This window comes from Pan troglodytes, chromosome Y, assembly GCF_028858775.2.
Source record: "Pan troglodytes isolate AG18354 chromosome Y, NHGRI_mPanTro3-v2.0_pri, whole genome shotgun sequence".
NCBI lineage: Eukaryota > Metazoa > Chordata > Mammalia > Primates > Hominidae > Pan > Pan troglodytes.
The window spans coordinates 9,682,013-9,754,101 of record NC_072422.2 but is presented as its reverse complement, the minus strand read 5'-3'; the positions used below and the strand labels follow the sequence as shown (position 1 = coordinate 9,754,101).

Here is a 72,089-nt window from a genome sequence, read left to right as displayed (position 1 = left end):
TAAGTCCAAGTTTTCTTTTCATTGAAGGAGAATACAAAACTATGCAAAGCTTGCAATTTACATCCCACAGGAGGAACACTCAGCTTACCTGCATATCCTAGCCTCCCTATAGCTCCCCTTCCTGTTAATGATAAGCCTCCTCTAATCTCCCCTGCCCAGAAGGAAACAAGCAAAGAAATCTCCAAAGGAACACAACCCTTCCCCGGGCTATCGATTACATCCCCTTCAAGCTCTAGGGAGAGGGGAATTTGGCCCAACCTTGGTACATGTCCCCTTCTCCCTCTCTGATTTAAAGCAGATCAAGGTAGACCTGGGAAAGCTTTCAGATGATCCTGATAGGTACATAGATGTCCTACAGGATCTAGGGCAAAGCCTCTATCTCACTTGGAGAGATGTCATGCTATTGGTAGATCAAACCCTGACCTTTAATGAAAAGAATGTGGCTTTAGCTTTAGCCTGAGAGTTTGGAGATACCTTGTATCTTAGTCAAGTAAATGATAGAATGACAGCTGAAGAAAGGGAAAAGTTCCCTACAGGTTGGCAAGCCATTCTCAGTATGGATCCCTATTGGGACCTTGATTCAGATCATGGGGACAGGAGTCATAAACATCTGTTCACCTGTGTTCTAGAAGGACTAAGGAGAATTAGGAAAAAGCACATGAATTATTCAATGATGTCCACCATAACTCAGGGAAAGGAAGAAAATCCTTCTGCCTTCCTTGAGTGGCTAAGGGAGGCCTTAAGACAATATACTCCCCTGTCACCCAAATCACTCAAGGGTCAATTGATTCTAAAAGATAAGTTTATTACCCAATCAGCCACAGATATCAGGAGAAACTCCAAAAGCAAGCCCTGGGCCCTGAACAAAATCTGGAGGCATTAGTAAACCTGGCAACCTTGGTGTTCTATAATAGGGACCAAGAGGAACAGGCCCAAAAGGAAAAGTGAGATCAGAGAAAGGCTGCTGCCTTAGTCATGGCCCTCAGACAAACAAACCTTGGTGTTTCAGAGAGGACAGAAAAGGGAGCAGGGCAATCACCCGGTAGGGCTTTTTATCAATGTGGTTTACGAGGACACTTAAAAAAAGATCATCCAATGAGAAACAAGCTGCCCCCTTGTCCACGTCCACTATGCCAAGGCAATCACTGGAAGGTGCACTGCCCCAGAGTGCAATGGTTCTCTGGGCCAGAAAACCCCAACCAGAGGATCCAACAACAGGACTGAGGGTGCCTGGAGCAAGTGCTAGCTCTTGTCATCACCCTCACTGAGCCCTGGGTATGCTTATCCATTAATGGCCAGGAAATTGGCTTCTTCCTGGACACTGATGCGGTCTTCTCGGTGTTAATCTCCTGTCCTGGGCGACTGTCCTCAAGATCCGTTACCATCTGAAGAATGCTGGGACAGCCTGTAACCAGGTATTTCTCCCAACTCCTCATTTGTAATTGGGAGACTTTGCTCTTTTCACATGCCTTTCTTAATATGCCTGAAAGTCCCACACCCTTATTAGGGAGGGATATATTAGTCAAAGCTGGAGCTATTATCTACATGAATATGGGGAGCAAGTTACCCATTTGTTGTCTGTGGCTTGAGGAGGGAATTAACCCTGAAGTTTGGGCATTGGAAGGACAATTTGGAGGGGCAAAATGCCTGCCCAGTCCAAATCAGGCTAAAAGATCCCACCACTTTTCCTTATCAAAGGCAATTTCCCTTAAGGCCTGAAGCTCATAAAGGATTACAGGATACTGTTAAACATTTAAAATCTTGAGCCTCAGTAAGGAAATGCAGCAGTCCCTGCAGCACTCCAATTCTAGGAGACCAAAACCCAGTCAGTGGAGACTAGTGCAAGATCTTAGACTCATCAGTGAGGCAGTAATTCCTCTATATCCAGTTGTACCCAACCCCTATACCCTGCTCTCTCAAATACCAGAGGAAGCAGAATGGTTCATAGCTCCAGACCTCAAGGATGCCTTCTTCTGTATTCCTCTGCCTCTGACTCCCACTTTCTCTTTGCCTTTGAGGATTCCACAGATCACACGTCCCAACTTACATGGAACGTCTTGCCTCAAGTGTTTAGGGATAGCCCTCATCTGTTTGGTCAGGCACTGGCCCAAGATCTAGGCCACTTGTCATGTCCAGGGACTCTGGTCCTTCAGCATGTGGATGATTTACTTTTGGCTACTGGTTTGGAAGCCCCATGCCAGCAGGCTAGTCTAAATCTCTTGAACTTTCTAACTAATCAAGGGTACAAGGTGTCTAGGTCAAAGGCCAAACTTTGCCTACAGCAGGTCAAATATTTAGGCCTAATCTTAGCCAGAGGGGCCAGGGCCCTCAGCAAGGAATGAAAATAGCCTATACTGGCTTATCCTCACCCCAAGACATTAAAACAGTTGCGGGGGTTCCTTAGAATCACCCGCTTTTGCCGACTATGGATCCCCAGATACAGCAAGATGGCCAGACCACTCTGTACGCTAATCAAGGAGACCCAAAGGGTAAATACTCATCTAGTAGAATGGGAACCAGGGGCAAAAGTACCCTTTAAAACCTTAAAGCAGGCCCTAGTACAGGCTCCAGGTTTAAGCCTTCCCACAGGACAAAACTTCTCTTTATATGTCACCAAGAGAGCAGGGATAGCTCTTGGAGTTCTTACTTAGATTTGTGGAACAATCCCCCAACCAGTGGCATACCTAAGTAAGGAAATGGATGTAGTAGCAAAAGGCTGGCCTCACTGTTTATGGGTAGCTGTAGCAGTGGCTGTCTTAGTGTCAGAGGCTATCAAAATAATACAAGGAAAGGATCTCACTGTCTGGACTACTCATGATGTAAATGGCATACTAGCTGCCAAAGGAAGTTTATGGCTATCAGACAACCACTTTCTTAGATACCAGGTGCTACTCCTTGAGGCACTGGTGCTTCAGATATGTACATGCATGGTCCTCAACCCTGCTGCTTTTCTCCCAGAGGATGGGGATCCAATCAAGCATGACTGCCAACAAATTATAGTCCAGACATATGCTGCGCAAGATAATCTCTTAGAAGTCCCCTTAGGTAATCCTGACCTTAGCCTATATACTGATGGAAGTTCATTTGTGAAGAATGGGATACAAAGGGCAGGTTATGCCATAGTTAGTGATGTAACCATACTTAAAAGTAAGTGTTTTCCCCTAGAGACCAGAGCCCAGTAAGCAGAAATACTGGCACTTACCCAAGCCTTAGAACTGGGAAAGGGAAAAAGAATAAATGTGTATACAGATAGCAAGTATGCTCATCTGATCCTACATGCCCATGCTGCAATATGGAAAGAAAGGGAGTTCCTAACCTCCGGGGAAACCCCCATTAAATGCCACAAGGAAATCATGGAGTTATTGCACACAGTGCAAAAACCCACGGAGGTGGCACTCTTACACTGCCAAAGCCATCAAAAGGGGAAGGAGAGGGGAGAACAGCAGCATAAGCAGCTGGCAGAGGCAGGGAAAGACCAGCAGAAAGGAAAAAGAGGAAGAGACAGAAAGTCAGGGGGAGAGAGAGAGAGGAAGAGACAGACAGACAAAGAGGGAGTCAGAAAGACAGAAAGAGAGAGATGAAGGAGAAGTCAAAGAGAATGAAAGAGATATGGAAATAGTAAAGAAAAAACAGTATACCCTATTCCTTTAAAAGCCAGGGTAAATTTCTAAATATCTACCCAGCCAAGGCATATTCTTCTCCTGTGGAATGTCAAACTATATCTGCCTCCCCACTAACTGGACAGGCACCTGCACTTTAGTCTTTCTAAGTCCCAACATTAACATTGCCCCAGGAAATCAGGCCCTATCAGTGCCCCTCAAAGCTCAAGTCCATCATTGCAGGGCCATACAACTAATACCCCTACTTATAGGGTTAGAAATGGCCACTGCTACAAGAACCAGAATAGCAGGTTTATCTACTTCATTTTCTTACCATCACACACTCTCAAAGGATTTCTCAGATAGTTTGTGAGAAATAACAAAATCTATCCTTACTCTACAATCCCAGCTAGATTCTTTACCAGCAGTGACACTCCAAAACTGCAGAGGACTAGACCACCTCACTGCTGAGAAAGGAGGACTCTGCACCTTCTTAGGGGAAGAGAGTTGTTTTTACACTAACCAGTGAGGCATAGTACGAGATGCTGCCTGGTGTTTACAGGAAAAGACTTCTGAAATCAGACATCTTTCAAACCCTTATACCAACCTCTGGAGTTGGGCAACATGGCTTCTCCCCTTTCTAGCTCCCATGACAGCCATCTTGTCATTACTTGCCTTCGGGCCCTGTATTGTTAACCTTCTTGTCAAGTTTCTTTCTTCTAGAATTGAGGCTATCAAGCTAGAGATGGTCTTACAAATGGAACCCCAAATGAGCTCAACTAACAGCTTCTACTGAGGACCCCTGGACCAACCTCCTGGCCCTTTCAGTGGCCTAAAGAGTTCCCCTCTGGAGGACACTACAACTGCAGCATAATTCTTTGCCCCTATCTAGCAGGAAGTAGCTAGAGAGGTCATTGGCCAATTCCCAACAGCAGTTGAGATGTCCTGTTTAGAGAAGGGATTGAGAGGTGAAGCTGGCTGGGCTTCTCAGTCAGATGGTGACTTGGAGAACTACTTTGTTTAGATAAAGGATTGTAAATGCACCAATCAGCACTCTGTGTCTAGCTAAAGGTTTGTAAATGCACCAATTAGTGCTCTGTGTCTAGCTAATTGGGTAGGAGACTTGGCGAACTTTTCTGTCTAGCTAAAGGATTGTAAATGCACCAATCGCGCTCTGTGTCTAGCTAAAGGTTTGTAAACACACCAATCAGCACTGGATAAAAATGGATCAATCAGCACTCCATAAAACAGACCAATCAGCACTCTGTGAAAGGGACCACTCAGAAGGATGTGGGTGGCACCAAATAAGAGAATAAAAGCAGGCCACCCGAGCCAGCAGCAGCAATCTGCTTTGGTTCCCTTCCATGCTGTGGAAGCTCTGCTCTTTCACTCTTTGCAATAAATCTTGCTGCTTCTCGCTCTTTGGGTCCACACTACCTTTAGGAGCTATAACACTCACTGTGAAGGTCTGCATCTTCTTCTTGAAGACAGCAAGACCAATAACCCACTGGAAGGAATCAATTCTGGACACAATCCCAAGATCATGGTTCCCAGAAAAAGGAACACTGGATGTAGTACTCTGAGAACAAGTGGGGATAAATCTTCAACATCAGACACAAAGGCAACAGGTCCCAGCTGTTATGGGCTTTCATTAGAGCAGCCCTGTCTCCATTATACACAGAACAGACTATAAAGGGGAACAAGGAGGAAATGTCACCTGCCTTATCACCTCCTCTTCCGTCAGCCCTAATATTACTGAGCCAAAATAACAAAGAAGAAACAGATATTTTACCTGAGCCTTTTTCTTCAATACGTAAGAAAAAGGACCAGGAATACCCTCCCGTTATTAGTCCCTGTCTTCAGCAGGCAGCAATAAAAGGAGAGTTATTAGCCTGCCCGGTAATGCAAAATCAGCCAAGTAATCAGGTACATAAAGGGTTAAGAATAATCACTAAAAGCCAGAGCCACAGGGCCAGGACAAGGAAGAAGTAAGTAGAAAGAAAAACTCCACCCACGCTGTGACAGAAGCAACAAAGAGCCAAGCTGCAGCCAGAGCTAGCCTGCTGCGAGTGGTCCAGAAGCACACGTGACAAATTCCACCCAGGCCACATGTGTCCCACAGCTGGGGAAGGGAGCCAGCACAGGCAAAAAATGGCACAGGCAAAAATGGCGACTTTACAAATGTAAAGCAGTCACAGCGCCGGGACCTGCCTGCTCCTTTCTCTAACTCCACAGGCTATCCAAGACAAAATCTCATGTGCTGCTTGTTTACAAGCAACATCACAGATTATAGTTCTCAGCTAAAATTTAAGTAAAATGTAAGAATTAGAAAACCTCTTTCTAATAACCTCCACTGTTGTCATCTCTCTTCCACCCTGATGAAGCTCACCAAATTCAAGTAAAACAGTAACGTTTAAAGGTTGAGACATTACAAACAACCCATGAGTTAGTTTAGAAGTAGTTAAAAGCAAACTTTGTTTTTTAACTAGTAGAAAAAAAATTCCTGACTACATGATTATTCATTTTATGAATGATATTTTACTGGCAGCCCCAACGGAGCCAATACCTTTAAATTTGTTTACCTCTGTCATAAGGAATACACAACTGAAAAGTTTAGTCACTGCACCTGAAAAAGTACCCATGTTCCCTCCTTGAAAATATCTTGGATATCTGTTAATCTCCTGTTCAGTAAGACCTCAAAAGTTTAAACTAAGTACTAACAACTTACACACATTAAATGATTATCAGAAATTATTGGACAATATTACCTGGATTTCTCCCATTGTTGGAATTCCTACCAATAAACTACAAAACCTGTTCTCTATCTTAAAGGGCAACCCAGTCCTCAATTCTCCCAGATATTTAACCCTTGCAGCAAAAAGGGCAATCAAGGAAATTGAGCAAGCCATCTTTCAAAGGAAGCTAGATCACATTGATCCACCGTATTCCAATCAGCTATTTATTTTTTCCACCTAACACTCACCTACAGGGTTACTAGGACAAATGACTCCCAGGCTATGTTTCCTAGAATGGGTTTTTTGCCCCCATACCGGGACTAAAACACTGTCTCCTTATACTCAGTTAATTACTAAAGTCATCTATTCAGGTCACAAACGTTAAAAATCAGTTGCGACATCACCGATATCATCATGATTCCTTTAAGTAAAGAGCAATTCAAAGCTTCATTATCTTTGTCAATACACCCACAAATAGTTTTATCTCATTACACAGAGCAAATAAAGCACATCCTCCCTGCTGATAAACTCTTTCATTTCTTATCTCATACTCCGGTAATAATGCCTACAAAAAGAGTTTACTCCCCTGTAACTAATGCTTTAACACGGTTTACTGATGGGTCCGCAAACATGGACAAGCAGCAGTCTGGTAGAGACCATATAATTCAATCATGCAATCTGAGTTTACTAGCAAACAGAAAGCTAAGGTTACTCTGTTTATTTATTAAAGAAGTTTTGCAGCCTTAACTCTACTCTGGAGCCAGGATGGTTTACTCTTTGTCCAACTTCAGCAATTGGCTAGATCAACATACAAGTCCCATTTTTATTACACATATTTGAGCCCACAGCTTACTTCCTGGCCCATTGGCTTATGAGCAGTGATCAAGCAAACCTACAGGTTAAGACATGACTGTTAGACCAAGCCACACAATCACATGAATTTTTCCATCAAAATTGAAGAAACTTATCAACTTACTCAGAGACTGGCTAAATAAATTATCCTACAATGCCCAGATTGCCAGCTCACAGGTAAGTCCCCTCCTTCAACAGGTGTTAACCCTAGGGAAACAGAACTTAACCTGCTATAGCAAACAGATGTTACACCCATACTTGAATTTGGAAAACTTAGATATGTACAAGTATCTATTGATACCAACACTCATTTAATTGCTGTCCAAGATCAGAGAGAAACAGAAAGGTTAAAGAGAGAAATAGAGGGGGAAAAAAAAAGAAAGACTAGAAAAACCAGAGGTCAAAGTCACAAAAAGTAAGACAAAGAAAAGACATAAAGAGAACGAAATGTTAAGAAAGTTATAACCATTAGACTGCACCTTTATTAAGGAAGGTTATGAAAGAAATAAAGTTAAGGCATGTTGAAAATTGTCTGTGGAAGTCATAAAAACATTATAAAAAGAAAACTACTCAGGACATGTTGTATAATTTTGTTTTGAAAGTCTAAGCAAGTTTTAAAATGTTAATTGTTAAAAAAATTCTCTGAGTAAACATATTGACTAAAGTTAAAGATGTGCCATCCAACAATCATAGACTGGATTAAGAAAACATGGCACATACACACCATGGAATACTATGCAGCCATAAAAAATGATGAGTTCATGTCCTTTGTAGGGACATGGATGAAATTGGAAATCATCATTCTCAGTAAACTATCACAAGAACAAAAAACCAAACACCGCATATTCTCACTCATAGGTGGGAATTGAACAATGAGAACACATGGACACAGGAAGGGGAACATCACACTCTGGGGCCTGTTGTGGGGTGGGGGGAGGGGGGAGGGGTAGCATTGGGAGATATGCCTAATGCTAGATGATGAGTTAGTGGGTGCAGCACACCAGAATGGCACATGTATACATATGTAACTAACCGGCACATTGTGCACATGTACCCTAAAACTTAAAGTACAATAATAAAGATAAATAAATTTAAAAAAAGATGTGTCATCCAGTTTTTCTGTAAACCAGACATTAAAAGCACAAGTTTTTCTTAAAGCACTAACCTGCTCTTTAACAAAGATTATGAGAGATATCTTAGCACAGACACAATCTCTACAGTTTCCAATACACCAGCACCAGCCAAGACACTGCATCCTCATCAAAGGATTAAAAGAAGAAAAAACTTGAGCCAGCCTAGGAGAGACCCTGCAAGATGATGCAGCTTTATCAGAGGAAGATGACTCAGAAGGCTATGCAAATCCTGCTTCTTTTTTATTCTCTCACTTTGTCTACTACGTGTATCTGCCAAGCTCTATTAAGCCCATCTTCTAACCTCCTTTGTTCTACCCTAGTACTTAGACTAACACCCCCTTTCCAGCTTCTAACAACTTCACTGCTTAAATAAAAGGAAATCAACATTCCCCCAGTGAGGTTCCTCATTAATAGCACAGAGTGAACTCAGATGGCAAGTAACTCTGCAAGTCACTCTGACTAGAAGAAGTGTTGTTGATTATACTCATGATTGTTTTGTGTTATTTGCTATTTATATGATGCAAAGCTGGAATAAGATCAGTGACCACCTCGCCTGACAAACCTATGACTGCACATATCTGTGCTCTGCAATCAAAAACCTGATGCAGAAAAGAACAGAGAGGAGGATTTTGAGATTCACTCAGGAGGATGACAGAAATATTAAAAGAAAGTAATTAGGGAAAGTTATAGGGAATAGTCACAGACTTTTGGAATGCTGAAAGGTTGCATAGCTTGTAATAATTCAAGGGGCTGAAGGTAGTCGGTTTTAACCTTAAGGCATTTGGTCATAGCGTAAATGCTAAGGACAATAGAGGCTTCCCCAATTAAGTTTTTTTACCCCACCTCCATTAACTAAACTTTAAGCCAGATGGTCCTTTCTGGGGAATGTCGACCAGGGAAATTGCCCCCACTGGCATTTACTTTAGACCGTGGTGCCTGAGGTTTAGTTATTCAGAGAACTATTCTCTTAACCAGGTTAATTATCCACAAGTGTGTTTACTCAAAGCTTCTGTTATTAATTCTATACTAAATAAATGCCTGGAGTGCAAGTTGCTCAGGGCACAGCTGCCACTCTTTACAGGACTCCCTTTGGAGACTGTTAGTGGCCCCAGACCCTCAGCTGGACTTGCAAAGCAGAATATCTGTGTGACAGGGTACTTTATTCATCTGTCGCTCAGTCAGGGGTCTGCAAGGGACAGACTCCCTGCAGCTAATGCCCTCATGAAAAGAGTGGTGCCTCAGTTAATGGTATTAGAAATGATCTACAGGTCAATGAGAACTCTTTCAAAGAGCCAATAGTTTTTTGTTTTTGTTTTTGCTTTTGTTTTGCAGAAGTAGTAAAATATTCTAAAATGTTTGAGTCAATATTTAGCTGTGTCACCCAGGCTGGAGTGCAATGCTATAATCATGGCTCACCATAGCCTTGACACATCAAGCTCAATTGATCCTCCCACCTCAGCTCCAGAAGTAGCTGAGACTGCAGGTGCATGCCACCATGCTCAGCAAGTTCTTGTATTTTTTGTAGATACAGGGTTTCACCATATTGCCCAGGCTGGTGTCAAACTACTGGGGTCCTGCAATCCACCTTCCTTGGCTTCCCAATGTATTGGGATCACAGGAGTAAGCCCTCAAATATTGCACTATAATTTATGTAAACACTCAAAAACAAAACAAAAAAAGTAGCAAAACAACTTTGGAAAAAAAGAATATACTTAGATAAATTTTTTTATTTCAAAACATATTGCCAAGTTATAGTAATCAAAATAGTGTGGTGCTGGCATAAAGACAGTTAAATCAATGTTAAAGCAAATAACAGAGGCCAGAATGAAACCCACATGCATAAAATTCAGCTTATCTTAAACAAACGTTCTAATTCCTCATGTTACAGAACGTTCTCCTTCAGCAAAATTGGGTTCTTGTCACATGACTAGGAAAGATTAGGCTCAGGGACACTCCTGAAGGATAAAGAGTAGAGCTGATTGGGTAAAAGAAAAAAAGAAAAACTCTCAACGAAGTGAGTGGGAGTCTTGTTTACCAGGCCCCCACTTCACAGATTGCTGAACACCAGACCATCACACAGGAACTGATGAAGCCAGGCTCCTCCTCCCTGCACAAGGGATAAAGTTTCCATGGCCTTCCAAGCCTCCACTCCCTTCCCCCAGTTTTCAGATAGAAATTATTTAAAGAGAATCTGTTGGAAAAAGGCAGCCTTCATCTAGCACAAGCACTCGATTTTTCAGCCTTCAGGCTGTTTTAGGCTTGAAGATGGGGTTTTGTCCAAGACCCTTGGCTGTTTTCTAACTCTGTTATTTTCCCCTGTCAATAAGTATATCTAACTGCTGTTAGAATAAGGATAAAGATGAGGACAAAAACCACTTTTAAGTGCTTCCTGATGACAGGGGGCACTGTTGTGAAATAAATGGCAGTCAGTTCTTCCTTAGAGGCCTAAGTGTCTCCAGTGAAAGGGGCCATTGTCTCAGCCTATGGTAGTGTGACTGTTTGAAGTTTGATAGCCTGAAGTTGAGGAGAATCAAACTGTGTTACTAAAAAACACATATTAAAATGAACCAAGGGAAATGTGGAAGAGACAGCTCAAAAAAATCCAGAGTTTTCACCAGTTTGCATAGGTAGAGGGAGGCCAAAAGCCCAACAGGAAAAAATAAAAGAAAGAAAGAAAGAAAACTTTTACCCTTTTGACAGCATATGAGACTTCTGGGTTCTTTTCTCCTGGGTCCAATCCTAAGCTGTCCAGTTGAATGTTTGGGAAATTAACTCTTCCAAACTTGGAGGATGCATTGAAGGGGAATGTCCCAAAACATGGAGATGTGATTACCTATCTCTAAACACCAAACGGAGGAGAAAAAATGAAAAGTTAGCATTTTTTCAAAGGAGTTCCAAGGGTTCAGGATGCATTCAAAATGGGTATAGACTAAAAATGAATGGTTACTTATCTTGAAAGAGATAGAGGAGCAGGAGTCCCTGGCTCCTTTCTCTTCCTAGCAATTACCCAGGGTGTGTTGAGCTATAGGAGAAAGAATATTCTTTTTCCCACTTCAATCCTTGTATCCCCAAGTCCCACTGATTGTAACAGGGATTGGGATTGTAACAGGGATTGTCCCATGGGTGTCGAGGCAGCTTTCACCAATGTTAACAGGGAGGCCTAAGGGGGTGGATATATCTGCTCTTACACATGTGTACCCTTTCTTCCCTGCTGTCAGTAGCTCTGGAGTTCACTGGACCTCATTTATGGCATGGATAGTAGCATAATCTTTATCCATGAAATCGGGGGCTTGGCTTAATCCCTGGGAATTAGTTATGCTCACCAGCATTGTGTTTTTTTACCTCCATTATCACCTGCCTCTGGATTTCTCAAATTTTTTACTTTTTTCTATGGTGTCAAACAGAAGCTTAGAATTGAGGCTGGGGCAAAAACGTGTCTCAGGGCATTGCATGGACTCTTTATCATGAGCTGAATGCTAAGATGAAGCTGTGGAATTGAGCTCTTCTTCTACAAGGGTGAGAAAAGAATGACTGTGACATACTGAGGAAACTAGTGGCTATAGTTGTGCTTCATAAAGTTTAGGTGGGCACCCTATATATTCCCATCACTCTGCAGAATTTGCAGGATAATTGTCCAGAATTAGAATGTTAATCCAGATTTTCATGTGTACCAATTCATTTTTGTTTATTGTGGGCTGCAGTTGAAGATCATTAGTTGGGTCACAGAAATAAGCAAGGTTGTTCTAAAAAGTAGGCAACAATGCAAAACTAGTGAGTTTAGAATTTAATGACAAATATGTAACAAGTTGTGAAACATAAACTTTATCCAGTCCTCTTCTATTAAAAAATAAATCATGATAGGACTGAGTTGTTTGTAAAATAAACTTTATTCTGATACTTGGCCTGATTATTTGCATAAAATGCAGCAAGAATAATTATTTCTAGATAGGTCTTTTACATTGGCTTTGATGGAACTCTGTTCCACAAGAAATTTCAGATAGGACTTTCTAAAGTCAAGCCCAGCCACGGGTTTGTACAATCAGATAATTTTTAGTTGGGTGATTCTCTGCTCTTATAGTCCCAAGATAAACTTGGAGCTCCTGGGCCTGTCAGAAAGTGTCATTATTTAGTTACCACAGATCAGGAACTCTGCTAAAGGACTGTTTAGATGAGGTATAAAGCCAATTTTTCCACTGGGATTTTCTTGGTTCTGCAAGTTGATCTTGACTCCTTAAAGGGAAGCTTATTTTTTAGTCAAGGCCTTGTTCAAACAACCAGTTTCTCCAGTTGTGTTCTGTTGGAAGAGAAATTGGACTCTTATTGCACTGATACAAACACCTATATTGTCACAAGTTAAGAACACTCACAACTAGTTTTCGAATTCAGGAGAAGTCTTGCCGAGACAGGCAAACATGATCCAAATTGTGCACACATGAGTACACCTTACTCACATATTAAAGGCTGTAAGTATCTCAAGATGTTTCCTTTACTCTGGTAAATAATACAAGAATGAGTAATGTCTCAAACAAAAGTCAGAAGGGTTACTTCAATTTTCTATTAGTCCGGTCCATTCAGTCAACTCTTCTTTTGTTTGATATTCATACATATTTTAGCTCTTTGAGAGTCCTGTAAGTTTTTCCTGTATTTCAATGTCACAAGCTCCAAAGTTATCAGAAGCCTGCAATTGAGAGCACCTATTAAAGATCTATAGCTGATTAAAAAACACTTCATAAAAAATCAAAAAAGGAATAATTATCTGTGTATTACAAAGTGTGCAAGGTAGTTACAGTCAGAAATATGACAAAAATTTTCGTTATCGCTATGGTTTGCAATAAATTAACCTAACAACCTTAATTGTGGATGATAGCATATACTTCAGACATTAGAATTTTAGAAATCCCATACAATTTTAGAACATGTATTAGTATTAGTCACCAAAATATCACCTAAAATATTGAACACCATTTGGCAATTCCATGTAACTAATCATGCCATATAATCCTGTTTATCTCTCTTGTTGATACTCTATGGGCCCTCTGTAGCATCCAAAAGCTAGAAATAAAGAAAGATAATTTTGTAGCTAAAGTGTGGTTTTGAGAAGGATGTTACAACTTAGAGGTTTAAAAATCCTGAAATAAAATTCCAGATTTTCCTAAATTACTTATTTAACAAAAATGATGACTTAGAAATGGAAAAGATATAATTTTTATAAATTATTTTATAATTCTTTACAAATGTTGGTAAGGAACACATTAGTGCCTTAAGAGTACCTTGTTGGGCTTTTATTTCAATGCTCAATTTACAAGCATCTCACAGACATGATAGTGACTGTCATATGTGGACCTCACACATAGAAGTATTTTCGACTTCCATAAATTGCTTTTGAAACATGAATGATTAAATCTCTTTCTGGTAATAAAAAAGTTCAAAGAAGACTATAGCAGCCTCAAGTATTTTATAATGTCCTCAGCTTGTACAGAAATTGTTATGATGGAATGCAGCAGAAAGGCATAATTCTGAGTCTCATATGCACACTGATCTGACGGTAAGGAATGTCACTCCTCTTTTTCTTCTTTCCTGTCTTTAGTGGGCTTGGTGACATACTGTTTGAGGCTGTACCCAGGTGATGTGACTCTTCTGACTAGGCCCAGCCAAAAAATGAGTATATACTGTATCACTGGCTCAGCACTCAGGTGATGTGATGTGACCTTTCTGATTAGCCCCAGACTACAAACAAGATTATACTATATAACTGGCTCAGCACCCAAGTGATGTGACTCTCCTGGCATTTTTTCTGCTCACAGATCCAGCTGTGACATGTACCTGGTTTAAGCACACATGCACAATAATAATTCTCATACCTGGACCCATCCAGTAGAGATAACTGACTCTCACAGCCAGTCTCACAGCCATTGGTAAAGTCCTGGGCTTTTCACTTGTATAAATTTCACGAAGGATTATAACACTCAGGTATATCACATAAAGCCTTAATGATACAAAGAGTGTAATAACAGAAAGCAGCAATGAGGTGAGAACACTTGTATGTACACCTAGCTGACACGATTGACATTCTCCCACATGAACAGGGCCTAGGAATGAGGTAATAAATCATGCACATAAAAAGCAGTCAAAGATTGAAATAATTACTCTCATACATGGATCTGATTCACAGGTGGTTTGGTAACATACGAACCATGATTCAACACACCTGTAGTGCTGACTCCCCTACTGGAAAATCATCTTCAAGTGAGATTGGGGCTCTTATACATGAATCTTGCTCATTGCTGAGATTGAGACTCCTCTGCTTCAACCCAACTCACCGAAAAATTGAATCACTTACACAAAAGAAATACTTGTGTGGGATGTGGAACTTATTTCCAAATCTTTCTGATAATGAAAAAGGGAGAGGTAACTTTGCCTAGCACATGAATCGTCTGACTCTCTTTTCTAATCCCAGACTAGATTTTGCCATATGTGAAACAAGCATCTAAGAAACATATAATAGTTTCCAGAGCTCCCACTGCAAAGGTCACTTTTATATATCACTGGGACAATCACCTAAGTGATGTAAATTATCTGCTGAAAACTGCCTACAAGAATTGTGTCTTAAATCTAGGTACATCACATAAGTGTAGTGAGTCCCTTCTACTGTCTTGGCCCTGCACTTACACTGAAATGTGACACATAACTGGGTGCTGCACCCATGTGACATGATTCTCCTTTTTGAGCTCTGCTAACAGGAAGCATTGGAACATATCACTTGGCTCAGCACCTAGGTGATGTTTCTTCATATTTTCTCTGGGCCCTGACCATGGGGAAATTGTGACATATTGCTGCACCCAGCACTAAGTTGTGGTCACTCTACAGCCTTGGTCTTGCACATGAGGGTCATTGTGACATATATCTGCACCAGTTGCCTAGGCTAAGTGGTTCTCCTCTCTTGCCAAAGTTCTGCCCACATAGTGAGTTTTGATATGTCACTGCAAGCAGCATGCAGGTGATGTGGCTTTTCTGCCAGGGTCCTGCCCACAAAGTGTACTGTGACACTTTACTGGACCCGCACACACATAGCTGATGTGACTTTCTTGGCTACTCTCTGGCCACAGGTTACATTCTTGTCTGCAGCATGCCCACAAAAATTATTGTGACATATTTCTGTGTCCACCTCATAGGTGATGCAACTTTCCTCTCTGGAATGGGCCCTGCTCAAAGAAAAGGTAGTGACATGATTCAAGACTGAGAACACAGGTGAGACTACTCTTTTGCCAAAGCCATGCCCAAAGGAGAGGATTCTGATGTATCTCTGGTTATGTGGCTCTCCTGCTTGGGTATTGCCAACCTGGAGCGTGACATGTTTCTATGCCAGGCACACAGGTGATGGTACTCTTTTGCCAGGGCCATGCCTCATAGAGGACTTTGTGACATATCTCTGCCCTATCACCTAAGTGTAGTCCGTTCCTCCTTAGGCACTACCCACATGGAGCATTGTGGCATAGGCAGAGAACCTGCATGTAGGTGACGTAACTCCATTGTCTGGCAGCTGTTCTAAGAGAGCCTTGTGAAATATCTCAGCATGCAGAACCCAAGCTATGTGGCTCTCCTGTCTGTTTTCTGCCCACATGTAACATTGTGATATATTCCTCAGGAAGCACCTAGGTGATATGAATCTCCTTGACTGCCTGAGCCCTGCCTACTGGGGTCATTGGGATATATCTCTGAGCCCATGACCAAAGTAATATGGCTCTCTTGTACCAGGGCCTTTAAAATGGTGGGATTGTGACATGTTTCTGAGCCCAATATTTACATCATGTGACTCTGCTCTTTTTTCTGAACCGTGACCGCAAAGAAATTTTGACCTATTGCACTCAGATGATGTTATTTTTCTGCCAGAGTCCTGAATAAAGATAAAATTATTGCAGATGGTCAGCTGAGCACCCTGATGATGGTACTGTCCTATCTGTGCCAGAGCCACAGAGAGTATTTTTGACATGTCTTCGGCTTATTCTGTAGGAGTTTTGGCTCTTATCCCTTGGCTAATATTTTTCACATGTGGAATTCTGTAATATTGCTGGGCGCAGCACTCAGTTAATGTAACACTCCTTCCTAGGTTCTGCCTAGAGAGGGAATTGTGACATGTCGATTGCCATATCGCCTATGTGATGTTACTCTTTTTCCTAATTTTTTGCCCACAAATGGTATTATGACATATACCTTGCTACAGCTTACAGGTATGATGGTCTCTTATATTAGGATTCAGGCAATAGAAGATATTTTGCCTCTCATCGCTAGGCTTAGGGCAACATGTAAAATTCTGGGTTGGAAATTTCTTCAAAGCTCACAGAAGTTTACAACACAAATTTGTCTTGTATAAACTACTTGGGTGATACAGGGTTTCATAACAAGGCCCAGCAAAGAGTTAAGATTGTGACTGTCAATTACACACCCAGGTGAAAGTAAAAGTTGTCACTATCCCACATTTACAAAGCCCACCGTTGATGTACTGAGTCTAACAAGTGAAAAGAATATAAAGATAAAATTGTGGCTCTCATATATGGATCTGGCCACATGTGCAATTGTGACTCATTTTCGACCAAGCTCACAGACATTCCTGACATCAGCCTAAATAAGAGATGTTGGCTATCATACCTGTGCTTAAGGCAATATATAAGATTGTGATTTCATATAAGCATGAGGGCCTCAGAGTAGTTTGCAACTCTCACGCATGCTATATAAAGCCCTCAGACATTACAGAGGGTGTCATACCATGGCCCAGCACACATGTGACATTGTGACTCATATATACACAAAGCTAACAGTTAAAGGTGTCACTCTCAAAGATGAGGAGATTGTGTCTTATCGCTGGTCCTAGTACCCAGGTGTTAAAACCTTTGCATAAATTGTTTCCCTTGTTTGCATTGTGATATATCCTGGGTTCAGAATCATAATAATGTGACTGCTCTACCTGGGCCCTGCCAAAAATGTATATTATCACAGATCTCTGAGCCTATCAGCTAGGTAATTTGTCTATTTTGCCCATGCTTTACCCTCAATGAACATTATGACACCTCTTGAAGTAGCATCTGGAAGTGTGACGCTCGTCTCCTACCTGGGTCCTGACCGCAGAATGAATTGTGACATACGACTGAGTACAAAACCTAGGTAATGCAACTCTCCTCCTTGTTCCAGAGTCAGCCAGAAGAGGTAATTACTACATATTGCTGAGCTCAGCACCTAGGTGGTGTGACTCTCCTTTTTTTCTTCAAACCTGTCTACAGTGGACATGATGCCGTAGTACGTGATACGGTACCCAGGTGATGTGACTCTTCTGACTTGGCCCTGCCTTTGAAGGAGTTTATAATGTATCCTGAGCTCAGAATCCAGGTGATGAGACTCTCCCACCTTGCTTCTGCTCACAGGTTAAATTATGACATATAACTGGGTTCAGCTCACATGCACAAATAGAATTGTCATACCTAGAACCAGAAAGGAGAGATTTTTTGACTCCTATAGCCAGTCTTATGGCCACAAGTAAAGTACTGGGTCTCCTAATGGTATAAAGTTCACAGAGGATTATGACACTCTGGCATATTATACAAAGCCTGAGTGGTAAAAACAATGTTATAACAGGGAACAGGAAGGAAGTATCATTGTGACTCTTGAATGCACAGCCAGCTGACCCAGTAGTCATTCTCTCACAAGAACAGGGCCTGCAAATAAGGCATTAAACCTCACAAAGAGAGCAGTCAAAAGTTAAAATTGCTCCTCTTCTATATGGGTAGTTTGGTGATGCACGATTGAGCACATCTGTGAGGCTGTGACTCCTCTGCTGGAACACATTCTTCAAGTGGAATTGGGCATCTTATACATGAATCTTGCCCACTGTTGAGACTGTGACTCCTCTGCTTTGACCCAACTCACAGGAAGTGTTGACTCACATACACAAATCCAGAACTTGTGTGGGACTGTGAAACTTATTTCTAAATATTTACTATCATGTGGTCAGGACATAAAAGTTAGCTGAGCGCCTGAATAATTTGACGACCAAACACTTAAGTATAGATGCCTGGGTGTGCATACAAAGGGCAATTTTACATATTACGGGGATCAGCACCCATGTGATGTGAAATATTTGCCTTATCCCTGACTATAAAAGACTTTGTGGCTTATATCTAAGTTCATCATGTAAGTGATGTGACTGCTTTCTACTGCCTTGGCCCTGCACTTATAGTGCATTGTGACACATAACTGGATACTGCACCCAGGTGATGTGACTCTGCATTTTGGGTTCTGCCAACAGAAAGCTTTGTAACATATCACTTAATTCAGCACCTAGGTGATGTTTCTCCTTTCTTGTATCACCCTGACCAAAGGGGAGATTGTAACATTGCTAAACCCAGCACCAGGTGAGATCACTTTTATACCTTGGTTTTGCACATAGCGGCCAGTGTGACATATGTCTAAGCCAATTGCCTAGGTAAAGAGGGTCTCCTCACTTACCTAAGCCCTGCCCACATGGGGGATTTTGATATATCACTGCAACCAGCATCCAAATGATGTGACACTCTTTCCAAGGCCCTGCTTATAAGAAAGATGACTACATCTCACTGGACCAGCACCCACCCAGGTGATGTGACCTTCCTCCTTGCTCTCTGTTTACAGGTGATATTGTGCCACATACCTGAGACCAGACAAAAGGACTAATTATGACTCTTAAATCTGGACCCAGGTCATATGCAAGATGGTTATTCCCATTCCTGGAACTTTCAACCAGTGTTATTGTTATATATACCTTTGCCTAGCTCCTGAGTGATTTAATAATCCTGCGTAGGTGTAGCCCACAAATGAGATTTGGAAATATACCTCGGGTGATTGCCTTGGTGATTTGACTCTCCTGTCTTAACAATACCCTAAGGAAAGATTGTAACATGTCTCTGGGCCCACCATCTAGTTACCTGACTCTCCTCTCCTGCCTGGACCCTGCTTCCACTGGGGATTATAGCTTTTCTAAGCACTGCATCTAAATGATATGACTCTCTTGCCTGGTCCTTTCAATGGGACACATTGTGAAATATCTCTGGGCCTATTAATTAGGTGGTATGAGACTCCTCTTCTGTCTAGACACTGCCCACAAGGGGCATTATGCCATACATCTGGGTTTAACACCCAAGTTACAAAACTTTCCTGCAAGGAACTTGTCTACAAGAAAAATAATGGAAAATTTCTGGTTCAGCATTTAGATGACTTAGCTGTCATGCCTATTTCATTACCACAGAGTAAATTGTGACCTATACATAGGCACAACTTACAGGTATAATGACTCTTTTATGTAGACCCCACAAATAAAAATAACTTTGACATTTCTAACTTACTTTAGAAACACGAGTAAATTATCTGGTCGTGGTGGCTCAGGCCTGTAATCCCAGCACTTTGGGAGGGTGATTCAGGTGGATCACAAGGTCAAAAGATTGAGACCATGCTGACCAACATGGTGAAACACCATCTCTGCTAAAACTACAAACAGTAGCTGGGTGTGGTGGTGTGCGACCGGAGTCCAAATTAGTCAGGAGGCTGAGGCAGATGAATTGCTTGAACCCAGGAGGTGGAGGTTGCAGTGAGCAGAGATTGCAGCACTGCACTCCAGCCTGGGTGACAGAGCCAGACTCTGTCTCAACAACAACAAAAACAACAACAAAAACAAGAGTGAATAAATCTCATAAATCTCTTTCTGGTAAAAAAGAAAAAAAAAACAGGTCAAAGAAGACTATAACACCCTCAGATATTTTATAATGCCCTTGGCTTGTACAGAGAGTGTAAAAACACTATTCAGCAGAAAGGTGAAATTGTGAGTCTCATATACACACCCAGCTGACAGTAAATACTGTCACTGTCTGAAATATATGAAGCCAGCTCTCACTCATGAAAACAAGACATGTGTGGTAGTGTAAATCTCATTTCAGGAATTTTCTCCCAGTGTCATTTTGAAAAAAAATCCTTGCTGACCATCTGTGTGACTTGACTCTCCAGACTGGTTCCAGCCTGAGGTTGTTATTGTGATTTCTACCTGGTCCAACATCTAGGTGATGTGACTCTCCTGCCTGGGTCCTGCTCTCGGTAAGGGTCATGACATATCACTAGGTCCACCACCCAAGTCATGTTAAATTTTTGCCTGTGCCATTCCCACAGAAATCATTGTGACATATCACTGTGTCGTATGTCATACAACCACTTAGGTGATGTAACTCTCCTCATGACAATGGGCCCTGCACACAGTAGGGGATAGTATCATATGGCTGGGTCAGGCACGTAGATGACAGTAATCTTTTATTAGAGCCGTGTCCTAATGAGGGCATTGTGACAAATCTCTGGTACTATCACTTAGGTGATTTTGCTCTCCTGCCTGGGCCCTGCTTACCTTGATAGTGACACATTACTAGGCTAGGCAAACAGGTGATGGTACACTTTTGCTCGAGCCATGCCTTAAGAAGGATATTGTAACATATCTCTGGCCTATTACCTAGGTGATCTGACTATCTTTTTGAGCCCTGCCCACGTGGAGCATTGTGACATAATGGTACAACCCGCACCTATTTGTTATAACACTCTTGCATGGGTGCTGTCTTAAGGGAGGCTTGTGTGATATATCTCAAGAGCCCACATCAAGGCGATGTGGCTCTTTTGCCAGCTTTCACCTCATATGTTAGATTGTGTTATATACCTAGGGAAGCTCCTATGTGATATGACTCTACCCTTCTGCCTGAGCCCTCCTTACTTGAGACATTGGGTCATATATCTGAGCCTGTGTCTTAAGTGATGTGAATCTTTTCTTCTGCCTCAGTCTTTGCAATGGCGTGATTTGACATACTGCTAAGCCCAATACTTAGGTACTATGACTCTTTTTTCCCCAACCATGCCCAAGAAAAAGATTTTTGAGGTATTGCAGGGCCCAGCACCCAGATAATCTTTCAATTCTACCTGGGTTCTGCATAAAGAGATAATTATGGCATATTGCTGGGCCCCTCACCCTGATGATGTAACGCTCCTTCCTGTGCCAGAGCAACATAAAGTATTTTTACATATTATAGACCCATTCAGTAGGTGTTTTTGGTGTCATCATTTGTCTGGGTTCTTTTTTTTTTCCACATTTGGGATTGTGTCATATTGCTGGGTCCAGCCCCCATTTAATGGATCCCTCACTTCTATATCATGCCTAGAGAGGGCATTGTGACATATTGCTTGACACAGCACCTAAATTGTATTACCCTCCTGCCAAGTTTTTTTTTCTACAAATGGGATTTTGAAATTTACCTTGCTTCATTTCAAAGGCATAATAATCAAACTTATATTGGGATTGCACCGATAGTAGACACTTTGCCTCTCATTGCTACACTTAGGGCAATAGGTAAGGTTATAAGTTGCATATTTGCATAAAGCTCACATATGACAACACTAATTCAAATTCTGTAAACTTTTTGGCTGGTACACAGAGTTTTATAACAGGGCCTAGCAAAAGGTTAAGATCGTGACTCTTGATTACACATGTCATGCAGGAGAGAGATGAAGATTTCATTATCCCACATTTACAAAGACCACTGTTGAAGTCCTCAGTCTAACAAGTAAATAAAGTACAAAGATGGAATTGGGACTTTCATATGTGTGTGTTGCTACAGTTGAGATGGTGATTCAGTTCTGGACTCAGATCACAGACATAATAATGGGTCTCCTGTCTGAACCCAGCCTATAAGAGAGATGTTGTCTATCATAACTGAGTTTAAAGCAATACATAAGATTGTGAGTCAACAGGAGCATGTAGGCCTCGGAATGGATTGCAAATCTCATGCATGTTACATAAAGCCTTTGAATATTGTAGAATGTGTCACACAATGACCCAGAACACATGTTACATTGTGACACTTACATACATACCAGTAAAAAGTGTCACCCAAAAAGATAAGGAGATTGTGTCATATCACTATGCCTGGTAACCCTAGGTGTTGAGATTAGTGGCTTAAATTCTTGACCATAGGTGGATTGTGAAATATCACCGGGTTAGGATCATAATAATGTGTACTCTTGTTCTTGGACCTAGCAAACAGGAAATATTATCACATATCTCTAGTCCTGTTTGCTAGGTGATGTGTCTCTCCTGCCAGTGTCTTGCCCACAGGGAACACTATGACATACCACTAGATATAGCATCAAGGTAATGTGACTCACCTCTTCTGCCTGGATCCTGCCCACTGATGAAATTGTGGGTGACATACACCTGAGTGCAAAACACAGGTAATGTGACTCTCCCCTTTGTCCTGGACCCTGTTAAGAGCAGCGATTATATCATATTGCTGAGCCCAGCACATAGAGGATGTAACTATCCACTATGTTTTCAACCCTGTATACAGTTGTCAAGATGACATATTATTTGAGATTGTACCCAGTCATATGACCCATGTCACTGGCTCCTGACCACAGAGGAGATTATAGTGTATCCATGGCTCAGTATGCAAATGATGTGACTCTTATGCCTTGTTTCTGTCCAAAGGGAAAATTGTGATACATACCAGAAATCAGCACACTTGCACAATAATAACTCTCATACATGAACCCAGCCAGGGGAATATTTTAACTCTCATAGCCTGTCTTACAGCCATGGGTAAATTCCAAATCTCCCACCTATAAGAAATCACAGAAAAGCAGCCTAGTCAGGTATATCATATAAAGCCTGAGTGGTACAAAGGGTGTCATAGCAGGCACCAGTGACCACGTGCTATTGTGACTCTTGGATGCACACCCAGCTGGCATGTTTGTTATAAACAGGGCCTATGAATGATTTACTAAATCTCCCTCCCATAAGCAGCTGAAGCTAGAAATTGTTACCTTATATATGAATCAGATCCATAGGTGGTTTGGCGATGCTTGAACCACGACTCAGCAGACCTTTAGTGATTTGACTCTTATCCTGACACACAATCTTCAAGTGGGATTGGGGCGCTTATACATGCATCTTGCCCATTGTTGATATTGTGACTCCTGTACTTTGACCCAGTCATAGGAGATGTTGAGTCTCATGCATGAAGCTCAGACTTGTGTGGGACTGTGAAACTGATTTCTGAAAACTTTTTAGTGTGTGAATGAGAAGTGTGACTTTGCCCAGCATCTGAGTGTTTTGACTCTGCTTTCTAGGCCCAGAGCAGAGTTGAAATTGTGACATACATGCAACAAGCAACATATAACCCCTTTAGCAACATGACAGGGGGCACTTTTACATGACACTGAAACCAGCATTCAGCTGATGTAAAATCTTGGCCTGAGCCCTGCCTGCAGACAGCACTGTGGCTTTTTTCTAGGTCCATCACATAAGTGATATGACTTCTTTCTACTGCCTTGGCACTGCACTTATGGTGCATTGTGACACATAACTGGGTACTGCACTCAGGTAATGTGACTCATTTCCCTGTGGCGCTCTGCCAATAGGAAGCTTTGTAACATAACACTTGGTTCAGCACCTCAGTGATGTTTCTTCTCTCTTGCCTGAGCTCTAACCACTAGAGAGATTATGAAATGTTGCTGAACCCAGCACCAAAGTAAGGACACGCTCCTGCCTTGGTCCTGCACATAGGGGCTATTGTGACATATCTCCAGGCCAATTGCTTAGGTGAATTTTGTCTCCTTCCCAGCCTAAGCTCTGTCCTTAGGGTGGATTTTCATATATCACTTAAACCAGCATCCAGGTGATGTGACTCTTTTCCAGGAGTCTTGCCCACAAGGAGGATTGTGACATTTCACGGGACCAGCACCCACTCAGGTGATGTGACTTTCCTTTCTTCTCCTTGCCCACAGGTGAAATTATGCCATATACCTGAGACAGATCAAAGGAATAATAACAGCTTTATACCTGGAGCCAGGATGTGCAGAATGGTGACTCTCATTCCTGAACATTTCCACCAGTGTTATTGTGACATACACCTTAGTCCAGCTCCTTAGTGATTTAATAATCCTGCCTAATTATAGCCTGCATATGACATTTTGACATGTACCTGGACCTAGAACCTTGGTGATTTGACTCTCCTGTTGTAGAGGGTCCTCAGAAAAAATTATATCTATGGGTCCATCATCTAGGTAATGTGATGTTCCCCATTTGTCTGAACCTCCTTTCAGTGAAGAGTGTGGCATTTCTAAACACTGCATCCAAATGACATGACTCTCTTGCCTGGGCCATTTCAACAGGAGGCCTTGTGACATATCTCTGAGCCCATCATTTTGGTGATATGACTCTCCTCACCTGCCTGGACATTGTCCACAAGAGGCATTATGCGATAGAGCTGGGACTGGCACCAAAGTTTTCTGACTTTTCGGTTAGTGCCCTGCTGACAAAGAGAACGTTGTAATACTTCTGGCTTAGAATGTAGGTGATGTGTTTGTTCTATCTCTTTTATAACCCAAGACGGGATGGTGACATATAACTAGGCACAGCTAATAGGCATGATAATGACTCTCTTATGTGGACCCAGCCAATAGAAGAAATGTTGCCTCTTATAACTAGGTTTAGGGACATGAGTGATGTAGAATCTCCTTCTGGTAAAAAGGTCACAGAAGATTGCAACACTCACACATATTTTTTAACACCCTTGTGTTGAATAGAGAGTGTCACAAAGCACCTAGCACACAGAATAAATTGTGAGTATTGTATGCAAACCCAGCTGACAGCAAGGAATTTCATCATCACAGGTGGATGAAGGCATCTGTCCTACATGAAAACAGGACATGTGTGGTATTCTAAATCTAATCCCCAGAATTTTATTCCTTCAACACTGTGATATAAATCTTTGCCAGTTACCGGTGTGATTTCACTCTTCAGACTGGTTCAAGCCTACATATGGGATTTTGATATTTACCTGGGCCAACCTTGACATGATGTTACACTTCTGCCTGGGCCCTGCTCTCAGTAAGAATTGTAACATCACTGGATCCAGCACCCAGGTGATGTTACATTCTTGCCTGTACCATGACACACACGTTATTGTGACATATTACTGTGTCCATCACTTAAAAGAAGTAACTCTCCTCTCTAGAATGGGCCCTGCACACACGGCAGGATAGTGACGTACTCCTAGGAGTGGCACAGACGTGATGATACTATTTTGACAGGGCCATGCCCCAAAGAGGGCATTTTGAGATACCGCAGGGCCTATCATAGAGATAATATGTCTCTTCTGCTTGGGACCTGCACACTTGAATAGTGACATATCGCTAGGCCACACACAAAGATGATGGTACTCTTTTGCCAGGGACATGCTTTAAGGAAAGCTTTGTGACATATTTATATGCCTATCACCTAGGTGATGTGACTTCCTGCTTGGCCCTGCCCACATGGAACATTGTGACATATATGTGGGACCTGCACCTAGGTGATGTAACTCTCTTGACTGGGTCCTTTTCTAAGGAGGGCTTGCGAATGTCTCAGGACCCAGGACCATGTGATGTGGCACTTCAGCCTGGATTCTGCCCACTTAATAAATTGCCTAGGTATGTGAAATATACCTAAACAATTGACATATTGTGACATATTGAGCCCACCCCTTAGGTAGTGTGACTCTCGACTGGTTGCCGAACAACGCCCATGAACAGGCCTTTTGCCATATTTTAGGGCTCAGCACCCAGATGATGTTACTCTTCTGGCTAGGTCGTGCATAAAGAGGGAATTATGGCATACTGTTTGGCCCGGCACCGTAATGATGTGACTCTCCTCCCTGTGCCAGAGCCACAGAAAGTATATTAACATATCTTTGGCCCAATCTGTAGGTATTTTGGCTCTCATCACTTTGCTTGCTTTCTTTCATGTGTGGTTTTATCATATTACAAAGCTCCATCCCCTAGTTAATGTGACCCTCTTTACTAGCCCCTGCCTAATGAGGGTGTCGTGATATATTACTTCACACAGAACCTAGGTGATGTTAAACTTCTGCCTTGGTTTTGCCCCCCCAAAAATTGGATTATGACATATACCTTGCTTCAGTTCAAAGGCATGATGATCAAGCTTATATTGAGCCAATAGGACATATTTTTCCTCTCATCACTAGGTTTAGGTCAATAGGCAAGTTCTTTCATTGGATATTTGTACAAAGCTCACAGAAGTTTACAGTATTATCTCGTATCATAAATACTTCTTGTGTGGTACAGGGAGTTTCATAACAGGGCTCATCAAAATATTAAGATTGTGACTCTCAACTACACATTGAGGTGAAAGTAAAAGTTGTGACCATCCTATATTTACAAAACTCATTGTTGAGGTCCTCAGTCTAACAAGTGAATACAGTACAAAGTTGGAATTGTAATTTTCGTAAGTGAATCTGGCCACAGGTGGGATGGTGACTCATTTCTGGAGCCGGCTTACAGGCATAATAATGGTCTCATTCCTGAAGCCAGCATATAAGACAGATGTGGACTGTCATACCTTGGTTTAGGAAAATATCTAATATTGTGAGTCCATAGAAGCATGTAGGCCTCAGAGTGGTTTGCAATGCTCATGCATGCTGTTTAAAGCCTTCAAATGTTGTAGAGGGTCATACAGTGGCCCAGGAAACATGTGAGATTGTGACTGTCAGATACACAGCCAGCTCACAGTTAATGGTGTCACCCTCAAAGACAAAGAGATTTGGCATATTGCTAGGCAGAGTACCAAGGTGTTGAGACATTTTGGCTTAAATTTCTTCCCATGGGTTCATTGTGACATATCGCTGGGTTAGAATTCATAAAAATGTGACTCTTCTGCTTGGACCCTGCCAAAAGAGGAGTATCACATATCTCTGGACCTATAATCTTGGTGATTTGTCTCTTCTGCCTGTGCCCTGCCCCCAGAGGACATTGTAAAATATCATTTGGCTTAACATCTAGGTCATACTACCTACCTCTCCTGTCTGGGTTCTGCTCACCAAGTAAATTGTAACATACTGCTGATTACAAAACCTAGGGAATATGACTCTCCTTCATATTCCTTGTTAAGAGAGGGGATTATCACATATTGCAGAGCGCAGCACCTAGGTTGAGTGACTCTTGTCTTTTTCTGTCAATCTCCGGATTAAGGACATACTATTTCAGTCTGTATCCAGCTGATGTGACTTCAGACTATGCCCAGCCTACAAATGTGATTATACTGTGTAATTGGCTAAGCATCCAAGTGATGTGACTCTTCTGGCTTCTTCCTGCTCATAGGTGGAATTGTGACAAATGCCTGGGTTAAGCACTCCTGCACAATAATAACTCTCATACCTGGACAGAGCCAGTATGTTGTGATTCACTCAGGTTTGTGGCAGAAATATTAAAAGGAAATACCGGGGAACGTAATAAGGAAGAGTCACAAAGCTTTGGAAGGCTGAAAAGTTACATAGCTTGTAATAATTGGACAGGCTTAAGGTGGCCAGTTCTTACTTGAGAATATTAGGTCATAGGGTAAAATGAGGGACAATATAGGCTTCCCCAGTTAAGTCTGTTTATTTTACCTCCATTAACCAGTCTTTGAACCAGATAGCTCTCTCAGTGGGGAGCTCAACCAGGAAAGTTGCCCCCTAATAGTATTTATTTTAGACCATGGTACCTGACCTTAATCATTTGTAGAACTACTTTCTTAACCATGTTAATTATCCACAATTGTGTTTACTCAAAGCTTCTGTTGTTAATTCTATATTGAAGGAATGCCTGGATTGCAAGCTGCTTAGTGCCAAGTTTGTCATTCTTCACAGGACTCTCCTCAGAGTCTGAGTGGCCTGGGACCCTCAGCTGGACTGGCAAAGCAAAATATCTGTGTCATTCTCACACATGCACAACTGTCATTCTCACACATGCACAGGGCCTACTAATGTAGCCCTTGAATCTCACACATAAAGAAGCAGTCAAAAGCTGAAATAATTACTCTCATAAAGGAATCTGATTCACAGGTGGTTTGGTAACATATGAACTATGATTCAGCACACTGTGGTGATGTGACTCACCAACTGAAACACAATCTGCAAGTGAGAATGGGCTGTCATATATGAATCTGGCTGATTGTTGAGATTGTGACTCCTCTGCTTTGACCCGGCACATAGAAAGTGTTTACTCACATACAGGAAACCAGGACTTTGGTGAGACGTGAAACTTATTTTCGAACCTTTTTGAGAGTGTGATTGGGACAGGTAACTTTGCACAGCACATGAATAATTTGGATCTCTTTTATACACCCAGATCACAGAAGAAATTGTGCCATATGTGGAACAAGCATCTGAGCAATATGTAACACATCCCTTGGCTCTTTCTATGAAGGGCACTATTACATATCACTGGGACCATTACCCAGGTGATGCGAATTATCTGCCTGCAAACTGCCTACCAAGAGAATTGTGTCTTATATGTAGGTCCATTATGTAATTGATGTGACTCCCTTCTATTCCTTTGTCCCTGCATTTACAGTGCATTGTGACACATAACTGGGTACTGCACGCAGGTGAAGTGGTTCTTCTATTACGGTTCTGTCAACAGGATTTATGTGACATATTACTTGTTTTACCAGCTAGGTAATGTTTCTTTGCTTTTGCCTGGGCCCTGACCAAAGGGAGATTGTGACATATTGCTGGGCCCAGCACCAGTGTGAGGTCACTCTCCAGCTTGGGTACTGCACGTGAGGGCCATTGTGACAAACATCCAGGACAATTGCCCAGGTGAAATGAGCATCCTCTTCTGCCAAAGTCCTGCCCACATAGGGAGTTTTCTAATGTCACTGATGTGAGCATCCAGGTGATGTAACACTTCTGCCAGGATCCTGCCTGCAAGGGGGGTCTGTGACATCTCACTGGACCCCCACCCACATAAGTGATGTAACTTTCTTTCCTTCTCTCAGGCCACAGGTGATATTGTGCTCTATAACTGAGGTCATAACAAAAGCCTAATATCAACTCATATATCTGGAGCCAGAATATGTGCAGTATGATAAGTCTTATTCTTAAACCTTTCCACAAGTTTAACTGTGACATATACTTTTGCCCAGCTCCTGAGTGATTTAATAATTTTGCCTAGGTATAGCCCCAAAATGAGATTTTGACAAATATCTGTGCCAGCCACCTTGGTGATTTGACTGTGCTATCTTAACAATCTCCTCAGGGGGAATGTCACATATTTCTGGACTCATCATCTAGGTTACATGACTCTCTTCTTTGGCCTGTACCCAGCTTCCTTTAGTAATTGTAGCATTTGTAAACACTGCATCTAAATGAGATGACGGTCTTTTCCGGATCCTGTCAACAGGAGGCATTGTGACATATTTCTGGGCACAGGTTTTAGGTAGTATCTCTCCCCTCTACTGCCTGGTCACTGCCCACAAATACATTGTGCCACAGAGATAAATCTAGCACACAAGTTTTGAGACATTTTTGAAAAGACCTTGCCTACAAAGAGAATATTGGAATGTTTTTTGCCCAGCCTTTAGGTGACATTGCTCTTCTGCCTGCTTCATAACCAGAGAGGGAATTTTAAGATATACCTAGGCATGCCTATCAGGAATGACAATGACTCTTATATGTGGATTCAGCCAATAGAGGATATTTTGACTCTTATGACTAGGTTTAGGGAAATACATGATGTCCTGAATCACCTTCTTGCACAAAGGTCACAAAAGATTACAACATTCACACTTACTTTACAAAGTCCTTGGGTTATACAGAAGGAGTCAAAGCAGGTCTTGGAATGCAGGTAAAATTGTGAGTCTTGTGTGCACATCCAGCTGACAGTAGGACTGTTATCATCTCACGTGGATGAAGCCAACTGTCACACTCAAAAAAGGATGTGTGGGGTATTGTAAATCTCATATTTGGAATAGTTGGACAGTGTGATTGTGATATCAATCTTTGCCATGCACCTGTGTAGTTTGCCTCTCCAGGCTTGTTCCAGCATGTATATGGGATTCTGATATCTACCTAGGCCAATCTCAAGGTGATGTGACTCTTCTGCCTGGGCCATTCTCTAAGTAAGGATTGTAGTATATCACTGGATCTTGCCTCCGGGTGATGTTACATTGTTGCCTGCACCATGGCCACCACAATTATTGTGACATATGCCTGTGTCCACCTGATAGATGATGTAAGTCTCTTCTCTGGAATGTTCTCTGCACAGAGAAAGAATAGCGACATATTGCAAGGCCAGGCACAAAGGCATAGGTGCCTTTTGCCAGAGCCATGCCCAAAAAGGGCATTGTGACATATCTCTGAGCCTGTCATCTAGGTTATGCTGCTCTCCCACTTGGGCCCTGCCAATCTGGAGACTGATATATTTCTAGGCCAAGCACACAGGTGATGTTACTCTTTTGCCTGGGCCATACATTATAGAGGACATTGTCACATATCTCTAGGCCTATTACCTAGGTGAAGCGACTTGCTCCTTGGGCCCTACCCCTATGAAGCATTGTGGCATAAGCAGAGAACCTACTCTGAGGTGATGTAAGCCTCTTGCCTAGCTGACGTCCTAAGAGAGCCTCATGACATATCTCAGGACATATCTCAGGACGCAGCACCCAAATTATGTGGTTCTTCTGCCTGGTGTGCATCCTTATGTTACGCTGTGACATATTCCTAGGGAAGCACCTAGGTGATATGACTCTCCTAATCTGCCTGTGCCATGCCTAGAGGGGCTATGGGGACACATGTCTGAGACCAAGACTGAAGTGATGTGACTCTTTTTTTCTGCCTGGGCCTTCAAAATAAGGATATTGACTCATTGTTGGGCAGAGCACTCAGGATATGTGACTCTCCTCTTTTTCCCGAATGATGCCCACAGAAAGGAATTTTGACCTATTGCAGGGTCCAGCACCCAGGTGATATTACTCTTCTACCTGGGTTCTGCATAAAAAGAAAATTATGGCATATTGCACATTGTTGAACCCAGTATTTTTAAAATTTGACTCCCTGCCTGTGCTGGAGTCAAATATTTTGATGTCTCTTGTGCCCTTTAGGTAGGTGCTTTGGCTCTCATGTATGACATATACTTAGGTCCACTTCACAGGCATTATGATGAACTTTATATTGGGATTCACCCAATAAAAGATATTTTGCCTTTCATCATTAGGCTTACTGCAATAGGTTAAATCCTGGGTTGCATATTTGTACCAAGCTCATAGAATCTTTCAACAATAACTTGCATTGTATAAACTCTTTGTTGGTAGAGAGTTGCATAACAGGGCCCAGCACAAAGTTCAGATTATGACTCTAGCTTACACAACCAGTTGAAAATAAAAGTTGTCACCATTCCACATTTACAGTGCCCACTGTTGAGATCTTGAGTCTAGCAAGGGAATACAGCACAAAGTGTGAATTGTGACTTTTATATGTGGATCTGGCCACAGGGAAAACGGTGATTCATTTCTGGACCCAGCTCACAGGCTTAATCATAGGTCTTCCCCCTTAACCCTGTCTGCAGGAGAGATGTTGACTACCAAACCTAGGTTTAGGATAATATGTATGACTGTGAGTCCCTATAAGCATGTAGGCCTCAGAGAGGTTTGCAATTCTCACGCAGGTTTCATAAACCCCACGGGTATTTTAGAGAGTGTAATATATTGGCCCAGCATACACATGAGATTGTGACACTAATATACATGGTCAGCCAAAATTTACAGGTGTTACCCTCAAAGATGAAGATATTGTGTCGTATCACTAGGCCTAGTGCCCAGGTTTTGATACTTTTTGCATCAAATTCCTTTTCATGAATGCATTGTTACATATCACTGGGACAGAATCATCATAATGTAATTCTTCTCCTGAGCCCTGCAAACAGTGGATGTTATCAAACATCTCTGTGTCTTTCAGCTAAGGAATATGTCTCTCCTGCCAATGTCTTGTCCACAGGTAACATTTTGACATATTGCTAGATATAGCATCTATGTAATATGACTCTACCCTCCTGACTGGATCCTTCCCATTGAAGAAGCTGTTGCAGAACACTGAGTGCAAAACCTAGGTGATATGACTCTCCTCTTTGTTATGGACTCTGCCAAAAGAGGGAAATATAACATGCTATTGAGCCCAGCACCTAGGGGATGTGACTGTCCACTATTTATTCAATCCTGTATACGGTGGGCATATTGACATATTATTTGAGACTGTACCCACCTGATATGACTCTTATGACTGGGTCCTGCCTAAAAGGAGATTATACTGTTTCCCTGATTCAGGACCCAGGTGATGTGACTCTTCTCTTGCCTCTGTCCAAAGGCGAAACTGTGACATAGACCTGGATTCAGCTCATATGCACAATAATAACTCTCATGCCTGGACCCAGCCAGGGGATTTATTTTGATTCCCTTAGACAGTCTTACTACCATGGTTAAATTCCTCAATCTCACGTATGTAAGAATTCATAGAAAAGTACGCTACTCTGTCATATCACATAAAGTCTGAGTGGTACGAAGGATGTCATAACAGGCACCAGTGACCAGGTGCTATTGGGAGTCTTGGACACCCACCCAGCTGACACAATTGTCATTCTCACACATGAACAAAGCCTACAAATCAGATATTAAATCTCACACACATAAGCAGTAGAAATTTTTCTTACTCTCATACATGAATCTGATCCACAGGTGGTTTGGTGACATTTGAAGCATGACTCAGCAGACCTGTGGTGCTTTGACTCTCCTACTGGAACACAATCTTCAAGTGTGAGTGGGGTTTTTGTTATTGTTGTTGTTGTTGTTTTGAGACAGAGTTTTTCTCTTATTGCCCAGACTGGTGTGCAGTGGTGCCATCTCAGCTCACGGCATCCTCCACTTCCTGGGTTCAAGTGATACTTCTGCCTCAGCCTCCTGAGTACCTGGGACTACAGGCACCTGCCACCATGCCCGGCTAATTTTTTCTGTTTAGTAGAGGCGGGGTTTCACCATGTTGGCCACTCCTGACCTCAGGTGATCCACCCACCTCGGCCTCCCAAAGTGCTGGGATTACAGGCATGAACCACAGTGCCTGGCCAGAGTTGGGGCTCTTATACATGGATCTTGCCCATTGTTGAGACTGTGACTCCTGTACTTCGACCAAACTGATAGGAGATGTTAACTCTCATACCTGAAGGCAGGACTAGTATGGGACTGTGAAACTTACTTCTGACCATTTTTGAGTGTGTGATTGAGAAACATGGCTTTGCCCAGCCTATGAGTGTTTTGCATCTCTTATCTAGGCCCAGAGGACAGTTGAAATTGCGACATACATTCGCCAAGCACCTAAGCAACGTATAACACCTTTTTGGGAATGCGACAGAGGGCACTTTTACATATCTCTGGGACCAGCGCCCAGCCGATGTAAAATCTTGGCCTGAAACACAGCTACAAAGAGCATTATGGCTTTTATCTGGCTCTATCATGTAAGTGATGTCATTTCTTTCTACTGCCTTGGTCCTGCACTTATGTTGCCTAGTGACACATAACAGGATACTGCACCCAGGTGATGTGACTCATTTTTGGGTGGAGTTCTGCCAATAGAAAGATTTGTAACATATCACTTCGCTGAGCACCTAGGTGATTTTTTTTCTCTCTTGCCTGAGCCCTGACCACCAGAGAGATTGTAACATATTGCTGAACTCAGCACAAAGGTGGGGTCATTCTCCTGCATTTTCCTGCCCATAGGGACAGTTGTGACATATATCCAGGCAAATTGCCTAGGAGCAGTTTTTCTCCTCTCCTTCCTACGCCTGCCTTATCCACAGAAGGAATTTAGATATATCACTGAAATCAGCATCCAGGTGATGTGAATCTTCTTCCAGAGTCCTGCCCACAAGAAGGATTGTGACATTTCACTGGATCAGCACCGACTCTGATGATGTGACTTTCCTTTCTTCTCCCTGCCCACAGGTGATATTGTGCCATATACTTGAGAGAAGATAAAAATTATAATAACAACTCCTGTACCTAGAGCCAGAACATTTGCAGGATGGTGACTCTCATCCCTGAACCTTTCCACAGGTGGTGTTGTGACATACACCTTTGCCAAGCTCCTGAGTGATTTAATAATCCTGCCTATTTATAGCCCAGAGATAACAGTTTGATATATACATTGGCCAAAAACCTTGGTGATTTGACTTCCCTGTCTTAACAGTGTCCTCAGAAGGGATCGTAACAAATCTCTGGACCCATCATCTAGGGTATTTGACTTTTCTCTCCTGCATGAGCCCTGCTTCCAGTGAAGAGTGTAGCATTTCTAAGCACTGCATTTAAATGACATGACCCTCTTTCCTGGGCCCTTTCAATAGGAGGCATTGTGACATTTCTCTGGGCCCATCATTTAGGTTATATGACTCTCCTCTCCTGTGTGGACACTCTCCAGCAAGGACATTATGCCAACGACCTGGGCCTATGACCAAATTTTGTGGCTTTTCTGTTATGGCCCTTCCTGCAAATAAAATATTGGAACATTTTTGGCTCATGGTTTAGGTGATGTGGTTTTTCTGCCCATTTAATAACCACAGAGAGCATGGTAGCATATACCTAGGCACAACTAACAGCCATGATAGTGACTGTCATATGTGAACCCAGCCAATAGGAGAAATTTTGACTTTTATAACTAGGTTTAGGAACATAAGTGATGTCAATGATCTCTTCCTGGTAAAAATGTCACAGAAGACTACAACACTCACACATGTTTTGTTACACCCTTGTGTTGTATAAAGAATGCCATAACAGGGCCTAGCACACCGAGAAAATTGTCAGTCTCATATGCAAACCCAGCTGACAGCAAGAACTTTCACCATCATAGACGGATGAAGGCAACTCTTCTACATGAAAATAGGGCATGTGCGGTATTGTAAATCTAATTTCTAGAATTTTATTCCATCATGACTGTGATACAAATCTTTGTCAAGCACCATTGTGATTTCATTCTTAAGACTGGTTGAAGCCTACATATAAAATTTTGAGATCTCCCAGGGCCAACCTTGAAGTGGTTTGACTCTTCTCCCTGGGCCCTGCTCTCAGTAAGAATTTTGACATCACTGGATGCAGTAACCAGGTAATGTTATATTCTTGACTGCACCATGACACAGACATCGTTGTGACATATTACTGTGTCCGTCACTTAAAAGATGTAACTCTCCTCTCTGGAATGGGCAGTGCACATAGGATAGGATAGTCACATATTCATAGGCCAGGCACACAGGTGATGATACTTTTTTTTTTTTTTTTTTTTGCAAGGGCCATGCCCAACAGAAGGCATTTTGACATATCAAAGGGCCTATCATGCAGGTAATATGACTCTTCTGCTTGGGATCTGCCCATCTGAAGAGTGACACATTGCTAGGCCAGACACAAAGGTGATGGTACTGTTCAGCCAGGGACAGGCTTTAAGAAAAGCTTTATGACTGGGCATGGTGGCTCACACCTGTAATCCCAGCACTTTGGGAGGCCGAGGCGGGTGGATCACGAGGTGAGGAGATCGAGACCATCCTGGCTAACACGGTGAAACCCCATCTCTACTAACAATACAAAAAATAAGCCAGGTGCCATGGCAGGTGCCTGAAGTCCCAGCTACTTGGGAGGCTGAGGTGGGAGAATGGCGTGAACCCAGGAGTCGGAGCTTGCAGTGAGCCGAGATCGTGCCACTGCACTCCAGTCTGGGCAACAGAGCGAGGCTCCATCTCAAAAAAAAAGAAAAAAGGAAGAAAGAAAAGAAAAGCTTTGTGACATATCTCTATGCCTATCACCTAGGTGATGTGACTTCCTGCTTGACCCTGCCCACATGGAGCATTGTGACATATGTGTGGAACCTGCAGTTAGGTGATGTAACTCTCTTGACGGGGTCCTTTTCTAAGGGGGGCTTGTGCATATCTCAGGACCCAGGACCATGTGATATGGTATTCAGCCTTGTTTTTTCCCACATATTAAAGTGTGACATATACCTAAAGAAGCACCTAGGTGATATGATTCTCTTTTTCTGCCTGATCCCTGCTTACTGGTGACATTTGGCCATATCTCTGAGCACATAACCTATATGATGTGACTCTCTTATTCTGTCTGCGCTTTGACAATAAGAAGACTGTGAAATGTTAATGAGCCCAGCATTTAGGTAACGTAACTCTTGTCTGGTTGCTGAACAACCCCCACAAACAAGACTTTTGCTGTATTTCAGGGCCCAACACCTGGATGATGTTACTCTTCTGCCTAGGTCATGCGTAAAGAGGGAATTAGGGCATATTGCTTGGCCCAGTCCCCTAATGATATGACTCTCCTGCTTGTGCCAGAGCCACAGAAGGTATTTTGATATATCTTGTTCCCTTTCTGTACGTGTTTTGGCTCTCATAACTTTGCTGGTATTCTTCCACGTGTTGTTGTAGCATATTGCTGGTTCCAGCCCCCAGTTAATGTGACACTCTTTCCTAGGCCCTGCCTAGGTAGAGTATTGTGACATATTGCTTGGAACAGCACCTAAGTGATATTAACCTTCTGCCTAGATTTTGCCCACAAATGGGGTTATGACAGATACCTTGATTCAGTTCAAAAACATGATGATCAAGCTTATATCAGGATTCAGCCAACAGGAGATATTTTGCCTTGCATTGCTAGGTTTACATCAATGAGTTAGTCCCTTCATTGCATATTTATACAGAGCTCAGAGAAATTTACAACACTGATTCATATCATAAAACCTTCCTGGGTGGTACAGAGATATTTATGACAGATCCCAACAAAAAATTGAGATTGTGAATCTCCACTACACATTCAAATGAAAGTAAAAGTTGTTATCTTCTCACATTTACAAATCTCATTGTTAAGGTCCTGAGTCTAACAAGTGAATACAGGACCAAGTTGGAGTTGTGATTTTCAAAAGCTAATCTTGTCACGGGTGGGATGGTGACTCATATCTGGTCCCAGGTCACAGGCTTAAAAACGGTCTCGTCTCTGAAGCCAGCCTAGAGAAGAGATGTTGAGAGTCATACCTTGGTTTAGGGCAATATGTAAGATCATGAGTTCATATAAGCATGTGGGCCTCAGAGAGGTTTTCAACTCTCAGGCATGTTGTATAGTGTTCTCAGATATTGCAGAGAATATCATACAAGGGTCAGCACACACATGAGATTGTGACTGTCATATAAACAACTAGCTAACCATTAATTGTGTCACCCTTAAAGGTGAAGAGATTGTGTCATATCACTTGGCGTCATACCCCAGTGTTGAGACATTTTTGTTTAAATTCATTTCCAAAAGGGCATTGTCACATATCACTGAGTCAGAATAATGATAATGGCCTTGAAAACAGGGGATATTTTCACACACCTCCAAGCCTATTGGCCAGGTGATATGTGTCTCCTGCCAGTGCATTGCCCACAGGGGACATTGTGATATATCACTAGATACAGCATCTAGGTAATACTCCTGCCTGGAACCTGTCCACCAAATAAATTGTGACATACAACTGAGTGCAAAACCTAGGTGACATGACTCTCCTATTTGTCCTGGACTCTGCCAAGACAGGGAATTACTACATATTGCTGAGCCCAGCACCCAGGTGTTGTGATTCTTTTTTTACTTTTATTTTTCATCAAATCTGTCTACATTGGGCATGGTGACATATTACGTGAGGCTCTACCCAGGTGATGTGGCTCTTCAGCCTGATTTCTGCTCACATGTTAGATTGTGACATACAACTAGGAAAGCACCTAGGTATATGACTCTCGTTTTCAGCCCATGCTCTGCCCTACTGGGACAGTGTGATCTATCTCTGAGCCAAAGACCTAAGTGAAGTGACTCTCTTCTTCAGTCTGGTCTTTGCAGTGAGGGCATTGTGACATATTGCTGAGCCCAGCACTCAGATTTATTGACAGCTATTTCTCTTGAACCATGCAAACAAACAGAAATTTTGACCTATTGCAGGGCTCAGCACACATATAATGTTACTCTTTTGCCTGGATTTTGCATACACGGAGAATTATGGCATATACTAATATATAATAATAGCACGCTAAAAATGTGACTATCATGCTTTCCTGCAGCTACAGAAGGCATTTTGACATATACTGAGCTTATTCTGTAGATGTCTTGGCTCTGATTTTTTGCCTGTTCTTTTTCTACATATGGGATTGTGTCATATTGCTGTGTCCAGTACCCAGTTAATATGACTTAATTCCTATACGCTGCCTAGAGATGGCATTGTGGCATGATGCTTGGCACAGCACAGTGATGTTACACCCCTGCCTAGTTTTGGCCCACAAATAGGATTATGACATATACCTTACTTCAGTTCACAGGCATGATGGTCTAAACTACACTGGGAATCAGCCAAAGAAGATATTTTGCCTTTTATCACTAGAACAAGGGAAATAGGTGAGGTTGTGGGTTGCACATTTGTACCAAACTCAAAGACCTTTACAACACTAACTCATAAGGTATAAATATGTGGAGTACAGAGAGTTTCATGACAGGGAATAGCAAAAATTCAGACTGGGACTCTCGATTACACAACCAAGTAAAAGCAAACATTGTCACTATTCCATATGTCCAAACCTCACTGTTAAGGTCTTGAGTCTAACAAGTGAATACAGTACAAAATCAGAATTGTGACCTTCATATGTGGATCTGGCCACAGGTGGGATGGTGACTCATTTCTGGATCCAGCTTACAGGCATAATAAAGTGTCTCATCCCTGAACCCAAACTGCAGAAGAGATGTTGACTATTATACCTGAGTTTAGGGTAATATGTAAGATCATGAATCCATACAAACATGTAGGCCTCAGATTGGTTTGCAACTCTCACACGTGCTGTATAAAGCCTTCAAATGTCACAGAGTGTCAATCAACAGCCCAGGAAACACATGAAATTGTTATGTTCATATAGACAGCCAGTTCACAGTTAATGGTGTCAGCCTCAAAGGCAACAAAATTTGGTATATTACTAGGCCATGTACCCACCTGTTGAGACATTTTGGCATAAATTCTTTCCCACAGGTGCACTGTGACGTATCACTGGGTTCATATCATTATAATGTGACTCTTCTGTCTGGACCCTGCCAACAGGGTATATTATCACATATCTCTGGACCTATAAGTAGGGGAATTTTTCTCTCCTGCATGTTCCCTGCCCCCAGAAGACATTGGAAAATATTAACTTAACATCTAGGTCACATGATTCTACTCTCCTGCCTGGGTCCAGCTCACCAAAGAAGTTGTGACATACCACTGATTGCAAAATCTATGTGATGTGGCTTTCCTTCATATTCTAGACTCTTCCAAGCCAGCAGATTATTACAGTTTGCAAAGCCCAGCACTTAGGTAGAGTAGAGTGACACTCCTCTTTTTCTTTTTTTCCTGGCAATAGTGTGCTTGGTGACATAATCTTTGAGGCTGTCACATCACCAAGATTATATTGTATCACTGGACCAGCATAAAGCTGACACTTCTGACTATGCCCAGCCTTCAAATAATACTACACTGTATAATTGGCTCAACACCCAGGTAATGTCACTTTCCTTTCTTGTCCCTGCTCACAGGCCAAGTTTTGACATATATCTGGGTTAAGCACACATGCAGAATAATAACTCTCATACCTGGACCCAGCCAGTAGAGATAATTGACTCTCATAGCCAGTCTCACGACAATGGGTTATGTCCTGAGTTTTTCAATTGTATGAAGTTCACGAAGGATTATAACACTCAGGTATATCATATACAGCCTTAATTGTACAATGAGTGTCATAAGAGAGGCCAGAAATGAAGTGAGAATGGGACTTTTAAATGCACACCCAGCTGACATGATTGTCATTCTCACACGTGAACAGGGCGTAGGAATGAGATACTAATCTCACACATAAAAAACAGTCAAATGTTTAAATAATTACTCTTACACGTAGATCTGATTCACAGGTGGTTTGGTAAAGTTTGAACCATGATTCAGCACACCTGTGGTGTTGTGTCTTCCCTACTGGAACACAGTCTTCAAGGGGGATTGGGGCTCCTATACATGAATCTTGACCATTGTTGAGATTATGACTCCTCTACTAAGATCTACCTCATAGAAAGAGTTGGCTCAGGTACAGGAAACTAGGTGTTGTGTGGCATGTGAAACTTATTTCCAAACATATCTGAGAGTGTGATTTGGACAGGTAACCATGTCCAGCACATGAATAATCTGACTCTCTTTTCTAGGCCCAGAACTCAGATGAAATAGTGCCATATGTTGGACAAGCACCTAAGAAATATGTAATACCTTCTTTGGCCTTGTCTGCAAAGGGCACTTTCATATATCACTGGGACCATCACCCAGGTGATGTGAATTATCTGCCTAAAACTTGCCTACAAGAAGAATTGTGTTTTATATCTACATCCACCATGAATTGATGTGACTCCCTTCTACTGCCTTGGCCCTGCCCTTACAGTGCATTTTGACACATAAGCAGAAACTGTGTCCAGGAGATCATTGTCCTTTTTGGGTTCTGCCAACTGGAACATGGTAACATATCACTTAGCTCAGAATGTAGGTGATGTTTCCTCGCATTTTCCTAGCCCTGACCACAGGGAGATTGTGACATATTTCTGGGTCCAGCACCTTTGTGAGGTCACTCTCCAGCCTTGGTAATGCACATAAGAAGCATTGTGACAAATAGTTAGGCCAATTGCCCAAGTGAAGTGAGTGTCCTCTCTAGCAAAAATCCTGCCCAGAGAAGAGGTTTTGATATTTCACTGACACCAGCATCCAGGTGATTTGACTCTTCTGCCAGGGTCCTGTCCACAAGGTAGACTGTGACTTCTCACTGAATCCACACCCATGTAGCTGATGAGATTTTCTTCTCTTCTCTCTGGCCACTGCCGATATTGTGCCTTATACAAGAGACCATAAATAAAAGCCTAATAACAACACATATATCTGGAGCCAGGACATGTGCAGCATGGTGACTCTTAGTCTTAAAGCTATATACAAGTGTAACTGTGACATATACCTTTACCCAGCTCCTTAGTGATGTAATAATTCTGCATAGGTATAACATCAAAATGAGATTTTGACAAATCCTTGGTATAAGCATCTTCATGATTTGACTGTGTTATCTTAATAATATCCACAGGCGTGATTGTAACATATTTCTGGCCCATCACATAGGTTACATGACTGTTCTCTCCCACCTGTACATGATTTTCTTTGGTAACTGTATTATTTCTAAACACTGTATCCAAATGATATGACTCTCTTGCCTGGGCCCTGTCAAGAGGAGGCATAGTGACATATTCTGGGTTCCATCATTTACCTGATATAGCAGCTCTCCTCTTCTGCTTGGACACTGCCAATAAGGGACACTGTGCCACCAAGCTGGATCTAGCACACAATTTATGTGGCATTTCTACAGGATCCTGCCTACAAAGAGAATATTGGAATATTTCTGGCCAAGAATTTAGGTGATGTGATTGTTCTGCCTGCTTCATAACCACAGAGAGTAATATTTGTACACAGAGAGTTGCATATTTGTACAAAGTCCAAAGATTACAACACTAACTTATATTGTATAAACTCATTGGTGGTAAAAACTTTCATAACAGGGCCCAGTAGAAAGTTCAGATTTGGAGTACTGATTATACACCCTGGTAAAATTAAAAGTTGTCACCAACCTACATATACAATGCCCACTGTGGAATACGGCACAAAGTTGCAATTGTGAATTTATATGTGGATCTGTCTGGAGGTGGGATAATAATGGGTCTTCTCCTTTAACCCTACATATAAAAGAGATGCTGACTATCAAACCTGAATTGAGGGCAATATGTAAAATTGTGAACCCATATGAGCATGCAGGTCGCTGAGAGGTTTACAACTCTCATGCAGGTTTTATAAAGCCCTCGGATGTAAAGAGTGTCATACATTGGCCCAGCATACATGTGAGATTGTGACTCTAATATTCAAGCTTAGCTGAAAGTTAAAGGTGTCACCCTAAAAGATGAGGAGAGTGTGTGTTATCACTAGGCCTGGTAACCAAGTGTTGAGAATTAGGGCTTAAATTTTGCCCATAGGTGCATTGTGAATTATCACTGGGTCAGAATCCTAATAATGTGAAACTTCTTCTTGGACCCAGGCAACAGGGGATATTATCACGTATCTCTGGGCCTATCAGCTAGGTGATGTGGTGTCTCTCATGCCAGTGCCCTGCCACAGTGGACACTGGGACATATCACTATAGTATCTAGGTAATGTGACTCTCCACTCCTGCCTGGATTCTGGCCACTGAAGAAATTGTGACATACCACTGAGTGCAAAACCTAGGTGATGTGACTCTCTTCTTTGTCTTGGACTCTGCCAGTGAGCTTTGTCTTGGACTCTGCTAATGAGGAAATAATAAAATATTGCTGAGCCCATCACCTAGGGGCATGACAATCCTCTATTTTTCAATCCAGGGTTTAGTGGTCATGATAATATTATCTGAGACTGTATCCAGGTGATATGACTGTTCTGACTGGGTCCTGACTAAAAAGGAAATTATAACGTATCCCTTGCTCAGCACCCAGATAATGTAACTCTTCTCTCTTGTCTCTGTCCAAAGGTGAAATTGTGATGTATACCTGGATTCAGCTCATATAATAACTGGATTCAGCACAATAATAACTCTCATACCTAGACCTAGCCAGTGGGAGATATTTGACTTTCACAGGCAGTCTTAAGGCCATGGGTAAAGTCCTAGATCTCCCACCTGTAATAATTTACAGGAAATTATACTTCTCAGGCGTATCATATAAAGCCTGAATGTTACGAAGAGTTTCATAACAGTTATCTGCAACCAGGTTCCATTGTGACTCTTGGATGCATAGACAACTGACATGATTTTCATCTTCACACATGTACAGAGCCTACAAATGAGGTAGTAAATCTCACACACATAAGCAGTTGAAGCTTGAAATTGTTACTCTCATACATGAATCTGATCCATAGGTGATTTGGTGATGTTTGAACTATGATTTAGTCAAACTGTGGTACTTTGACGTTGCTACTGGAACACAATCTTCAAGTGGGATTGAGACTCTTCTATGTGGATCTTTCCTGTTTTTGAGATTGTGACACCTGTACTTCAACCCAACTTATAGGAGGTGTTGACTCTCATACCCAAATCCAGGACTTGTGTGGGACTGTGAAACTTATTTCTGAACATTTTTGAGTGTGTAACTGAGAAGTATAACTTTGCACAGAATCTGAGTGTTTTGACTCTCCTTTCTAGGCCCAGAGCACAGTTGAAATTGTGACTTACATGCACCAAGCACCTAAGCAATAAGTAACATCTTTTTTGGTAATGAAACATAGGGCACTTTTACATATCACTGAGATCAGCACTTGGCTGATGTGAAATCTTGGCCTGAAGCCTGCCTACAGAGAGCACTGTGGTTTTTATATAAGTTGATTACTTAAGTGACATGACTTCCTTCTACTGTCTTGGCCCTGCACTTCTGGTGGATTGTGACACGTAACTAGGTACTGCACCCAGGTGATGTGACTTTTTTGGAGAATGAAGTTTCTGCCAATAGGAAGCTTTGTAACGTATTACTTGGCTCAGCGACTAGGTGATATTTCTTTTCTCTTGCCTGTGCCCTGACCGCCAGAGAGACTGTGACATGTTGCTGAACCTAGCACCAAAGCGAGGTTACTCCCCTGCCTTGATCCTACACCTAGGGGCCATTGTGATGTATATTCAGGCCAATTGCCTAAGTGAAGTTTGTCTTCTCTCCTGCCTAAGTTCTGCTCACACGGGGGATCTTATATGTCACTGAAACCAGCATCCGGATGATGTGACTCTTCTTTCAGAGTCCTAGCCACAAGGACAATTGAGACATTTCACTGGACCAGCATCCACTAAGGTGATGGAACTTTCCTTTTTCTCTCTGCCCACAGGTGATATTGTTCCATTTACCCGAGACCAGATAAAAAGCCTAATGATGACGCTTGTCCCCAGAGCCAGGACACGTGCAGGACAGGATCATTACTCTCATCCCTGCCCCAGATTTTCACAGGTACTATTGTGACATACACCTTTGCCCAGCTCCTGAGTGATTTAATAATCCTGCCTTGTTATAGCCCGCAGATGACATTTGGACCTATACCTTTGCCAAGAACCTTTGTGATTTTACTCTTGTGTCCTAACAGGTTCTCAGAAGTGATCATAACATATCTCTGGAGCCATTGTCTAGGTTACATGACTCTCCTCTTCTGCATGAATCCTGCTTCCCGTGAAGAGTAGCATTTCTAAGCACTGCACCCAAGTGACATGAGTCTCTTGTCTGGGCTTTTTAAAGGGGGGGCTTTGTGATATCTCTCTGGGCCCTTCATTTAGGTGATATGACTCTCCTCTACTGCCTGGACACACTCCACAAAGGGCATTATGCCACAGAGCTGAGTCTAGCACCTAAGTTTTGTCATATTTCTGTTAGGGCCCTCTCTACAAAATAAAGTTGGGGTATTTCTGGCTTAGGATTTAGGTGATGTCGTTTTCTGCCTGTTTAATTACCACAGATGAGATGGCGCCATATCTGTAGACACATCTAAAATACATGATAAGGACTCTCATATGTGAACCCAGCCAATAGGAAACATTTTGACTCTTATAACTAGGCTTAGGGAGATAAGTGATATCCAGGATCTCCTTCTGGTAAAAAGGTCACAGAAGATTACAACATTCACACATATTTTATAACATCCTTGTGTCGTATAGAGAGAGTCATAACAGGGCCTAGCACATGGAGAAAATTGGGATTCTCATATGCACATTCAGCTGACAGTAATGGCTTTCACCATTACAGATGATGAAGGCAATTGTCCCACATAAAAATAGAACACACCTGATATTGTAAATCTAATCCCTAGAATTTTATTCCATCATGACTGATATAAATCTTTGCCAAGTGCCTGTGTGAGTTCACCCTTCAGATTGGTTCCAGCCTACCTATGGGATTTTGATATCTACCTAAGCCAACCTTGAAGTGACGTGACTCTTTTGCCTGGGCCCTCCACTCAGAATTATAACATCATTGGATCCAGCACACAGGTGACGTTACATTCTTGCTTGCGCCATGCTCGCAGACATCATTGTGACATATTGCAGTGTCCATGAGTTAGAAGATGTCACTCTCCTCTCTCGAAAGGGCCTTGAACACTGGGCAAAATAGTGACCTGTTTCTAGGCCAGGCACACAGGTAATAATGCTCTTTTCCCAGGGCTATGCCCAAAAAAGGGCACTTGACATATCACAGGACCTATCATGTAGGTGATATGGCTCTTCTGCTTGAAACTTGCCCAATTGAATAGTGACATACTGCTAGGCCAGGCACAATGGTGATGGAACTCTTTTGCCAGAGCCATGCTTTCAAAAATGCTTTGTCATGTATATCTGGGCCTATCACCAAGGTGATGTGACTTCCTGCTTGGTCCTGCCCACATGAAGTATTGAGACATAAGCATGGAATCTGCACCTAGGTGACTTAACTCTCTTGCCTGGGTCCTTTGCTAAGAGGGACTCGTGAATATCTCAGTACACAGGACCACATGATGTGGCTCTTCAACCTGGTTTTCACCCACATATTAAATTGTGACATATAGCTAAAGAAGCATCTAGGTAACATGACTCTTCTTCTGTCTGAACCCAGCCTACTGGTGATATTGGGCCATATTTCTAAGCCCGTGACCTAAGTGATGTGATTCTATTTTTTGTCTAGGGCTTTACAATGGTAAGATTATGAGATATTGATGAGCTCAGCATTTAGGTAATGTGACTCTCATCTTGTAACTGAACAATGCCCAGGAACAGATCTTTTGCCGTATTTCAGGGCCCAGTACCCAGATGAAGCTGCTCTTCTGCCTAGGTTGTGCATAAAGAGGAAATTGTGGCATATTTCTTGGCCTAGAACCCTAATGATGTGACTCTCCTGCTTGTGCCAGGACCGCAGAAGGTATTTCGACATATCTTTGGCCCATTTTCTAGGTGTTTTCACTCTTACCACTTTGCTGAATTTCTTCCACGTGTGGTTGTATTACATTGCTGACTCCAGCCTGCAGTTAATGTGGCCCTCTTTCCTAGGCGCTGCTTACAGAGGGCATCATGACATATTGCTTGACAAAGAACCTAAGTGATGTTAATATTCTGAATAGGTTGCTAAAAAATGGGAATGTGAGAAATACCTTGCTTCAGTCCAAAGGTATGATGATCAAGCTTATGTTGGGATTCAGCCAATAGGAGAGATTTTTCCTCTCACCACCAGGTTTAGGTCAAAGAGTCAGGTTACTCATTGCACATTTCTACAAAGCTCACAGTAGTTTACAACACTAACTCATGTAATAAAAATTTCCTGGGTGATACAAACAGTTTCTTAACAGTGCCCAGCAAACAGTTAAGATTATGATTCTTGACTGCACACTCAGATGAGAGTAAATTTTTACCATCCTACATCTACAAAGCCCATTGTTGAGATCCTGAGTCTAAGCGAATACACCACAAAGATGGAATTGTGACTTTCATAAATGAATATGGCCGCAGGTGGGATGGTGACTCATTTTTGGAGCCAACTCTCAGTCATAATAATGATCTCATCCCTAACACCAGTCTATAGGAGAGATGCTGACTGTCATACCTGGGTTTAGGGCAATATGCATAATCATAATTCTGTAAATGCCTGAAGGCCTCAGAGAGGATTGCAACTCTCATGCATATTGCATAACATTCTCAGATATTATAGAGAGTGTCATACAATGGCAAGCACACACATGAGATTGTGACTCTCTTATACACAGATAGCTAACATTTAATGGTGTCACCCTTAAAGATGAGGAGATTTTGTCATATATCTTGCCCTAGTAGCTGGTGTTGAGAACTTTTAGTTTAAATTTCATTCCATTAGGGCATTGTTACATATTACTGGGTCAGAATCAAAATAATGTGACTCTTGTTCCAGGGCCCTGCAAACAGAGGATATTTTCCCATATCTCCAGGCCTATTGGCTATGTAATATGTCTCTCCTGCCAGTACCTTGCCCAGAGGAGACACTGACATATTGCTGGATTTAGAATCTAGGAAATTTGACCCATCTTTACTGCCTGGATCCTCCTCACTGAAAAAATTGTCATATACCATTGAGTGCAGAGCCTAGGTGACAGAAGTCCCCTTTTTTTCCTGGACTCTGTCAAGAGAGGGAATTGTTACATATTGGTGAGCAGAGCACCCACGTGGTGTCATTATCTATTTTTATAAGAAACCTATCTATGCTGGGGATGGTGACATATTACTTGCAGTTGTACCCAGGTGATGTGGCTCTTCTGCCTGGTTTCTGCCCGTGGGTAAGTTTTTTGGCATATAACTAGGGAAACATTTAGGTGATATGAGTCTCCCTTTCTGCCTGGGCCCTGTTTACTGGGGACACTGGACTATATCTCTGAGCCCATGAACTAAGGGAAGTGACTCTCTTTTTCTGCTGGGTCTTTACAATGGAGAGATTGTGATATATTGCTCAACCTAGCAATCAGGTTATTTGATTCACCTTTTTTTTTAATCTCAAATCATGCCCACTAACAGAAATTTTGGCCTATTGCAGGGCCCAGCACCCAGATAATGTTACGCCTTTATGTGGGTCCTGTATGTAGAGAATATTATAACATACTGCTGGGCCCAGCATCCTGAAAATATAAAACTCATGACTTTGCTGGAGCCAGAGAAGGTATTTTCACAGATCCTGGGCCCATTATGTAGGTGTTTTGGCTCTTATCTTTTTGCTGTTTTTTTTTTTTCACTTTTGTTTTTGTCTGTTTCCACATAATGGATTGTTTCATATTGCTGAGTCCAGAACTCAGTTAACATGACTCTAATTCCTATATGTTACCTAGAGAGGGCACTGTGGCATGTTGCTTGGCACAACACCTAAGTGATGTTACCCTCGGGCCTACATTTTTTGCTCACAAATGGGACTATGACTTCAGTTCACAGGCATGATGGTCAAATTTATACTGAGATTCAGCCAATAGGAGATATTTTGCCTTTCATTGCTAGGCTTTGGGCAATACATAAAGTCTGGGTTGCATATTTGTACCAAGCTCACAGAGCTTTACAACACTAACTCATAATGTATGAACTTCTTTGTTGGTATAGAGAGTTTGGTGATAGGGACCAGTGAAGAGTTCAGTTTGAGATTCTTGATTACACACCCAGGTAAAAGCAAGTGTTGTCATCGTTCTACATGTCCAAAGGCCATTGTTAAGAACCTGCGTTTTACAAATGAATGCAGTGCAAAGTTGGAATTGTGACTTTCGTATGTGGATCTGGCCACAGGTGGGATTGTGACTTATTTCTAGATCCAGCTCACAGGCATAAAAATGAGTCTCATTTCTAACCCAGCCTATAGAGGAGATGCTGACTATTATACCTGGGTTTAGGGGAATATGTAAGGTCATGAATCCATGTGAATATGTAGGCCTTAGAGTGGTTTGAAACTCTCATGCGTGATGTATAAAGCTTTTGAAAATTGTTGAGAGTCATGCAACGGCCCAGGATACTAGTGAAATTGTTACTCTCATATACACACCCAGCTCAGAGTTTATAGTGTCACTCTCAAAGACAAGGGGATTTGGCCTATTAATAGGCATAGTGCTTAGGTGTTGAGACTATTTGGCTTAAATTCCTTTCCTTGGGTGGATTATAACATATCACTGTGTTAGAATCATAGTGTGACTCTTCTGTCTGGACCCTGCCAAAAGGGGATATTATCACGTATCTATGGGTCTATAAGCTGGAGGATTTGTGTCTTCTGACAGTGTCCTGCATCCAGAAGACATTGTGAAATATTGTTTGGCTTAACAGCTAGGTAATGTGACTCTCACCTCCTGCCTGAAGCTTGCTCAGCAAACAAATTGTGACATACCGCTGATTGAAAAACCTACATGATGTGACTCTCCTTCATATTCTAGACTCTACCAAGAGAGAGGGTTGTTACATATTGCAGAGTCCAGCACATACGTGGACTGACTGTCCTCTCTTTTTTCTTCCCTGTCCATAGTGGGCTTGCTGACATATTATGTGAAACTGTACCCGGGTGAAGTGACTCTTCTGACTAGGCCCAGCATACAAATGAGATTATGCTGTATCACTGGTTCAGTGTCGAGGTGAGTTGACTCCCTTTCCTTGTCCCTGCTTACAGGTGAAATTTTGACACATACCTGGGTTAAGCACGCATGGACAAAAATAACTCTCATACCTGGACCCAGCCTGTAGGAATATTTTGACTCTCATAGCCAGTCTCATGGCCATGGGTAAAGCCCTGTGTTTTTCACTTGTATAAAAGTCACGAAGGATTATAATACTCAGGTATATCATATAAAGCATTAATGGTGCAAAGAGTGTCATAACAGAGACCAGCAACCAGGTAAGAATATGACTCTTGTATGCACACTTCACTGAAATGATTGTCATTCTCGCATATTAACAGGGTCTAGGAATGAGGGACTAAATCTCACACATAAAAAGCAGTCGATGTTTGAAATAATTACTCACCTACATGGACCTGATCCACAGGTGGTTTGTTAACATTTGAACCAGGATTCAGCACACCTGTGGTGCCGTGACTCCCCTCCTGGACCACAATGTTCAAGGGGGATTGCGGTGCTTATACATGAATCTTGCCCATTGTTGAGATTTTGACTCCTCCATTTTGATCCAACTTACAGAAAGAATTGACTCACATACACAAAACCAGGACTTGTGTGGGATGTGAAACTTATTTCTGAACATATATGAGAGTGTCACATTGGGACAGGTCACTTTGTCCAGCAAATGAATAATTTGACTCCTTTTCTAGGCCCAGATCACAGAAGTAATTGTGCCATATGTGGAACAAGCAGCTAAGCAATAGATAACATCCATCGTGACTCTGCCTTCAAAGGGAAATTTTACATATGTCACTGGGACGATCACCCAGATGATGTGAGTTATCTGCCTGAAACCTTTCTACAAAAGGAATTTTGTTATATATCTAGGTCCATCCTGTAAGTGATGTGACTCTCTTCTACTTCCTCGGCCATGCACTTACAGGGCATTGTGACAAAGAACTGGGTACTGCATTCAAGTGATGTGATTCTTCTTTTGGGTTCTGCCAACAGGAAGCATTGAACATATCACTTGGCTCAGTACCTAGGTGATGTTTCTTCACTTTCGCCTTGGCCCAGACCACAGGCAGATTGTGACATATTTCCTGGGACAAACACCTATGTGAGGCCACTCTACAGTTTGGTTACTGCACAGAATAGACATTGTGGCAAACATCTAGGCCAACTGCCTTTGTGAAGTGAGTCTCCTCTCTTGCCAAAGCCCTGCCCAGAGAGAGGGTTTTGATATGTCACTGAAATCCAGGCGCTGTGACTCTTCCACCAGGTTCCTACCCACAAGGTGAATAGTGATGTCTCAGTGGCCCAGACCCACATAGGTGATGGGACTTTCTTGTGTTCTCTCTGGCCACAGGTGATATTCTGCCATGTACCAGAGACCAGAACAAAAGCCTAGTAACAACTCATATGACTAGAGCCTATGACTTGTGCAGGATGGTGACTCTTAGACTTAAGCCTTTCCACAAGTCTGATTGTGACATATATCTTTGCTCAACTCCTGAGTGATTTAATAATTCTGCCTAGGTATAGCAAATGAGATTTTGACAGATACATTGGTCAAGCACCTTGGTGATCTGGCTGATGTATATTGAAATATCCTCAGGGGCTCTTGTAACATATTTCTGTGCCCTTCATCTAGGTTACGTGACTCTTCTCTCCTGCCTGTACCCTGCTTCTTTTGGTGGATTGTAGTATTTATAATCCCTGCATCCAAATGATATGACACTCTTGCCTGGGACCTGTCAACAGGAAGAATTGTGACAAAATTTTGGGCCCATCATTTAGGTGATATTACTCTCCTCTCCTGCCTAGACACTGTCCACAAGGGATATTGAGCCACAGAGCTGGACATAGCACATAAGTTATGTGATATTTCTGAGAGAGCCCTGACTACAAAAAGAATATTGGAATATTTCTGACCCAGCATTTATGTGATATGGCTGTCAGGCCTCCTTCTTAACCACAGAGTGAATTGTAACATATACCTATGCATGGCTCACAGCCATGATAATGACTCTCATGTGTGGACTCAGCCAATAGAGGATATTTTGCATCTTATAACTCAGTTTAGGGACATGCATGATGTCCTGGATCTCCTTCTTGTACAAAGGTCACAAAATATTACAACACTCATACATATTTTACAAAGTCTTTGGGTCATACACACAAAGTCAAAGCAGGGCTCAGCACACAGATGAAATCATGAGTCTTGTTTGCACACCCAGCTGAAAGTAAGAACTCATTATCTCACATGGATAAAGGTAACTGTCACACATGAAACAGGGCATGTGTGGTAAAATGGTAAATCTCATCTTTGGAATTTTCTGACAGTGTGAGTATGATATAAATTTTTGCTAAGCACTTGTGTAATTTGAGGCTCCGGACTTGTTCCAACTCATAGGTGGGGTTATGAAATATACCTAGGCCAACCTCGAGGTGACATGACTTTCCTGCCTTGTCCTATCTCTCAGTAAATATTGTGACATATCACTGGACCTAGCTCCCAGGTAATGTTACATCCTTACTTGCACCCTGCCCACCAAAATTATTGTGACATATTTCTGTGTTTACCTCATAGTTGATGTGAGTCTCCTCTCTGGAATGGGCACTGCACAACAGAATGATAGTGACATAGCGCAAGGACCGGCGCACAGGCAAGGATCCTCCTTATCCTGTGGATGCCTGGAGGAGGGCAATGTCACATATCTCTGGGTCTATCACCTACATTATGTGGCTCTCGCTAGGGTTCTTCCAACCTCGAAAGTGAGATTCTTCTAGGCCAGGCACACAGGTGATGGTACCCTTTTCCAGGGCTATGCTTCACACAGTACATTGTGACATATCTCTGGGCCTATCACCTAAATGAAGTGACTCTCTCCCTGGGTCCTAACCAGATGAAGCATTGTGTCAAAAGCAGAGAACCTTCACCTAGTATGATGTATCTCTCTTGGCTAGGTGCTGTGTTAAGAGCACTTTGTGACATATCACAGGACGCAGCACCCAAGTGATGTGGCTCTTCTGCATAGTTTCTGCCCCCATGTTAAATTGTGACATATTTTGATGGATGCACATAGGTGATATGGCTGTCCTCATCTGCCTGAGCTCTGCCTCGTTGGAATATTAGGACATATCTCTGAGCCCATGACCTAAGTGATGTGACTCTCTTTTTCTTCCTGGGCCTTCATAATAGGAGGATTTTGTCACATTGCTGAGCCCAGGACTCAGGATCTGTTACTCTTCTCTTTCTCCTGAACCATGCCTACAAAAAAGAAATTTGACACATATTATTGCCCAGCATGCAGATCATGTTACTCTTCTGCATGGGATCTGCATAAAGAGATAATTATGGCATATTGTATATTGCTGGGCCCAGCACCCTTAAGATGTGATGCTCCTGCCTGTGCTGCTGATACTGAAAGTATTTTGACATATATTATGCCCATTATGTAGGTGTTTTGGCTCTCATAACTGGGCTGGGTTTCTTACACATGTGAAATTGTGTCGTATTTCTGGGTCCAGCACCCAGTTAACGTGACCCAATTTCCTACACCCTGCATATAGAAGGCATTGTGACATATTGCTGGGCACAGCATCTGAGTGATGTTACCCTTCTGCGTAGTGTTTTGCCCACATATGTCATTATAACATATACCCAGTTTAAGCTCACAGCCATGATGATCAAACTTATACTGGGATTCAGCCAATAGAAAATATTTGCCTTTCATTGTTAGGCTTGGGGCAATAGATAAGGTCCTGGGCTGCGTATTTGTACCAAGCTCACAGAAACTTACACAACTAGCTTACATTTTATAAACTCCTTTGTGGTAGAAATTTTTATAGCAGGGGCCAGCAAAAAGTTCAAATTGGGACTCTCGATTACACACCCAGGTGGAATTAAAAGTTGCCACCATCCCACATTTACAAAGCCCACAGTTGAGTCTTATACCTAAACCTTTCCACAAGTGTAATTGTGACATATATTGTATTTCAGTTCCTGAGTGATTTAATAATTCTGCCTAGATATAGCCTACAAAAGCGATTTTGACAAATATCTTCATCAAGCACCTTGGTGATTTGACTGTGCTATCTAAAAAGTGTCCTCAGGCAAAATAGTCACATATTTCTGGACCCATTATTTAGGGTATATGACTCTCTTCTTTGACCTGTACCCTGCTTCCTATAGTAATTATACATTTTCTAAACACTGCATTCAAATGACATGGCTCTCTTTTTTTGGAGAAACTCTCCTGTTGAGAGGCATTTTGACACATGCTTGAGCCCAGCTTTTAGGTCCTATGACTCTCCTCTCCTGCCTAGACACAGCCCAAAATGAACATTGTGCAACAGAGTTGGATTTAGCACACAAGTTATGTGATATTTTGGACAGGACCCCTCCTGCAAAAAGAATACTGGAATATTTCTGGCCCAGCATTTAGGTGATCTGGCTGTTAGGCCTGATTCATAACCACAGAACAAATTATAACAAATACCTAGGCAGGGCTTGCAGGAATAATAATGACTCTTATATGTGGACTCATCTAACAGAGAATATTTTTACTCTTATAATTCAGTTTAGGGACATGCGTGATGTCCTGAATCACTTTCTTGTACAAACATCACAAAAGATTACAACACACACACATATTTTACAGAGTCTTTGGTTTATACAGAAAGAGTCAAAGCAGGGTTCAACTCAGGTGAAATTGTGAGTCTTGTATGCACACCCACCTGACAGTAAGGACTGTCATCATCTCTCATGGATGAAGTCAACTGTCACACATGAAAACAGGACGTGTGTGGTATTGTAAATCACATCTTTGGAATTTTCTGACAGTGTGATTGTGATATAAATCTTTGCTAAGCACCAGTGTAATTTGACTCTCCAGACTTGTTCCAGCCCATATATGGGATTGTGATATCTACCTAGGCCAACCTCAAGGAGATGTGACTCTCCTGCCTGGGCCCTTCTCTCAGTAAGGATTGTACATATCACTGGATCTAGCATCCAGTTGATGTTCACATTCTTGCCTGTGCCATGCCAACCAAAATTATTGTAAACATATTTGTGTGTGCACCTCATAGAGATGAAACTCTGATCTCTGGAATGGGCCTTGCACAAAGGAAGGATGGTGACATATTGTGAAGCCAGGCATACAGCTGTGGGTACTTTTTGCCACAGCCGTGCCCAAAGTAGGGCATTGTGACATATCTCCGCACCTATTACCTAGGTTAAGCGGCTCTCCTGCTTGGGCCCTGACAACCTGGAGAATGACATATTTCTAGGCCAGGCACACAGGTGATGATACTCTTTTGCCAAGACTATGCTTCACAGGGGACTTTGTGACCTATCTCTTGGGCCAATAAACTAGTTTATGGGACTAAATGCTTTGGCCTCACACACATAGGGCATTGTGACATGAAAGTGAAACCTGAACCAAGGAGATGTAACTCTTTCACCTTGGTTCTGAACTAATCGGGATTTGCAACATACTTTAGGACCCAGTACCCAGGTTATATGGCTCTTCTGTCTGGTTCTGCCCATGTGTTAGATTGAGACATACACCTAAAGAAGCACCAATGAGACACCACTCTCCTCTTCTGCCTGACTTCTGCCTACTGGGGACATTGGGACATGTTTCTAAGCCCATGACCTAAGTAATATGACTCTCTTCCCTTGCCTCAGCCTTTAAAATGCTGAAATTGTGATGTATTTCTGAGACCAGGATTTAGGTTATGTGACTATTTCCTTTTTTCTGAACCATGCCCACAAAGGGAAAATTTCACCTATTCCACTCAGATGATGTTACTCTTCTGCTGCAGTCCTGAATAATGAGGGAGTGATTGCGTAATGGTAGGCCCAACACTCTAATGATGCTTCAGTCCTGCCAGTGCCAGAGCCACAGAGGGCATTTTGACATATCTTCAGCCAAATCTGTAAGTGTTTTGGCTTTCATCCCTTGGTTGAGTTTCTTTTTTTTAACAAGTAAAATTGTGTCATATTGCTAGGTCCAGCATCCAGATAACGTGACCCTGCTTTCTGTATTCTGCCTAGAGACAGCACTGTGACATGCTGCGTGCCACAGCACCTAAGTGACGTTACTCTTTTTTGTAATTTTTTGCCCACAAATGGGATTATAAAATATACCTTGCTTCAGTTTACAGGTATGATGGTCAAACTTACATTGTGATTCAGCAAATAGAAGATATTTTGCCTCTCATCACAAGGCTTAGGGCAATAGGTAAAATCCTGGGTTGCGTATTTGAGGAAAGCTCACAGAACAATAATTAATATTGTATAAACTCCTTGGGTGGTACAGCGTTTCCTAACAAAGCCCAGCAAAAAGTTAAGATTGTGATTCTGAATTACACACACAATTGAAAGTAAAACTTGTCACCACCCCTCATTAAGAAAGCCCATTGCTGAGATACTGAGTCTAACAAGTAAAACAGTACAAAGATGGAATTGTGACTCTCATTTGTGGATTTTGCCACAGGTGCAACCATCACTCATTTTTAGACCCAGCTCACAGGCATAAAAATAAGTCTCATTCCTGAACTAAGCATAAATGAGAGATATTGACTCTCATATCTGGGTTTAAGGCAATATATAATATTCAGAGTCAAAATGAGCATGTGGACCTCAGAGTAGTTTGTGAATCTCATGCATGTTGTATAAAACTCTCAGATGTTCTAGAGGATGTCATACAATGGCCCAGCACACACGTGACAATGTGACTTACATACATATGAGTTAACAGTTAAAGGTGTCACCCTAAAAGATATTGTCATATCATGGGGCCTAGTACCCAGGTGTAAAAACTGCTTTGTTTCCCATGTGTGCATTATGACATATCGTTGGGTCAGAATCACAATAATGTGACTCTTTACTACTTGATCCTGCCAAGTAGGGATACTGTCACATATATCTGAGCCTATTTCTTGGGTGATTTGTCTATTTTGCTTCTGCTTTTTCACCAAAGAACATTGTGACATCATCGGGGATAACATCTAGGAAATGTGACTCTTCTCTCCTGCCTAGGTCCTGCCCACTAAAAGAATTGTGACATAACGCTGACTGCAAAAACTGGGTAATGCAACTCTCCTCTTTATTCTGGAGTCTGCCAAAACAAGGGATTATCACATATTGCTGAGTCCAGCACCTAGGTGATGTGAGTCTTCTCTGTTTCTCTAAGATTATAATGTATCCTGAGCTCACCATCCAGGTGATGAGACTCTCCTGCTCTGTTTCTGCCCACAGGTAAAATTTTGTCATATACAGCTTCAGATACCATGCAATAATACAACTATCATACCTGGACCCAAAAAGGAGAGATATTTTGATTCTCATTGCCATTCTTATGGCCACAAGCAAAGTAATGGTTCTCATAGTGGTATAAAGTTCACACAGTATTATGACACTCCAGCGTATCATAGAAAATGTGAGTAGTACAATGAGTGTTATAACAGGGAACAGCAAACCAATGCTATTGTGATTATTGGATTCACACCCAGCTGATGTGACTATCATTCTCTCACAAGAACAGAACCTGCAAATAAAGTACTAAATCTCACCAAAAGAGCAGTAAAAGATTGAAATTGTTCCTCTCATATGTGGATCTGACTCACAGGTGGTTTGGGGTTGCATGGTTCAGCACATCTGTGAGGCTGGGACTCTCCCCCAGGAAGGCAGTTATCAAGTGGGATTGCCCTCTTCTACATGGATTATGCCCATTGTTTAGATTGTGTCTCCTCTGTTTCGAACCAACTCACAGAAGTTGTTTACTTTCATACATAAAGCCAGGACTTGTGTGGGGCTGTGAAACTTATTTCAGAATATTTCCTGGTGTATGATTAGGACTTAAAAGTTAGCCCAGGTCCTGAGTAATTTGACTCTCCTTTTTAGGCCATAACCCGAGATGAAATTGTGACATATGTGGACCAAAAACCTAAGCAAAGGTGCCTGGGCCTGCCTACAAATGGCACTTTTACATATCACTGGGATGAGCAGCCAGGAGACGTGTATTATTTGCTTGATTCCTGCCTATATAAAGCATTGTGGCTTTTATCTAGGTCCATCATGTAAGTGACGTGACTCACTTCCACTGCCTTTGCCCTGTAATTATGGTGCATTGTGATACATAACTGGATACTATACTCAGAAAATGTGACACTCCATTCTGGGTTCTACAAACAGAAAGCTTTGTAACATATCACTTGGCTTAGCACTTAGGTGATGTTTCTACTCTCCTACCTCACCCTGACCACAGGGGAGATTGTGACATATTGATAAACCCACCTCCAAGGTGAGGTCATTTTCATACTTTGGTTTTGCACCTAGTGGCCATTGTGACATATATCTAGGCCAACTGCCTAGATGTAGGTAAAGTGATTCTCCTCACCTTCTTAAGCCCTGCCCAACAGAAGAAATTTTGACATATCACTGAAACCAGCTTCCACGTGATATGCCTCTTCTTCCAGGGTCCTGTCCACAAGAAAGATTGTGACATCTCACAGGACCAGCACCCTCACAAGTGATGTGACATTTCTGCTTGCTCTCTGTCCATAGATGATATCATGCCATATACTTGAGAGCAAACAAGAGGACTAATCATGATTGTTCGACCTGAAGCCAGGTCACATCAAAGATGGTGACTCCCATTGCTGAAACTTTCCACCAGTGTTATTGTGACATAATCTATTTCCCATCTCTTGAGTGACTTAATCATCTTGCCTAAATGTTGCCCACAAATGAGATTTGGACATATTACTGAGCTGAGCACCTTGGCAATTTGACTCTCCTGTCTTAAGAATATCCTCAGGAAGGATTGTAACATGGCTTTGGACCCCTCGTCTAGTTGTCTTACTCTCCTCTGCTGTCTGAACCCTCCTTCCACTGGGGATTCCAGCATCTCTAATCATGCCATCCAAATGATATGACTCTATTTCCTGGTCCCTTCAACATGAGACATTGCGGCATATCTCTGGTCCTAGCATTTAGGTGATATGAGTCTCTTCTTCTGTCTGGAAACTGCTCACAGGAGCATTGTGCCATATATCTGGGTGTAACCCCCAGTTTATGCAACTTTACTGCCAGGAGTATGCCTACAAGGAGAATATTGGAATATTTCTGGCTCGGCATTTAGTGTACTTGGCTGTCGTGCCTATTTCATAATCCACAATGTAAATTGTTACATATACCTAGGTACAACTTAGAGACATGATAATGACCCTCATATGTGGACCCCGTAAATACGGTTAATTCTGAGTCTCATAACTTGCTTCAGAAACATGAGTGATTAAATCACTTTCTGGTAAAAAAGAAGACAAGGAAGGTTATAACAGCCTCAGATGTTTTATAAACACCTTGGCCCATACAGAGAGTTTTATAACAGAACCCAAGAGAAAGGTGAAACTGTGAGTCTTATATGTGCACTCAGCTGACAGCAAGTACTGTCACCGTCTCACATATATGACGCCAACTGTCAATCATGAAAACAGGACATGTGTGGTATTATAAATCTCATCCTCAGAATTTTCTGCCAGTGTGAGTGATATAAATCTTCGCCAAGCACCTGTGTGATTTTGTTCTCCAGACTTGTTCCAGTCCACATATGTTATTGTGATACCTACCTGGGCCAAACTAGGTGATGTGATGCTCCTGCCTCAGCCCTGCTGTCATTAAGAATCATGACATATCACTAGATCCAGCACCCAGGTCATGTTACATTTTTGCCTAAGCCATGCATAAAGAAATCACTGGGCCATACCACTGTGTCAACAACTTAGGCAACACAACTCTCCTTATTAGAATGGGCACAGCACTCAGTGGGTGATAGTGACATGTGGCTGGGCCAGGCACAGAGGTGACAGGACTATTTTGCTAGTACCATGTCCTAAAGAGGGCATTGTGACAAATCTCTTGGCCTATCCTAGGTGATACTGCACTCCTGCCTGGGTACTGCTTACCTGGATAACAACATAATGCACAGAGGTGATGGTACTTTCTTGCTAGGGCCATGTCCTAAAGAGGTCACTGTGACAAATCTCTGGGCTTATCAGCTAGATGATGTTGCTCTCCTGCTTGGGTCCTGCTTACCTGGATAGTGGACATATTGCTAGGCTATGCACATGGGTGATGGCACTCTTTCACCAGGGCCATGACTCAAGGAGGAACTTGTGACATATCTCTGGGCCAGTCCCCTAGGTGATGTGACTCCCTGCTTCTGCCTTGCCCACATGGAACATTGTGATATTTTTTTGTACTTATTTTTTCTAACCCTCTTGTCTGTGTCCTGTCTTAAGGAAGTCTTGTGACATATCTTAGGACCCAGCATCAAGATAATGTGACTCTTCTGCCTGGCTTCACCTCACATGTTAGATTGTGTCATATACCTAGGAAGCACCTAGGTGATATGACTCTTCTCTTCTGCATGAGTCCTGCCTACTTGGGACATTGGACCATATATCTGAGCCTGTGTCTTAAGTGATGTGAATCTTTTTTTCTGCAAGAGCCTTTAGAATGGGGTGATGTGACATACTGCTAAGCCCAATACTTAGGTAAATTGACTCCTTTTTTCCTGAACTATGCCCATGAAAAGGAACTTTGATATATCACTGATCCCAGCATGAAGATGACAGTTCTCTTCTTACTAGGTCCAGCATAAAGAGAGAATTATGGCATATTGCTGGGGCCCCCACCCTGATGATGTAACTCTTTTGCCTGTGCTAGAATAACAAAGTATTTTTACATACCATGAGCCTATTCTGTAGGTAATCTTGTTCTCATCATTAGTATGCATTTCTTTTTCCTACATATTCTACATTTGGGTTCGTGTCTCATTGCTGAGTCCAGCACCCAGTTATCATAACCCCAATTTCTAGACTTGCATTGAGAGGGCCTTGTGATATATTGCTTGGCACAGCACCTAAGTACGCTACCTTTCTGCAAAGTTTTTTTTTTTCTACAAATGGTATGAAATTTACATTCCTTCAATTCAGACGCATTATGATCAAGCTGAAATTGAAATTTCACCAATAGTAGATGTTTTGCCTTTCATGGCTACACTTAGAACAATAGGTAAGGTTATGAGTTGCAAATTTGTACAAAGTTCACAGAAGGTTACAACAGTAACACATAATCTATAAACTCCTTGGTTGGTACACAGAGTTTTATAACAGGGCCCAGCAAAAGTTAAGGTTTTGACTCTTGATTACACATGCAGGTGGGAGAAAAAGTTGTCAAAATCCCACATTTACAAAGCCCACTGTTGAAGTCCTGAGTCTAACAAGTAAATAAAGTACAAAGATGGAATTGTGACTTTCATATATGCATCTTGCTACAGGTGAGATGGTAACTCACTTCTGGACCCACATCAGGGGCATAATAATGTGTCTTCTGTCTGAATCTAGCCTATAAGAGGAATGTTGCCTATCATAACTGAGTTTAAAGCAGTATGTAAGATTGTGAGTCAATAGGAGCATGTAGGCCTCAGAATGGATTGCAACTCTCATGCATGTTGCTTAATGCCTTTGTATGTTGTAGATTGTGTCATAGGATTACCCAGAATACACATGAGATTGTGACTCCTATATACTCACCAAACAAACAGTCAAAGTTGTCACCCTAATAGATGAAGAGATTGTGCCATATCACGAGGCCTAGTACCTCTAGGTGTTGAGAATTTTAGGCTTAAATTCTTTTCCGTGGTTGCATTGTAAAACATCCCTTGCTTAGAATCATAATAGTTTAACCCTCTGCTTGGACCCTGACAACAGGGGATATGATCACATGTCTTTAGGCCTATCAGCTAAGTGGTGTGTCTCTCCTGCCAGTGCCGTGCCCACAAAGGACACTGTGACATATCACTAGATAAAGCATCTAGGTAATGTGAATCTCCTCTCCTGCTGAATCCTGCCCACTGAAGAAATTGTGACATACCACTGAGTGAAAAACCTAGGTGATGTGACTCTCCTCTTTGTCCTGGGCTCTGCCAAGAGAGTCCGAGAAGATGTGCTGAGCCCAGTCCTTAGAGAATTTGACTATCCACTTTTTTTAATCCCTGTACTCAGTAGGCATGATGACATATTATTTGAGAGTGTACCCAGGTGATATGATTTTTCTGACTGAGTCCTGCCTACAGTGCAAAATAAAATGTATCCCTGGATCAGAATCCAGATGATGAGACTCTTCTGTCTTGTCTCTGTCCGAAGGTGAATTTGGGACATATACCTGGATTCAGCTCACATGCACAATAATAACTCTATGGCCATGGGTAGAGTTCTATATGACCCACCTGTAAGAATACACAGAAAAGTATCCCACTCAGGCATGTCGTATAAAGCCTGAGTGGTACAAAGAGTGTCATAACAGGCACCCAAAACCAGGTGGTATTGTGACTCTTGAATGCACACCAAGCTGACACAATTGTTATTCTCACACATGAACAGAGCCTACCAATGCAGTGCTAAATATCACACACATAAGACATTGAAGCTTGAAACTGTTACACTTGTACGTGAATCTGATCCACAGGTGTTTGATGGCATTGGAACCATGATTAAGTAGAACTGTGGTGCTGTGTCTCTCTTATTAGAACACAGTCTTCAGGTGGGATTGGGGCTCTTACACATGGATCTTCCCGTTGCTGAGATTGTGACTTCTGTACTACGACCCAACTCATAGAATGTGTTGATTCGCATACTCAAAGCTCGGACTTGAGTGAACTGAAAATTATTTCTGAACGTTCTTGAAAGTATGATTGGGTCATGCAACTCTTCCCAGCACATGAGTAATTTGATGCACATTTCTAGGCCCAGACCACAGATGAAATTTTGCCATATGCGGAACAAGCCCCTAATCAATATATAACATCATCCTTGTATCTGCCTGTAAGGGGCACTTTTATATATCACTGGGACCGTCACCCAGGTGATGTGATTTACCTGCCTGAAAACTGCCTAAAAAGAGAATTGTGTCTTACATTTAGGTCCATCACATAAGTGATGTCACTCTCTTCTACTGTCTTGGCCCTGCAGTTACAAAGCACTGTGACACATAACAGGCTACTGCACCCAGGAGATGTGATTTTTTGGGGGGTTCTGCCAACATAGTAACATACCACTTGGCTCAGCACCTGGGTGATGTTTCTTCACTTTTCATTGTGTCCTGACCACAGGGAGCTTGGGACATATTCCTGGGCACAGCACCAAGGTGAGGGCACTCTTTAGCCTTCTTACTGCAGTTAATGGTCATTGTGACATAATCTAGGCCAATTTCCTAGATGAAGTGAGTCTTCTCTCATGCCAAAGCCTTCCCACAGAGGGCTTTTTAAAAATATATCACTGAAACCAGCATCCAAGTGATCTGACAATTCTGCAAGGGTTTTGCCCACCAGGTGGATTGCGACATCTCACTGGACCTGCACCCATGTAGGTGATGTGAGTTTCTTGCCTTCTTTCTGGCCACAGGTGATATTGTGTCATATACCTGAGACCAAAACAAAAGCCTAATAACAACTCATATGTTTGGAGCCAGGACATGTGCAAGATGGTGACTGTAATTCCTAAATCTTTCCACAAGTGAAATTGTGACACATACCTTTGTCCAGCTCCAGAGAGATTTAATAATTCTTCCTAGGTATAGCCCACAAATCAGATTTTGACAAATACCTGGCCAAGTAACTTGATGATTTTACCATGCTATTTTAACAATGGCCTCAGGAGGGATTGTATCACATTTCTGAACACATCATCTAGGTTACATGATTCTCCTCTCCTGCCTGTACCCTGCTTACTTTGGTAATTGTAGCATTTCTAAACACTGCATGTAAATGATACGACTCTCTTTCCTGGGCCCTGTCAACAGGAGGCATTTTGACATATTTTGGGGCCTATCATTTAGGTGATATTACTCTCCTCTTCTTCCTGGACACTGCCCACAAGGGACATTGTGCCACAGAGCTGGACTCAGCACACAAGTCATGTGGCATTTCTGACAGGACCCTGTCTACAAAGATAATATTGAAATATTTCAGGCTCAGAATTTAGGTGATGAGGCTGTTCTGCCTGCTTCATAACCACTCATGGAATTGTAACATATACCTAGGCAAGGCTCGCAGGAATGATAATGACTCTTAGATGTGAACTCAGCAAATAGAGAATATTTAGGCTCTTATAACTAGGTGTAGGGACATGTGTGATATCATGGATCACATTCTTGTACAAACATCACAAAAGATTACAACATTGACACATACTTTATAGAGTCTTTGGGTTATACAAGCAGAACCAATGTAGCACTCAGCACACAGGTGAAATTGTGAGTCCTGTATGCAAACCCAGTTGACAGAAATAACTGTCATCATCCCACATGGTTGCAGCCAACTGTCACACGTAAAAACAGGACATGTGTGGTATCATAAAACTCACCTTTGACATTTTCTGACAGTGTGATTGTGATATACATATTTGCCAAGCACCTGTGTAGTTGGACTTTCCAGAATGGTCCCAGTTTATATATGAAATTGTGATATCTAGCTGGGTCAGCCTCAAGGGGATATGACTGTCATGCCTGGGCTCTTCTCTCAGTAAGTGTTGTGACAGATCACTGGATCTAGCAGCCAGGTGATGTTACATTCTTGCCCGTGCCATGTCCACAAAAATTACCGTGACATATTCCTGTGTCCACCTCATAGGTGATGTAACTCTATTCTTTGGAATGGGCCCTGCCCAAAGGAAGGATAGTGACATATTGCAATACCAATCACACAGGTGAGGGTATTCTTTTGCCAGAGCCATGCTGAAAGTAGGGCACTGTGACATATCTCTAGGCCTGTCACCTAAGTTATGTGGCTCTCCGGCTTGGGCCCTGCCAACCTGGAGAGTGACATATTTCTAGGCCAGGCACACAGGTGAGGGTACTCTTTAGCCATGGCTGTGCTTCATAGAGGACACTGTGACACCTCTCTTCAGCTATCACCTGGTTGAAGTGACTCCCTCTCTGGGATCTACTCACATGGAGCATTGTGGAATAAGCAGAGAATTTGTACCTCATTTATGTAACTCCCTTTCCTGGATGATATCCTAAGACAGCCTTGTGACATATCTCAGGACCCAGCACCCAAGGGACGTGGCTCCTCTACCTTGTTTCTGCTTACATGTTACATTATGCATATTTGAAGGGAAGCACCCAGGTGATATGACTTTCCTCGTCTCAATGAGCCCTGCCTACTGGAAACATTTGGACATATTTCTGAGCCCATGATCTAAAAATGTGACTCTATTTTTCTGCCTGGGGCTTCACATTAAGAGGATTTTGGCACATTGCTGATCCCAGCACTCAGAATATGTGACTCTCCTCTTGTTCCCGAGCCATGCCCACAAAAAAAGAATTTGGACCTATTGCAGGGCCCAGCATCCCGATGATGTTACTCACCTGCCTGGGTTTTGCACAAAGAAGAAACTATGGCATATTGCATATTGATAAGCCCAGCATCCTTATGATGTGACTCTCCGGCCTGTGTTGGAGCCACTGAAGGTATTTTGACATATCTTCAGCCCATAATGCAGATGTTTTGGCTCTCCTAACTTGGCTGGGTATTTTCTACATGTGAGATGTTGTCATATTGCTGGCTCCAGCACCCGGTTATTGTGACCTAATATCCCCTATACCCTGCCTGAAGAAGGCAATTTGACATATTGCCTGGCACACCATATAAGTGATGTTTCCCTCCTGCATACTTATTTGGCCACATATGGGATTATGACATATATCTTGCTTTTAGTTCACAGGCATGATGATCAAACTTATTTTGGGATTCAGCCAATAGGAGATATTTTACCTCTCATCATCAGGCTTAGGGCAATAGGTAAGTTCCTGGGTTGCATATTTCTACCAAGGTCATAGAAGCTTAACACTGAGTTATATTTTTTCAAACTCTTTGGTGGTAGAATGTTTCATAACAGGGCCCAGCAAAAAGTTCAGATTGAGACTCCTGGTTACACACCCAGGTGAAATCAAAAGTTGTCATCATCCAATGTTTACAATGTCCAAGGTTGAGGTCCTGAGTCTAAAAAGGGAATACAGCACAAAGTTGGAGGTTTGACTTTTATATGTTAATCTGACAAAAGTTGGGATGGTGACTCATTTCTGGACCCAGCCCACTGGCATAATAATGGGTCTTCCTCCCTAACCCTGCCTATAGGGAGATGATGACTATCAAACCTGAGTTTAGGGCCATATGTAAGATTGTGAGTCCATAGGAGCACGTAGTCCTCAGAGAGCTTTGCAATTCTTATGCAGGTTTATAAAACCCTCAGCTCCTGTAGACAGTGTTATATGTTGGCCCAGCACACATGTGAAATTGTGACGCTAATATACACATTCAGGTAAAAGTTAAAACTGTCACTCTCAAAGATGAGGAGATTGTGTCATATGACTGGACATAGTATGCAGGTGTTGAGACTTTTTGGCTCATATTCTTTCCATGGGTTTATTGTTACATGTCAATGGGACAGAATCATAATAACTTGACTCTTCTGCCTGGGCCCTGTCAATAGGGGATATTATTACATATTTCTGGTCTGTTCGGCTAGGTGATGTGTCTCTCCAGCCTGTGTCCCGCACCCAGAGGACATTTTGAAATATCACTCTGCTCTCCTGCCTGGGTCTTGCTTATTGAAATGTAACTCCGCTCTCTTGCCTGGGTCTTGCTTATTGAAGGAATTGTGACATATGGCTGAATGCAAAACCTAGGTGATGTCTCTCCTGTCTATTCAAGAGTTTATATCTGTGCTGAATTTTGTTTCATGACTTTGGTGTTCTACCGTTATACTGGCAGCACAATCCTTTGATTACTGTAGGTTTGCTTTGTGTTTGGAAATTGTTATGTGTAATGCTTCCTACATATATTTTTAAGATTGTCAGGCTTTTCATGGTTTATTGGAATCTCAAGTAATTTTGTGGAGTTTTGTCTATTTTTGGAAAAGTAAAATTAAAAATTGAAAAGGTGTGTGTTGCCGGTGTGCTTCACTTTAAGCAGTATGGACATCTTCATAATATTTTATCTTCCAACCCTTGAAAAACAGCATGCTTAAAAGTGCGTTGTTTTCTGGGCATGGTGGCTCATACCTCTAATCCCAGAACTTTTGGAGGCCAAGTAGGGCTTGAACCAAGGAGGTGGGGATTGCAGTGGAGCTGAGATTGTGCCACTGGACTCCAACCTAGCTCCAGAGTGCCAGAGTGAGAGTCCATCTCAAAAGAAAAAAAAAGAAAAAAACTGTGTTGCTTAATTTTTATATTTTTGGAGTTTTTCTGCTTTTCTTTTGTTACTAAATTCTAGTTCCATTCCGTCTGGGCTATAAATAATTTTCCGTAAAATTTCAACTGAAAAATAATTAAGACTTCTTTTGTGGTGTCACATGTGGTCCATCTAGGAAAATGTTTTATGCGCTATTGAAAAGAAAGTCTATTCTGCTGTCTCTATACACTTCTTAGGTGTAATTGTTGTACAGTACATTCAAGTTTTTGTTCCCTTATTGATATTCTGTCTTGCTTTATTTATTACTGAAAGTGGGGTATTGATGTATACTTCCATTATCTCATTGCTGCCTGCCTATTTTTGATTCAATTCTGTCAACGTTTGATTTATGTGTTTGTCCTGCATTTATAGATTCTCAGTGAATGAACCCTCTTACTGCATTTGAATGTCCTACTTTGTCCCTTGTGAATTTTAACATAAAATAAATTATATAAATATAACAGTTTTCAACTTAATAAATTGTTACCTCTTCTCCTCTCATTTGATTAACACTTGCATGGAATGTATTTTTATACTGCCATTTTCAGTCTAATTTTTATTAGATCTGAAATGAGTCTCTTAAAGGCATGACATAGTTACATCCTGATATAGACTACAATATAGCCACATTTTTTTTTATTTGGAAGGATAATTTTGCAGGCTATAGTATTCTTTATTAGGCTATTTATTTCAGTGTTTTAACTATGTCATCTTATTCCCTTCATGCCCAAAAGATTGACATTCATAAATTTACTGGTAATCTTGCAGAAGCATACATATGAATAACACATCTATTTTTTATTTCTGAATTCCAGATTCTCTTCTTTTCTCTGACTTTCAAAACATTGCTTATGTTTTGTCTTGTTAGAAATCTCTTTGTGTTAACCTTAGTTGAAATTGTCTGAGCTTCTTGATTTTCTTAAAATTTTTTACTAATGTTGAACTGCATATTAGTCTTTTTTTGTGCTTCTGCTGCACAATTTTCATTCCTTTTTGTGACTTTTATCTTTTGTTGGTTTCATTTATTTATTTTTATGCTTTTTTCTTTATTTCTATTTAACTGATTAAGCATCATTGAGACAGTGATTTTCATTTTTTAGCACTTTTTTTTTCTTTTTAAAAATAGATCTAAACTAACCCAAATCGCCTCTGGTAATTTTTATATCTCCATTTTTTATAACTGATTTCTGGATATTCATTTTTATCTTTGATTGAGCCATATTATCTTGATGTTTTGTATATGTTGTAATCTTAGGTTGCAATTTGTATAATAAAAAGCAACATTTCAAAATCTCTATTAAGTGGCTTTGGGGGGAATATGATACCAATTTCTTAGTCTAGAGATTCTTGGAGTCTCTCAAGCCTGTTCTTTGGATGCTTTTTCTGATCTTGTGTGTTTTTTAGTTAAAAAAGATTCCCCATGTGTTTTTTTTTTTTCCTTTTTATTACTTATTTATTGATTTGAGTTGGAGATTCACTCTCATTGCCCAGGCTAGAGTGCAATGGCATGATCTTGACTGACTGCAACATCCACCTCCCAGGTTCAAACAATTCTCCTGCCTCTGCCTCCTTACGAGCATGGCTAACTTTTGTATTTTCAGTAGAGACAGGGTTTCACTATGTTGACCTGGCTGGTCTTGAACTTCTTACCTCAGGTGATCCACCCACCTCAGCCTCCCAAATAGCTAGAATTACAGGTGTGATCCAATACTCCCAGCCGTTCCCCATATTTCTCATTGAGATCCTGCAGTCAGCTGGATACCCATAGTCTGCCTATGATACTGAAGTCTTTCTTTTTTTGTAACAGTTATTTGTCTTTAGTCTCAGTCAAAGTATACCATCTTTCCTTTCAACACTGTCTTGGAATATAGGAATTTGTCTTTGGTAAAAAGTCAAAAAGCCAGAAGCATGGACATGTCACTGTTTTATTTATTTTTGAAGGGGTAAGACAGGAGTTGTCAGTCTCTACACTTTTCATAGGATAAAATATGTCTGTAGTGGGTAAATATGAAATACTTTTATTACACTTCTATGTGGTTCTTGGCATTTTGCTCACTTGGTGCTGCAAATGCTTAACTGAGTCTTGGACTTCTCACAAAGGCATTTTGGTAAGCATATTATGTTAAACTTATATGTTTATAAAGGAATTAGGCCCTGTGGTATTTTATTGTCACCTTGCTAATGTGCTTTGTATAATTACACATTTGTCAAGTGTATTCACCTGAGTCTAATGAGGGAGAAATTTTGTCTTTTGTTTGTTTGTTTGTTTCAGCTGGCTGTTTTCATTTTACTACAGAGATATTGATGGAGCACAAAATAAAAGATTCATTCCAAAATGTGACTGATAAAATATGAAAGCTGTGACTTTAATAACTTACTTTTAAAGAAACACTACCAAAGTGTGGGTTATTGCAAGGGCAGAAAAGCAGTTTTAATGGCTTTCCTCAATGTCTGTCATCTACTCATAGCAAAACAAATGCGGCAAAGCTTTTGAGTTGTGCTCAAACTTCAGTGAACATAAAAAAAACATTAGTGGGAGAAATGCTACAAATATGAAGAACGTGGCAAAGACTGTACATTGTTCTCACATTTTACTATAAAAAAGGAAATTCCTATTGCAGAGAGATGACACAAATGTGAAGAATGTGGCAAAGCCTTTAAAAAGTTATCAAGCCTTACTGAACATAAGAAAGTTTATACCGGAGAGAAATCTTACAAATATAAAGAACGTGGCAAACCTTCACCTGCTCCTAAACCTTTATTAAACACAAGAGAAATCATGCTGGAGACACATCCTAAAAACGCATGGAACGTGGCAAAGCCTTTAAGTGCTTCTCAGACCTTACTAATCATAAGAGAATTCACACTGGAGAGAAACCCTACAAATGTGAAAAATGCGGCCAAACATTGAGCTCATTCTCACACCTCATTAGACATAAGAAAATTCATACTACAGAGAAAGTCCACAAGTGATAAAAATGTGGAAAAGCCTTTAACAAGTCCTCATATAGTGTTCAACATCAGAGATTTAATACTGAATGAATGAAATATAAGGGTAACGACTGATGAAGACCATTTACTTAACATCTTGGAGGGTCTCTAGAACTTGGTTTATAATCTGTATGTTTCTGTATTGGGTGCATATATAGCACTTTACTCTTATGTAATGTTCTTTTTTGTCTTTTTAAAAATCTATGTTGACTTAAAAGTCTGTTTTGCTAGAAACTATAATCTCAACCGCTGCTTTTTTCCTGTTTTCTATTTGCTTGGTAGATTTTTCTTTTTCAATTTATTGTTATCTTATTTTAGATGGGTGTCTCAGTTACAGCATACCCTTAGATATTAACTCTGCATTCAATTTGCCACTCTGTTTTTTAACTGGGATATTTAGCCCATTTACATTTAAAGTTAGCATTTTTATGCGTGGATTTGATTCTGTCCCTGTGATCTTAGCTGGCTCATTTACACATTTATGTAGTTGCTTTATAGTGCCAGCTGTTTATGTACTTTAGTGGGTTTTTTTGGGTTTTTGTTTTGTTTTGTTTTTATTTTGTTTGTAGTGACTTGTAATAGTCTCTTATTTAATGCTTTCTTCAGAAGCTCTTGTAAGGCTGGTCTTGTGGTAACAGAGTTCCTCAGCGTTGGCTTATCTGAATAGGATTATATTTATTTTTTACTTCTGTAGCTTACTTTGGTAAGATATAGAATTCTTGTTGTGAGAAGTCAGGGACTCTGAATGAAGGCACCTGCTGAAGCCATGGCAGAAGAACATAAATTGTGAAGATTTCATGGACATTTGTCAGTTCTCCAAATGAATACTTTTATAATTTCTTATGCCTGTCTTTACTGCAATCTCTGAACATAAATTGGGACGATTTCATGGACATTTATCACTTCCTCAATCAATGCTCTCATAATTTCCAATGCCTGTCTTTACTTTAATCTCTTAATCCTTTCATCTTCATAAGCTGAGGATGTATGTCGCCTCAGGACCCTGTGATGATTGCGTTATCTGCACAAATTGTTTGTAAAGCATGTGTGTTTGAACAATATGACATCTGGGCACCCTGAAAAAGAACAGGATAACAGCGATGTTCAGGGAACAAGGGACACAGCCATGAGGTCTGACTGCCTACGGGGCCAGGCAGAACAGAATCATACTTCTCTTCTTGCAGGAAGTGAATAGGAGAAATATCCTTGAATTCTTTTCTCAGCAAGGAATAGCCCTGGGAAAAAAAAAGGCATTCCCAGGGGGAAGTCTCTAACATGGCTGCTCTGGGAGTGTCTGTCTTATGCAGTTGAAGATAAGGGATGAAATACTTCCTGGTCTCCTGCAGTGCCCTCAGGCTTGCTAGGATTAGGAAATTCCAGCCTGGCAAATTCTAGTCAGATCTGTTGTCTGCTCTCAAACCCTGTTTCCTGTTAAGATGTTTATCAATGACAGTGCATGCCCATTGGGACATGGACTTTCATCAGTAATTCTAATTTCACCTTTGCCTTGTGATCTTGCTCTGCCCCCTTGCCTTGTGATCTTTTATTGCCCTATGAAGCATGTGAACCCTGTGACCCACTCCCTATTCATACACCCCTCCCTTTTTGAGATCCCTAATAAAAACCTTCCTGGTTTTGTGGCTCAGGTGGACATCACAGAACCTGCTGACATGTGATGTCACTCCGAGAGGCCCAGCTGTAAAATTTCCTTTTTTTTTTTTTTTTTTTTACTCTTTCCCTTTATTTCTCAGACCAGCCGACACTTAGGGAAAATAGAAAAGAACCTATGTTGAAATATTCGGGCTGGTTCCTCTGATAATTCTTGTTTGGAATTCTTTTTTTTTAGAGAATGTAGAATATTGGCCTCTAGTCTCTTTTGAGTTGTAAGATTTCAGCTGAAAGGTTTGTTGTTTGTCTGATGGTCTTCTTTTACAGGTGGCCTGGCCTTTCACTCTAACTGCCTTTAGCACATTTTTTTCTTTCATTTTGACCTTGGAGAATCTCATGATTTTGTCTTGAGGATGACCTTCTTGTAGGGTATCTTACTGGGGTTCTCCACATTTCCTTCATTTGAATGTTGACCTCTCTGTCTAGGCTGGAAAAATTCTCATGGATGATATCTGGAAATAGGTATTTCAAGTTGTTTTCATTCTTCCCATCAATTTCAGATGTTCTTTTTAATCATAGATTTGGTTTCATTACATAATCCTGTATTTCTTAGAGACTTTGGTTCATTTCTCTGTATTCTTTTTTCACTATTCTTGTCTGTCTTATTTCAGAAAGCCAGTCTTGAAGTTCTGAGATTCTTTCCTCTGCTTGGCCTATTCTGTTCTTAATACTTTTGATTACATTATACAGTTTTGTATTGTGTTTTTCAGCTCTATCAGGT

At 41.6% G+C, this 72,089-nt stretch overlaps 1 protein-coding gene across 1 annotated transcript; it reads left to right on the top strand.

The window, feature by feature from the left end:
• The first annotated feature begins 25,707 nt into the window (after positions 1 to 25,707).
• On the top strand, positions 25,708 to 50,228 carry LOC107971295 (testis-specific basic protein Y 2). The gene is made up of 9 exons (XM_063805016.1): positions 25,708 to 25,839; positions 32,915 to 32,992; positions 33,505 to 35,327; positions 36,023 to 36,091; positions 36,444 to 36,566; positions 44,169 to 44,287; positions 46,348 to 46,465; positions 49,310 to 49,415; positions 50,108 to 50,228. Exons 6-9 carry the CDS (start codon positions 44,210 to 44,212, stop codon positions 50,124 to 50,126), a joined length of 321 nt encoding a protein of 106 aa, XP_063661086.1. The 5' UTR covers positions 25,708 to 25,839; positions 32,915 to 32,992; positions 33,505 to 35,327; positions 36,023 to 36,091; positions 36,444 to 36,566; positions 44,169 to 44,209; the 3' UTR covers positions 50,127 to 50,228.
• The last annotated feature ends 21,861 nt before the right edge of the window (positions 50,229 to 72,089 follow it).

Excerpts from the sequence above, each read along its gene's own strand:
- LOC107971295 (XM_063805016.1), top strand. The coding sequence starts at position 44,210 with ATGATGACGCTTGTCCCCAGAGCCAGGACACGTGCAGGACAGGATCAT. Across the intron at positions 44,288-46,347 it reads CCTGCCCCAGATTTTCACAG|GCGCTGCTTACAGAGGGCAT; the intron begins GTACTATTGTGA and ends CCTCTTTCCTAG. Across the intron at positions 46,466-49,309 it reads TACCTTGCTTCAGTCCAAAG|TGGGCTTGCTGACATATTAT; the intron begins GTATGATGATCA and ends CCCTGTCCATAG.